At 40.7% G+C, this 60,948-nt stretch overlaps 3 protein-coding genes across 7 annotated transcripts; 2 read left to right on the top strand and 1 right to left on the bottom strand.

Moving 5' to 3' along the window:
• Window positions 1-260: 260 nt before the first annotated feature.
• On the bottom strand, window positions 261-21,116 carry edil3b (EGF-like repeats and discoidin I-like domains 3b). Of its 5 annotated transcripts, none has more exons than XM_048258656.1 (11): window positions 20,874-21,116; window positions 16,603-16,680; window positions 15,432-15,461; window positions 13,434-13,562; window positions 9,933-10,046; window positions 8,409-8,590; window positions 7,245-7,400; window positions 6,555-6,699; window positions 6,268-6,452; window positions 5,017-5,172; window positions 261-2,139 (listed from the first exon to the last, which is right to left on the bottom strand). In XM_048258656.1, the coding sequence occupies exons 1-11, from the start codon at window positions 20,965-20,967 to the stop codon at window positions 1,987-1,989; spliced, it is 1,422 nt and encodes a 473-aa protein (XP_048114613.1). In that variant the 5' UTR covers window positions 20,968-21,116; the 3' UTR covers window positions 261-1,986. The 5 variants fall into 5 exon arrangements, with proteins under 5 accessions (XP_048114613.1, XP_048114612.1, XP_048114614.1 ...); XM_048258655.1 differs by having other exon boundaries at window positions 16,603-16,683; window positions 20,874-21,115; XM_048258657.1 differs by lacking the exon at window positions 16,603-16,680 and having other exon boundaries at window positions 20,874-21,115.
• Window positions 21,117-23,672: 2,556 nt separating this feature from the next.
• rasa1b (RAS p21 protein activator (GTPase activating protein) 1b) lies at window positions 23,673-36,960 on the top strand. Its single transcript, XM_048258653.1, has 25 exons — window positions 23,673-25,178; window positions 25,551-25,703; window positions 26,047-26,182; window positions 26,444-26,514; window positions 26,892-27,009; window positions 27,158-27,189; window positions 27,362-27,414; window positions 27,517-27,667; window positions 28,080-28,158; window positions 28,304-28,427; window positions 28,535-28,694; window positions 28,912-28,996; window positions 29,102-29,182; window positions 29,310-29,467; window positions 29,894-29,970; window positions 30,302-30,477; window positions 31,128-31,287; window positions 32,657-32,799; window positions 33,042-33,157; window positions 33,255-33,341; window positions 34,559-34,626; window positions 35,048-35,136; window positions 35,223-35,300; window positions 35,730-35,864; window positions 36,190-36,960. The coding sequence occupies exons 1-25, from the start codon at window positions 24,712-24,714 to the stop codon at window positions 36,271-36,273; spliced, it is 3,081 nt and encodes a 1,026-aa protein (XP_048114610.1). The 5' UTR covers window positions 23,673-24,711; the 3' UTR covers window positions 36,274-36,960.
• Window positions 36,961-42,795: 5,835 nt separating this feature from the next.
• Window positions 42,796-46,065, top strand: nkx6.1 (NK6 homeobox 1). Its single transcript, XM_048258659.1, has 3 exons — window positions 42,796-43,927; window positions 44,205-44,377; window positions 45,077-46,065. Exons 1-3 carry the CDS (start codon window positions 43,372-43,374, stop codon window positions 45,320-45,322), a joined length of 975 nt encoding a protein of 324 aa, XP_048114616.1. The 5' UTR covers window positions 42,796-43,371; the 3' UTR covers window positions 45,323-46,065.
• The last annotated feature ends 14,883 nt before the right edge of the window (window positions 46,066-60,948 follow it).

The following is a 60,948-nucleotide window of genomic DNA, read 5'->3' as shown; positions in this document are numbered from 1 at the left end:
TAATCAGATCTAGTAAGAATTAGACCATTTGCTAAATTACTTTTGTAATTTAATTCTGGTGACTGTTGACAGTATCCTATATTGCTTCAGTATTAGGCTCAGCTGGGTTCTTCATTGAAACAAAATATTAACATCACAAAGACGGTATTGCATATCAAATTCATATTTCAAAATGATGAGCAATGCACATTGTCAGACAGCTGTCAACTTGATGAACAAAATTGATTAATAAAAATGATGAACACGACAGTCCAGGGTCATGACCTTAGATGAATTGCTTTTAATTTTCAGCTGTTCTAAGCTTAAATTTTGTACTTTACATAAGAGACAACAGAGGAAAACATTTTCACAGTAATTTATTTGCTTAGGAAATGGAATTTACTACTGCGGTAATAAATGTTTAAGTGTAAGATACTCGTCAGAGTGTCCAATCCAGCTTCAATTTCTTCTGATTGACACAAATTATCTCATATAGATACTGCAGATTCTGGTATCAAAAGACAAGAAAACTTACAAAAAACAAACAGCTTCCTCTGGGAGTTATCTGCTAAGCAAGTCTTCATCCAGTTCCCAACTAATCCATTTAAAATGTAGCTAAATATGTTCTAATGAGATTTAGAAGGAAAAAAAAGTTGACAGCTTTAAGTCAGAGATACCTCAATGTGGTGAAAAATTATTAGATAATATTCTGCACCCAAAAGACAGACCTTAGACCATGCAGTACATTGCCACCACAGATCAGGTTCCTTAAAACTATAGTTTTAGGTTGTATGGCTTTTGAGCCCCAGTTCTTAAGGTATTGAGCTCCCCAGGATACCCCATTTATCACTGAACCCAGGTTCCAATAGACAAAAAAACAAACATCAAATGCACATGACAATGAAGCTACAAGGCAGCAGAAACATATATCTGAGCAGATTTTACAATGCTTGTATTGCCAAGCAAGGAACTTATAACATGTTTGATTGAATTTAGAATTAAAACATGTATCAGTAGATTCAGTACACTATACTGTTGATATTGATAATAAAATACATTGAATCTATCAATAAGATTCATCTTTTGAAAAAGAGCAACGGAATACATCAAAAAAGCAAATATATATTGATTTATCTACTGGTCAATATGTAAAACACCCACAAAAGAGATGAAATCGGTTAACTATTGATTGACCTGAGTTATAGAAATTGAGTGAAAATAATGATGCAAAAAAAAAAAGAAAAAGCCAGTAGGACATTTCAAGACCTCAACAGTCAAGAGACACATCAAGACCTCAACAGTGGCATCATTACACCCACATTTACAGATCAAGACCTCAACAGTGGCATCATTACACACACATTTGGATAATTTGATCCAGCTGAGATGGGAGAAATACATCCCTTCCTCTGTTTGGCATTATGATTTGCAATGCAGTTAGGAACATGTTACATTTTCAGTCTTCTTACTTCAGTCAATCAACTCAATGCAGCATTGCAAATATACAGTTTATTTTTCAAGATTGCATATTAAAACAAAATACTGATTTCTTTTAACCAATTAACCTATAAGCTCCAAAAACAGTATACAAAATACTGATAACTAATGATATACTGAAATGCATGTTTTCAAACTTAAGTGTAGTATTTCCATTGATTAATCTATGACACAGTAGCATGGTGTCACACCATCACTGCCTGACAATGCTTTCCTTTAACAATGAATTAGTTGACAACAAGAGACAAAAAGACCTCACAAGGAAATGACATCCTTGTGAACACAACAGTGATTGTATCAGTAAAAGACAAATCACTCAACAGTCTCACACCATCAAAGACTTTCAAAACATCCATAGAAAACCTGGAGCATACGCTCTAATTACATTACATAAGAAAGGAACAAACAAGACATCACATTTGAATATAATGTCTGAACAGACAACCACAGAAGAACCATGTGTACAAGGGTTTTTTTCACAGTCTCTAGGTGAAGAATGACAGCAGCTCACTACTCTTCTTCCTCTGTGCAACCAAGCAGTTCCGTCCGTAGTGCAATTCGACCGTACCATGACCACGGAATAATCCTGATGAACCTGGCATAGATGGGCGGGTCTATCGCATTCTTTCTGTGTGTTTCATTGTCAAAGTTACCTTGGAAAATCTGTTGAGGACACACAGATACAAAACAACAAGTCAACAACAACAGCTGAATTTTGATGTAGCAATGTAGAATTTGACTGCAGGTAGGTCTACATCATTTCTATATTATTTAAAGTAGACAATGCCTTTCTATATTGCAAATATATTTGTTTACAGTGTGCAAATCAGTGGAAGTTTAAGCAAATCTCTACATCTTCAATACACAAAAAAAAAACAGGAAAATCACAGACTCTCTCAACACACTCTCTAATGAACTCACTCTCAACACACAAACATATTATAATGTATCCATCTATACTGCCAAGTAATGTCCTGTGAGATTCCCTTGTCATCCACATGATGGTGTTTCCAGTGTGAAAGTCATTTAAAGTCAGGTGAGCTTATTGCTCTGTGCCTTATCAGAGCTGCCAGGTCTCATTATAGAGGATGGTGGACTTATATTGATGGGCCGTCTCTCATTTGAGTGAGTGTGCATGTCTCTGTATGTGTGTGTGTGTGTGTGTGTGTGTGTGTGTGTGTGTGTGTGATTTGCAAAGTTGTGTATGTTTGTGTGCTCATACAAAATAGAGTGGGCGTTTGACTTTGAGACCATCTGGGTGTGAATGTGTATGCATTTAACTGTTTGAGAATGTGTGTGAGTGTGTGTGTGTGTGTGTGTGGTGGTGGTGGTGGGCGTGGCTGTGGTAGTTGGCTTGAGAGGCAATGGTGGTGGTGGTTCGAGAGAGAATTTTGGGGGGGTCATCACGAGTGGACAAGGACACCGGGATCACACGTTTCCCTGGGAGTCCAAGCGAAGGCGCTGACCTTCATCAGCATGCCACAGACAGACCAGCCCGCCAGCTCTCCCACAGCTGGGAGACGGAGCACACGCACGCCGTGCGGCACACTTAATAAAGAGCCCTGGGCCTAGTTAAGAGGTCACCCTGCATGGAAATGAGCCACCACAATGCAATTATATCTCCACTTTCCTCTCTTCTCTTTCTCAAAAAACCCTTTCCCAAGGTTGGAAGGACAAGAGAAGTTTAATTCATGTTTACTACTTATGATAGAATAATTATTAAAAATATGATTTTACTGTAGGGTAGATTTTAATTTAGATAGGGCATTAAAAAGAGGATTACTTGTCACATTCGGTACAAACTGCTTTGTTGCAAATTACTTGTTGTACATTACAATAATGTCAATTCCAACAATCCAGTATGCAAAATTCCTACATTCATTCGTTTGATAGTGTGATAGGATACAAACAAATTGGAAGCACTATTGGAAGAGTGTTTCATACAAACTGTTTAACTAAACTGTGGGAAGTATAAAATGTCCTTGAGGTTTCTCTGAAATATCAATATTTTTTGTGTTCTGGTACTTTCACTTTCCAAAAGGTTACACTCACAAAGCCAGCTTTTGTTTACATTCAAGGCAAGCCAAAAGCGCTTTGAAATTTTCACAGCTGCCACTGACAAACAAATAGAAAATACAAAAAAAACAATACTAACACAAACACACCATCCAATAAAACAGGTCCATCGCCTGCAGATGTAGATCTGCTAAATACGAATGGGAAAGTGAGGCACTACATTTCACACAAACTGTACATCAATAACAGGACACAAAATCACTGCAGATCCACAGAGAGGACTATTAGCTTCTAGCACTAAACAACAAGGGAGCAGAGGACTCCTTTAAAGGGGATTCATTAAAGGCACCATGCTTATCTTTTGATGACAGGTCACCATTATCAACTCCCAAACATCACCTTGAAACATCTTTGGAATTCAATAGGTCGGAAACATGACAGTTCAATCAATATATAAATGTCTCTGTCTCCATGGCAACGGCGCTGCTCTTTGCTAGTTAGAGTATATGCTCAGTCTTGAAATCCCTGGACATGTGCAGTATTAATGATGGATGATGTTTCAAACATGCAAATATATACAGAGGAGTATAATCTCATAGAAAAGATATGCTTGGTAACCTTCATGAATACTACAGTCCCATTCGCAATGAGCAGTTATACAATATCACTGAAAAATACAAAGCAGATGGTGGTGCCTTTGAGATATTAATGATAAACCTTTCTGTGCCTTCTAGTCTAGAACGTGATAGAAAAATGAATAGATGCTCTAATTAAACCTGAAGCACACCTTTTTTAAAATAGCAAATAGACATGATGGTGTGTTGAGGGAATCTTAATGAATATTTCAATAGAGAAAAGGTGTGCCCTGCACATTCGCTTCCACACAGTTAAGAGTACAAAACAGGGTTTCTGCCCTCTGCAAAATAGCTGAAGACCACACTTTCAAGGTGTGGCCAGAAGCGCGAGGAGAAATCTCCAGTTTTCCGCAGGCACAAGTCACGCTTGACTGCTGTTTCTGGTGAAGCGTTTCTCTGATAAGCTTTTGTCACATCAGCTTATACTTGTGTGTGCAGGCCTGCTGCCAGAGAAGAGGAAGAACAGAAGTGATAACTTCCTGGCAAAGGTGGAGAGAGAAAAGGGCCTGTCAAAAAAAGTGCTGACGGGCATAAATATTCTTTAAAGCAGCTGATCTCACCTCCTCGCTGGTGATGATGCGGGGAGGTGTGCTGTATTTATGGTGCGTCTAAAAATTCTGAATTTAATTCTTCACTTCATTGCACCTCTTCTCGTTTGTCCGATCGGCAGGGCACAGAGATTTGCTGCGCGATGGAAAGATTCATTTTTCCCTGTCAGACGACTAAGAGCAACACTTAACTGAAACAGTCCTATGCCTTTTAATTAGCGATGCTAAAAGTGATATGCACCCACCCAAAAGTAAGCGACGTACGCCTGATAAATGGGACAGGAGGGAGAAAGAATAGACTCATTTGAGAATGTGTTGTGAGAGCTACTGGAAGACATTACCTTGTCCTTTTGTTGCGACTCATCCTGGTATACTATCCATTTCTCACCATCACTGCTGAAAGCCAACTTGTAGGAGCCAACAAACTGCACATGGCCAAAATACTTGGAACCTTGGGTGATGATGCCGGTCACTTTGGTGGGGAGCAGCATGTCCACCTGATGGAAATGGCGAAGCTTTAGACAAGGTCCATCTACTACTCCATTTACATGCATACAACTACAGTCTGAAGCGGAAAGAGGAAATCATTTATACTGCTGATTTCTTGGATGTGTTCTGCATTTATATCAACAGTGCATAAATGCAGAACACATCTAAGAAATCTTCAATTAAAGTCATGCTTCGAATAAAAAAGGATAAGTTTCAAATGACTATCATTAGACAGAGTATGTGAAGATCAGTAGCAAAAACAACAAAGACGTGTTGTTGAATGTGCCAGAGCGGAGGGAGGGGGACTGGTGATCTAAGGACATGGAGGAAATTAGGGATGAGAAAAAGCAATGTGAGGCCCCTAAGTAGATTTGCGCTTCAGTGGTTTATTTTTGTACACATGTAGATGTGTGAATAATTGTGGCTTGGGGATTGTTATTCAATTGGCTTTTCGAAGAATTTTCAGGATTGTATCCAAGTGAAACGCTTCATGTTTATGAACATTAGAACGAGGGAATAGCAGTTACAATGACGATGATTAATGTTTAGCGGGTCTGCGATTCTAAGCAACAGGTGATGTTTTATAACAACATGCCCCGTGTTTCAAAGGGAACTGCCTCATTAGTGAAAGCCTATTAAAAGCTACTTTTGCTAGGTTTGCTTGTTGACTGAAAATGCCTCACTCACTATGCCATTTAATGGGTTCGGAAAATGGTACGTATCACTCGGCATTTCATATAATGGGCAAATGGATGGTCAGAATGGATGCCTGCTGAGCATGTCTCCTTTGTGATAATCTTTTCTGTGATTCCACATGTGATAAAACCATCTCTATATTAGTTACTGTGTAGCTGGGCAAGGTTAAATGGACAGCTGTGGTTGCTGAGGGAAAGCTGAGGGAGCTGTATTGCTCATTTCTTCCCCCTTATAAGGACTTCTCCCTCACTGTTCTTATATTCATACTAGGGCCTTCGTTGTCTCAAGTCATTCAATTAAATTCACTGAAATCAACTGTTAGAAAGACAGGCTATGCCAATATCATTTATTGATTACATGTTTCTACATCTATATACAAAACATTCGTTATAGGACATATTGCTTACTTGTAGCCATTGTGACTGGTCATTGGCTGCAGATGCCCAGGCGTTAACCTTGCCCGGTTTGTCCAAGCGGGCCTTTCCTGGGGCCCAGGAGAACGCGTCCATGTTCAGCGTCTGAAAGCTACTGGACGAGCTGATCTGGAAATCTTGGATGTGTCCTGTCTTCATCCCCATTGGCTCAGAACATCCTTTGTCATTACAATAAGAAGACAATGGAATTGTTAAGCGCTCTATCTATTGTCTCTTGCTGTCAAAGGGGGTCCTAGATGGAGGAGGCGTTTGTGACTGACCTGTGAGTTCGCAGCCCAGCAGCTCTATGCGAAGGGTGCAATGTCCTCTGCAGACTTGTGGGTAAATGCGGATAAATTGTGCTTCAATTGGTGGTGTGAAGGAGTTGGCGGAAGGGGTGTTATTATCCACGTTTCCTAAGAATTCCTTGGGTTTGGGGTGGGGGTGGGGGAGGGGAGATGAATATGTTATGAACACATGACTTCGTAAACCAAACTATGATGGCAACAATAGTGTAGTCAACAACATAGCATTACACACATTTTGCATGACAACAACAACCTGCTATAGCTATGCTAATTCAGTAAAATGTTCTACTCATCAAAACAACAACATGAAAATAAAATTCAACATCAGCAATTTTCACCTACTGAGCATGTACTATATGTCATTGACATACAAAATAGGTGATATCTCATAATAATTGGCCAAGAATTAAATGTTCCATCCTATGTCACTTCTAACTACACTGACAGTGAGGTGACAGGTCAACAATTATCACATCTTATACATGCAAATCTCTAAATGAAGCCATTATGTGCACTATAATGGAGGTGAATGGACAAGAGGAGTGCTTCACTTTCCGTATCAAAACGTTCCTGTACAAAATGTTCTGAGCAAGCAGGACTTCAGAGAGGGAAATGCTCTTTAGAGGAATAACAATGTCCTCCTTAAGGGACACAGGAGCTCACCATGTCCTGACGCGTTCCCCTGTCAATATACATGCTCCACCTCTCTCCATCCTGACTGAAAGCCACTCTGTAGGACTTGACATACTCCGGCTTGCCCATCCTCTTGGCCCCTTGTGTTATCACACCTGTGATCCTCATCCTCCGCAGCAGATTGACCTAAACACAGATAGGAGACAACTGATAAATGATGACTGACCGATGCAATCTGATATGAAAGTACAGGATGACCCTTAATAAGTTACAGCACGATGTACGTTTTCCTGTTAATGCCAGTTAATGTAGTACATACTGTGCAGTGCATTACATAAAAACACATGTGAATCCCCATGACTAAACCTGATAGCCGGCCATTAAGTCCACTTTGACATACCGCTGTACATCCCCTGTCACAAAGCCAGCTAGCCCTCAAAGCAAGCTCAGAGCAACACACCCAGGTAAACAACACTGACACTGGTGGTTTTGTGTCTGTAGCTCACGGCTTTGGATAAACGCTGGCCAATTTGCTCATTACATGTGCTAAGGACATCAGTGTGCCGCCACAGTGTTCGCTCTGTGTTTGCTAATCAGATTTCGCCCAAAGCAACCTTTACACCGTCCTAAACAAGGCCAAGCTTTGATGCTATTTATGATCAAAATAGAAACCACTGACACATGGAGATGGTTTGCCACATTGCAACTTTTCTGAGAAAAAAAAGAAACTGATATATTGGTGTTTTTAGCACATGGAACTCTAATGTCATTACAAACCTATAAAGTTGTCTTAGAAATGTGACAAACTGATAGGAAAGATTTACAATCTGACTCTCATGAAGACTTATGAATGGTTAGAGAGTAGCCGGAACCACTTCAAGCCTTGTAATGTCTAATGACCACAATGCGTCTATGCACTAAGCGCATTCAAATATGCACAGCAAATCTATGCTGACTTCTACAAAAGCAGGTATCTTTTGAAAAGAGCACCTTACCATAATTTCCCAACTATTAGCCGCAGCTTATACATTGATTTTGCAAAATTTCTTCAGCTATGAGGTTAATACACGAGGTCAGTTAATATGGCATTAATATGTTTTTTTTTCTTTTAACTTGCATGAAACACAGTCCCGCGGCTTATACACAATGCGGCTAATACACAGGAAATTACTGTATTGGTCCAAGCGACCTTACCTGAATCCACGGCCAGCGGTCGTTCTCAGCAGCAGTCCAGGCGTTGACTAGGCCCTTCCTGTTGAGGCGGGCAAAGTAAGGGTACCACTTCTGCATGCCAAGCACGGCTCGTTGGGTAGATGAAGCGGTTATCTGCTGGTTTGAGATGATGCCTCCCTCCATTCCCAAAGGTCCAGAGCATTCTAGGTGAGACCAACACACGCCCATGCACACACGCGCACAAATACCATACATGAGCACAGCAGGATGAGGAGTGGGGGTAAAAGAAGAAATAAAAACAGAAAAAACAAATATATACATTTGTATGGATAAGGATCTTTGCTAAAATAGAAAAGAGATATTACAAAGAGACTGGAATACAGGAGGGGGGGGTATCAGCATTGATACAATAAATTATCTCTGTGTACCACAGCATGGCTTGGCCTTGACTGGTGAGAGATCGTCGATTCTGCTGTCAATCGTCCCAGTCACTGATAACGTATCGGCCTCTGATTTGCAGTCTTTTGCCAACTTGCCCTCGTCCATCGTATCAGGATAACCTGACTGGTTGAGGCCTGCATCCTTGCTCTCGTCTATGAAGGATGTATCCCTGCTGCGGCTGTACAGCGACAGATCTGCATCCCTGCTTTCGTTCCTCGAAAAGGCGTCCCTGCTAGTGATCGACACGCCATCTTCACTCGTGCGCGTATCCTTCCGTTTGGTCACCTCAATGTCGTTTGTCCAGATGCCACTCAGATCGGGGTCTGTTTGCACGGCCTTTTCGTGGTCAGTCGTGGAGTTTTGGACATCTCCATTGTCCAGGCACAGAGACGTCTGGGACTTGGAGGGGAAGAGGACCTTCAGGCTCGCTCTCAGGGAGCTTCGGCTCCCCTGCTTGGACAGCATCGCAACACCACTCCCTGGCCAGGTTGGCAACTTTAAATACCTTCCTCAGAAAAACATGTAACCGAAAGAGCATGCCTCCAATCTGGGGGCTAATTCAATTGCAAGCCTGTGGATGTGTTGCAGCTTGCACCATCCTATTTTTTCCCCCTTGCAAATTATCCCCAAGAAATGTTACTGCAGTAAAGACACGGTCTGTTATGTCTGTAAGAACACATTTCTAAAATCTTCAAAGTGGAATTGGCTTTAAAGCGCACTCTATGGAAAATGTGATATATGGTGAAGACACATTCCACTGGTTTAACGGGAGAATTAAATATTTCAAGTAATTTAGAGGACACGACTCAGCAATCAGATGTTCCGTACTGAACCGTGTTGATGTTTTGCATGGTTTCACCAGAAAAGCTCGCCGACTAGCTGACTGCAGCTTTTCCTGAGTCACGCAGCCAGTGAACAGTGACATCTCTCTGACAGTCTCCTTTTTTTACAAAGCTTTTCTCTGCTGCATAAGTCATGTCTTTGCGATGGGAAGAAGATGAAATGGCCTTTCAAGTGATTCAGAAGGCAATAAATGGCATAAAAAGTAAGAGATCTCTGTTTGAAAGAGGTATTAAATTAGTCTATTTTAGATACAGTACTTACTGTACTGACAGTTCCTGCCCATGAATTTTCCTGGGCATTCACAGGTATAGTTGGCCTCCAAATCTGTGCAGATGCCTCCATTTTTGCAAGGGTTTTTTGCACACTCATTTACATCTGCAAAAAAAGATGACCACATTTAAATATACACAAGATACACTTTATATGAACTGTACTGAAGAACTGACTTCTGGCCTCACAAAAGCACAGATGATTTTGCCAAAATTTGGCCGTTTACACTCAAACTCTCCCTCCCAGAAATGATCACATCTCTGTAGTCTAGCAGAGCCACACCAGGTTGCCAATTACAGCGAAAGAGTCAAAATGAAAGCTGCAGTCGTAACAGACACGGAAACAGCAGTCTGCAAGCTCCACACAGACACATCATGACATTTTATTTACCCCAAACCAGCCAATTAACAGCCACACTCGGCACGATTCAAAGAGAATATGGATTCTTCTTTTCTTTCTGGTCCTCTGCAACATAGTAACTGGCAATCCCCTGCCGCTCAGCTTTTTGTTGCGTCTATATGTTTCTGTCGTCGCCCAAAACGGTGTCAGTTTGGCCTCATTTGTCTCTGTCGGAGAGAAGGAGAGAAACAGACCTGTGGCTCGGAGGGGGGTCCTCGGTAGACAGCTGTCATGTGTGATTCATGAGGATGCTTATGGTGTGCAGAGCGTACTCTGTCCCGCAGGTCCGGCCTGGACAACTAACGCTTGACTTCAGCAGCAGGAACGCTTTAAAGCATATCCATTCACAGCCATCGGGGCTGTTCGGAGGACCCTGCCTGGGTGTGTGGGGAAGCCACGAGCTGCAGCTCTCGGCTTAGTGAGGTTTTTTTGTGTGGTGAAAAACACCAGAGACTTGTTATGGAGGACGACTCGTGTGGGCACTCATGCAGAAATCACCAGGCTCTGTGGTGGCAAAGTTTTCTTCTCTCCACCGAGCCCACACTGTGAGCCGCTGCTGCCTAGAATCTTCCACAACAGACCCCCAACCCCCATGGGAGACCCCACGCTGTGACATGCCACTGGAGGGCAACAGAAGCTGCCATGGCAGGACGATAACACAGATTCATGTGCTGGACTCAGCTTTTCTTCAGCAATGCAAGCATCAACTGCCCAAGGCATGGGCATGTATGGATATTGTTTTAGAACCCCTTCATATATCATGATTAAATACATAAATGCTCAGATAGTTTAATATCAGATAATGGCACATAAAACATGTTTTGAATCCTACATAAAGATTAGTAAAAGACTAAAACAAAACATCAATATGAGTAAAGTAATGGATGTGGAAAAGAGATACCTTAATGTATTTTGTAACAATCCCACTGGCATTGACAATGTGCCAATATGCTACCGTTACATCAGATATTTGAGGTAGCATTCTTATTGGCATCTTTGCGGTGAGACCAAAGTCAGAGTAATGGATTGACTAATGGACATCTTAATGGATTAATCAAAGGCTTTGCCAGACAGAATTATTAGTCCTTGTGTGTGGTGGTTTTATTCATCACTATCCCACTAAAGTTCAATATTTCACACCCTCAAGGCTTAGTCAAATTAAATTTGTTATTCCAAAAAACATTCATCAAACTGTGATCGGTGTGAATATACCTACATACAGGTCTACCAGCTGTATCCAAGCAACAGGATTTAGCGACTCTAGAGAGATATCAATGTGGAATGCAATGCAACAAGTCCTTTTTCTCTAGTAAATATTTGCCAGCTGCATAAGTAGCTACGGATCCAGCTAACCAAATAGAGCTGGAGAATAATACGCCCTGTAGTAGTCCCTTATTTATTGATGACAGCACTGAAAACCAAATGTTTGTCAGTCACTGAGCATATTTCTGCAATGCTCGCATACTCAATAGCTGACATTTTCACAAGGTTTTTTACATTGGAAAACAATATCTTCCTTGCACAGTACCCAATGATATCACATATTTAGAAAGACATATTAAGAAATGTGATATTTACAGAGATGAGAAGTACATTTAAACATTTCTTTTTCTTTTCTTTGTTTATAGCTTCTTCTTTCTTCCGCTAGAACAAAAAGGAAAGAAAAACACAAAAACCTGTTGTGTTGAACAGGCGGCTGGTTACTGCTCTCATTACCAAAAAGGTCAGGTGCAGAACAGCTATGCCTGACTGTCTGAAACTGATTACCTTCTGGAGGTCGGTCTCTGCTACAGCCTTACAAGGCTGATCTGAGCGTGCAAACATAATTGCGTTACTCCATGGAGGAAGAACCACACATTTCCATGAAACCCCCCTCCGGAGCGCTCTCCAGGAAACATCTACCTGCTGCGGGCGTATAATTCACGTATGTATTACCTTCCCTGATGGATGGCGAGCGAGATAATCATAGCCACATGTCAGGAGAGATATAGACACAACATCTCTCTCTTTTTGCTGCCGTCGTATACGCCAGCCTGTAATGCAATAGAAGCCATGCCACCAGGAGCTCTCCGAGCGAAGCCATTAAGATGGCTCCACGACCTCCATCCACAGCCATGGGTATGTAGTTGCAGAGATGAATGACTTCAGTGTTTGCCCTGCACAGCGGGACCCGCTGTATGGAGCGCAGCTCATCATAATGGCTAATCCACCAGACAGAGGTTCCCTAGGCCATCAGGCTGTAGGGAGAGGATCTTCATTAGGCCGGTATCGCTTGCCATGAATCGGGATGAAACAACTCAATTAAAGCGTCACTCCTGGCCTCGATTCACTGTGTTTCTGCTAGCTGCTGGTCAATCTGTTACACAGTTGGCCTCGGAGGACTTTGCTTTAGCGATTGTGGCATCTTTGCATGAAATATAGACCATGGCAAGCAGCAGGCAGAGGGAACGAAGAAAATTAAGGTCACCGATGCAAGTGTTAACCGTGGGCCTCATTGGAGCTCTGGATAGAAGTGGCATACTTTCCTTGACGGGGAGATGCATGCATAATGCATACCATGTGAGATATGTCTCTATTCTGGAGAAAGGGAGCAATAAAAGGCCTCTTGGAAAGGCAACCCCAGAAGAGTACTCAGCTCTCCAGTATGTTAACAACCCTAGAATCCTAGTCCTAGAATTATGCTTATTATTTTTTGCATGCTTGATAGGATAACACTGAACCTGATTGAAGAACCTTGATTTTCCAGAAACAAGTCCTTTTTTTGAGCCAAAAGCAAGTCAAGTGGGAGCTGGTCTTATCTAGGAATCATCCAAGATGTTTGTGCTGCTATCACATGAAGTGGACTGAAGACTTTCATCATTTTGTCTTTGACTACAGAGGGATGATGGACTGTGAACAACTGATTTTATCCTCATTAGTTTGTTAGCACTGAGAACATAGGGCAGGACCAAAAGAAGAGCAGGAACTAACAGCATAAGTGATTAAACAACAGCAGTTGAATACCAGAAAAATATAAATGCAAAAATAGAACCAACACAAAGGTAACACAGGGGAGATACATGTATTCTTAGTCCAGATATTCACAAGACTTACTGTGTTGACAGTGGAGTCCATTGAAGCCAGGAGGACATTTGCACAGATATCCACCAAAGGAGTCTCCCCTTTGCTTCTCATTGGTCTCACAAACTCCTCCACTGTGACAAGGGTTTGGATGGCAAGATCCTACACAGGAGAAATAAATGTTCTATCACATCACTGAATTCTAGTGTACACAAGCTGCACACTGAAGGTTTAAAACACTGAGAGAAATATCTGCTGAAATGAAGTAAGCTACTGAGCAAGGCTGAATCAGTTTCACAGGAGTGATTAATGGTGAACTGCCAGACCGCCTTGGACTCTGCCATTATTCTTCAAACAAATGAGGCCTAGGATTTAGAAAATCCTGCCCGTTAGGGGAAGAATTACTGTTACGGCCAGTTAATGAGTATTCGTGCATTTATTTACCCAAATAAATACTCTGTGAGAGATAAGGAAAGAAAAATCCTGTGAAAGAAACAATAGCTAACTCTTTGGGCAAGAGCCTCACAATTAGGAACAATTACAATGACCACATCAAAGCACAGTATACAAAGAGGTCAGTGTGGGTCATTGGCATTCATCATTTTCTTTGTGAAGCTTTACAATACTTAAGGGGCACCAACAGCCATGACACTAATGAGTCTTCTTAACTTCAGTGCACATATGCGATATAGCCAGGGGTGAAAGTAAGCCGGTACTGGCCGGTACGGAGTACCACTAAAATATTTGGAGAGGGTACGCCATACCGGAAAGAAAACTATACTGTCTCTGAAAAATATTGCACTTTCAGCATGACAACACAACTGCTAATGTCAAATTACCAGAAGCAACACGTTTCCCCCAAAATATATTTCATATACATCGTTCTGAACTGTATCTGAATTGTGTCTAAACCTCCCGCAGCTGGACAGACAACGAAAGCAAGCTATAGCGTGACTGCATAGTAGCCTACAGTAATTGCGCCAACGTGCACTGGTAAAGTGTTTTAGCAGACGGACGTTTCTTGGAAAGTCTCCCAAATAAAAAAAACATACAGGCTAAAGAAAAATATGTTGATGTTTCAATAGCCTATTCTGGTTTTATGTAGTGTTTTGCTGGAGAGACAAGAGACAGACAGTGCGTTAATGGCTTTAACCAGATCTTATGCGCAGCAATAATGAAAGTGTTTTAGCGGACAGAAGTATGTTGCAGTCTCCCAAATAAAAAGGCATGACTCAAAGAAACGTGTTTCATGATGTATACAGTAGCCTATATAAAAAAAAAATTAGAAGTGGGAGCGAGCAGAGTAACTAGGCTAAATAAATAAATAAATGTTGAAATTAAGTGTTTGCAATTTATTCATAATCAAAAACAGATACAGGTGGGTTAAAGAGTGATACTAGAGTGATAAGAAGTCCTAGTGAATGCTTGATAAGTAGACTATAATACAGTAAATAAATAAATAATTAGGCTAAGTGAAATTTTCGGCGCGCGCATTATAACTCTATATCATAGTACCACCAAGAAATAAAAACTACTTTCACCCCTGGATATAGCACACTGCCTTTGGTCAACACAACTGTCAGCTAGCTTCTATTTTCAGATAACCCTTTAGCTATTGCCTTTCATTGTACAGTCTAAAGAAAAGCACAGGACAGACGGTTGCTGCACTTCAGGAATGTTGTTTTCCTGCTGTATAGTCTGCCTGTGCCTTTGACAGCCCTAGCACAGACTTCTCTTACAGAAACCTTCAGGTATACTGCATGATTCAATATGAAGACTGAGCAGATTTGTATCAGATGCATATAGCAGGGGTGGTAAAGTAATTTACTCAGAACTGATGTGCTGTCGATCATAACTCATGTTCATAGGTTATGAAGTTGTCAGTTGTATAGTTAATGCTGTTTTGAGTATTAAAATGCCCAGAGCAAAACCATGTATCAAAATCACAGTTATGCTCTGTGTGGAGACATTTGCAAACAGAACTGAAATGAGGAAAAAATGGGCTGGGAATGAAATGGATGGTAAACACACCTCCTCCAGTTGGTTCCTCCCAGTCTGAAGCTGCGAGGAAGAGAATGCGACCTAGCTGTTAAAGACCGTTAAACACAAGCATCTGACTTACAATCTCTATACTCATGTGTTTCTATCTATATCATTACAGTTCAGACACATTAACGCATCAAATTCATGTATGCATAAACATGCATTTGTATTCTCTGGATGTAATGTGAAGATAATGGTGCTGCCACGATTAGTCGACTTAGTCAACGTAATCGACCATGAAAATTAGTCGACGGCAATTTTTTTAGTCAACGAGTCATTATACTTTTGACTGCCTATTTATTTTTGGTTTCCCATCTCAAATGGCTCACTGTAATGTTATTAACTCTTGAGAAGTACAATGACTATCTTGGGATGCTAAACAGGCAACTTACTTGGCAGTCATGTTTTAAAGCCCGCCATGCACGCAAGTGTAAACGCAAGCTGCATATAGCTGCATGACTGCCTGCTTTCAGAGCGATTCAGGCAGAGCTAAGTGGGGGCAGCTAAGCTAAGCGTAGTAGGCTAGTAGGCTAGACTCTGACTAATGTTGTATTGTGGAAATTGCAATTAATGAAATGAAGACTGTCTCACGTTGACAACGCAACAACATTCACAGAACACGCGTAGCACAAGCATATGTAGGTGTAAGGTGTATAAGTAAGGGGATACATGTCAATAACACAGCATGGTGAATTATGTCCATAGTGTCCACTACAGTGTCCACAAAACTTTACTAAAACTATACTATAGCCTAATGTGTCAACTACAGTGTACTATAGCCTAATGTGTTCACTACAGTGTACTATAGCCTAATGTGTCCACTACAGTGTATACTTACACTTAGATTGCTAATACATTGAGGAAAACATTTTTTTTTTTTAGTCGTTTAGGTTAGTCGACTAATCGAAAAAAATTAGTCATAAGAAAATGAGTCGTTAGTGGCAGCACTAGAAGATAACTCCTGTAGCATTGTATGATTATTTGTATGGTACAGCCCACAATAAAAAAAAAACATAACCAGGAAGCTCAAGGAAATGACCAAGCCAAACATGTTGCTGCAACTGGCTTTAACAACCCTGTGTTTAATCTTGGCAATAGCTCACACAGTAAACACCTCCGCCTGTCAAGCTGTCTGTATAGGTGGTGAGCTCATACTCACATGTCAAATCGACCTCGTCTGACAGCGAACTGAAACAGTCTTCCCCATTTTCACACAGAGCAGGCTCACACACATTCCCTGCTGAAGAGGACAGGAGGGGAGAATGAATCTGCTTATCACAAAGGGGACACTTGCCACACCACAGCCCCTGAAGCAGACAAATGAAAGATGCCGTACTGCTCATTAAATCACCTGCAGCCGAGATTAAGTCAATCGCCATGAAACATGGCCTGGATTTTGCAAGATATCTTACCAAAGTCATCTTAGAAATCCAACATACAGTATATGTGTGATGTGTTCTTTGTTTTAACTTTTTATCTATGTAAATAAACTAGAGACTGTGCTCTAAATCAGTTTCAGGCTTGTCTGCATGTCCTTATGTGCTTCTATCTTCTCCAGGGTTTACATCTCTATCTATGCAGGGTGACATTTCCAGATTTGTTTCCCTGTAGAACCACTGGCCTCCTCGTGCAGCCAAACACCCGCTGAGGGACTGCGCTCACACTACAAAGCTGATGCGCCTCAGAACTTAAAAGACCTCTATCCTCTCATTGCACTGTTTTGAAATCCTCAAAAAATCTGAGTGTCGAGGTCATGCAAAAAATGTGCTCTCTTTTGGGAGTGCAGGATAGGAACCGGCAAAGAAGATGTATTCTTTTTAGCAAGACGAAGGTAAAAAGTCCACTGCGACCCAAGGGAGGTGGAACTCAATGCACATTTGCATGTCACAAAGACAGAGGCAAAGCTCCTTGCCACCCGCGTTGAGCTGAGTTTGTGTTATCATGTGGAGGATAGTCACTGTCTCACTGAAATACTCCCTGTTGCCATGCAGACATGCACGAGAATTACTTGGAATGCATCAACATTACTAATGATGAAGGCGTCTGCATTCAATTATTGAATCAAACTGTTTTGGGCTAAAAACGGCCTACGTGGCAGCCTGATTTCACTTCAGTCAGATAGATAAAAAAGTAAAAAAGTGCCTTCCTGTGTGGAAAAACTTTAGTTTGAGTCATCTTCAGAGGTGTGACGGTAGGGGTATCTTGAGGTAAAATGGCTAAAGAGACTCCTTTGAGCCACTCTGTTTTTTTTTTTTTATTACAGATGCCACAGAAGGTAAAAATGTAATAATGCTTGAACTGAATTACCATGCACACGTGGGACTGTGGCCAATCTTTTCACTTTTAATCTCCTTCCAGAGGTGCTTAATCCCAATATTTAATTACATATTATACTGTATCAAAAAAGTTGGGACATTGTTTGAAGTGTGAATAAATACACAAGGATCATCTACAAATCTCATAAACCTATATATAGTTGCAAAAAGGATACAATATATTGAATGCTGAAACTGACCAATTTGATTATTTCATGGAAAATATTTGCTCATTTTGAATTTGATGCCAGCAACACATCTCAATAAAGATGGGATAGGTCCAACAAAAGGCTGGAAATGTTGTGTGATGCAAAATAAAAAACAAGGACGAACATTTCACAGCTAATTAGGTTAACTGTCTCCACGATTGGGTGTAAAAAAAGCATCCCTGAGAGGCAGTCTCCCAGATGTAAAGATGCTGAGGTATTCATCACTTCTGTGACAATTCTGTGTGGGCAAATAATGCATCAGTACAACAATAATGCTCCTCAACGTGAAATTCCGAAGAATTGGGAGATTTTATCATCTATAGTACATAACATCATTAGAACATTTAGAGAAATCTTTGTAAAGATAGGAGAGGGCTGAAAAACAATACTAGATGGTTTGGGGTCTCAGATGGTACTGTATTAAAAACAGACCTGTTTCTGTAAAGAAAAGCATTGTATGGGCTCAGGCTCTAATGGCTCTGATAACCATTGTTGACAACACACCACAGTTTGATCCTCCTTCCACATGTACAAGCTACAGTAAACCTCTACCATGCAAAGATGAAATCATACAGAAATGCCTCCGTCTTATCTGGGCCTGAGCTCATTTAAGATGGACTGAGGCAAAATGAAGAACTGCACTCAAAATGTACCATTCTTTTTGGAAATCACTCTGCATCCTCTGGGCTAAAGAGAAGAGGAACCATCCAACTTGCTTTTAGTGCACAGTTCAAAAGTGAGCAACCATCATGTTATAGGGGTGCATTAGTGCCTAGTGCATGATGGTCAGCTTGCACATCTGGAAAGGCACAATTAATGCTGAATGATGTATAGGTTTTGAGCTACATATGCTGCTTTCCAGACAACGACATTTTCAGAGAAGACCTTGAAACCAATCTGCATTCTACATATATTACAACAGTATGGGTCCATACAAGCAGCCTGGAAAAATCCAAACTCATTTACGAAGTGAACAGAGTCTGGTGACTCATGATTGGGATTTGTTTCCAACACTTGTATTGCGATGGGCACTAACTTTGAAATCGCTGGTCCAGCCTTACCAATCACATTGATCCATTTTTTGATGTTTACAGGTGTTGCTGCTTCCGTTTATCACAATAAGTTTCGGTTTCGTCTGCCTGTCTCGTCGTTGACTGGCCTGACATGTTTCTTGTCTGAGAGAAACGGTTATGATGGTGTTCCAGACTAGATCTCCCTGAAGGAAGATCTGAGGCCAGGCTACCTAAGAGTCCAGGTGCTAAAATGGCCTATCTACAGTCCCGATCAGTCACATTAAGTGCATCATGGAATGAAAAAGTGAAGAAACCTGACTGTCAAGCAGCTGAAGTCGAATATCTTCTGAGTTCCCATTTCACTGTTGTTAAAGGTGCAGTCAGCGACTGTGCATGGTGTTATGTTTGTTTAAGTTTCTATGGTGGGAAAACAGGCCCTTATCCCAACTCTTTTGAGAAGTGTTGCTGGCATCAAATTCAAAATGAAAATATATCTTCTTAAAAACAATAACATTTGTATTTCATCAATTGATATATTGTCTTTGCACTATTCTCAGTTAAATACATGGTTTACATCACTGTTTTTATCTACATTTTACACAACATCCATTTCTTGGGGTTGTGTATCAAAACATGCAGCAATGCGCAGATCTAGTTGAACATAATCTAACGTAATCTACTTTTGCACAATGCAAACACTCCTTGTGTTAAACGTACACAGTGTACACAGTGAACGGCATGAGAGTGAACCTGCAAGTTAGGCCTATGCAGGTTGAAACAGCATGTTTGTTGTCATCCAGTTTCAAGATAAAAGTAAAAGCAATGCATGATAGCAGACAGTGACCTCTCTTGCCACAAACACCTCAGCACTAAAACAATGAAACATATGGTTCAGATAGAATGCCGAATTCCCATCTCAGCTTTTTCAACATTGGCATTACATTTAGGCTACTCAAATTCCTCATAGCCTACTGTTAGGCATTTCTAGCCTGCAGCTTACACAATGCTCCTGGCACTTGGATTTTAAACAGTAGCCTAACATTAACCTACGGCGGCGTTATCTAAAGCGTCTATTGAAGGCTCGTGTGTAAACCTAATCAATAGCCTAGATCGAAAGTTCAAAGGACGAATGCCCTCTCAAATTAGACATGTGTGTCCCTCCCTGGCGAAAGAGTGTTGAGGACAATATTCACTGGCAAAGTAGCCTAGTCTCACCCTTCAGTGCTTTAACACTCACAAAATAAACTGAGGCAAACTCAGTTAAGAATAGTCTTGGCAACACTCCCTAAAATCAAGAATATAGCCTAGCCTACTCTGCGGCGGTGTACGCTACCACTACAAGCCGCGCACATTCAGCTGTGGGCAATTTCTGCGATTTCCCGGTGGTGCTGAGGCTGAGTTTGACCTCAACTCCGCTCCACCATTAGACAAAGAAATGTTGATGAACTCTTCGAACAAAGAAATGTGGTCTTCCAGTCTCAAACATGCAAACAATCAATGCTGAGACCAAAAAAGGCTCACCTTTACTTAAGCCATAGCTTTCATTTCTGTCCAGTAACACTCTCGTTAATAGTTAATGAAGGATGGACAGAACAACATAAGGCGCCAAATAGGCTAATGCTGAAAATATGCAGACTAGCTTCCCTTTTTTCCAACGACATGCAGATGGGCTACGTCGTCTTCATTTTAGAGGCGCAAAAAGTGTCAGAACTTAAGCTACTACCACGTGTGTTTTTGTTTAATTGTTTTAAGAACATTGCAATGGACTTCTGAAAGTCTGAGTAGCCTAGATGTAGATTGCATTGAGAAGCAGGTTAAGGTAAAGCACTTAGAATATCACCGGCTAGCTAAATAGGCTATATAACATCTCAAAAATGTTCACAATACACTCACCATTTTTCGGATGTGGGACAATCTCGCCAATGCAAAGAAACACTAAAAATAAAGGTAACAAGTCGCACACACTTCGCCCTATCATTTTGATCATAGACTAATAAATCCCCCTAACGATACGATTTCGTCACTCGAATGATGTTCCTAGAAGTTTTCCGTCGCTTGCAGGTGCAGTATCCTATGTTATAGAGGAGATGCTGCTAGATCCGCCTCTCATCTTACTGCAGTGTGGTTGGTGCACAGGACAGAGGACACGCGTCTTTGGATTGTTCTAAATCAGATGCGCGGACCAAAGCAGGCTATGGCAAATCAAAAGTGCATCCGACCAAGCCGGCAAGATGAGGCTAAACACAGTCGTTTTTTAATCATTCGTCATCATTAGGCCTATAATGGTTATAACATCATCATACTGTACACCACTCTGGACAAAGCTTTTTTAAAGCAAGTTGTGTTATTTTCAACACATTGTATAACCAATTTTTTTTTTTTTAAACTATGTTGTCCCTATCTGGACACAGAGATGTGTTAAAAACAACTCAAATTGTGTTGTTTTCAGCACTCGGTTTAAGAGTGTATTGTGACAACCTTTTCAAACAGTTCACAGGAAATACCTGATCCATGTATTGTTTGGCAATTTGCTGCATGTAGGCTCATTTGTTTTCAGTCCAACAGACCTACAAGGTGAAGACATTGTAAAGGCTTCTGCTACATTGCAGGTCAGTGTGTTTCATTAGGCTTGGTGTGTTCACAGTTGTAGGGTACCATATGCAAGTGAGTTCATGTGTTGCAAAATTTCTAAATGCCCTTTCACATAGGTCAGTGCCAGTGCCAGTTGATCTTTGTGTCTGCTCATTAACTCCAGATTGATGTGAAATTACAATGTTGATTTTATTAACTCTTTGTTTTAAAAGGATCCATGTATTACCCTGATCGGCACGCAAATATTGAACTGTCTCTACATGTCCATACTAAAGGAGATAGGCAGTCCAATTTACTGGTTATCACAGTAATTGAGCCAAGGCTAGCTATGCATGTGCCTCTGACAGATTGGTGACCTGGCTGATGGTGCCGGGGGGAGAAAGGATAAGACTTCCTGTTTACTAATGAGAACAGAATATAAGACTTGCTAATTATGAATGCTGGGCTCCTCATTCAGTCAGTCAGGCCTAAAGAAAACACTGTGGAAATCGGACACCCTTTTTCTCTCCGTCTCTTTGTTGTCTTTCTGTTTGTCTGTCTGACTGACTTTGTGAGTCTTTTTTGATGTGTATCAGTTTGAGAATATGCAGTGAAAACAAAAATGACACTGTATATTCAGCTGTGACAACCTGAAAGTGTGGGTCAATGACAGATGCTGTCCATGTGCCAAAAAATATATGTTTATGATGTGTTCATGCAATTTCCTCAGAATTAGCTTCACTGTTTCACTAATATCTAATACTAATACACTAATATCACTTGTTAAACATAAGTCAGCATTCATTAAAAAAGACACCACTTCTCTACTCATCCATAGTGAGAATCCAAATAAAGGCAAATAGACCAAAAATATACTTAAAAAAAGAATTACAGCAAACAACTCATGCAGCCTCCATCTTGTTTTGCTCTAAATCCCCACTCCAAGAGCTCTGAAAACACTGAATACACACAGAAAGACACGTTGGCCTGACTTGTCAGGTGAGGAGGTAGAAGATAATAGAGAGGTATCCAGTCCGACTGGAAAATAGGTTAATAAGAATCAGAGGACAGAATTCCCTCTGCTTATTCCCTTGAAGTGATTAGGTTGAAGTACTGTTCTCACACAGCATATTTCATTAGGAGAAACACCTGAAATAAGAGGGTGATGAGATTGTTTTCTTGGTCATATTAGGCCTCATATTTTGTTGTTTAGTAGCCTTTGGCCTGTTACCTAAAACCTGCAGCTGTGTTAAGGGCAATTCCATGGAAAATTAAATTTTTTGTAACATCCATAATGCCAATAAAATGTGATATGGTATGATGTGAATGATTACATGAACTTTGAGTATTTGCTATTTTTGGCTGAAGAATGAGAAAAATGCACAAAAATGAATGTTATCATTAACATCATACAAATGCCAAGGCATTTTACTGGCGTTGTGGATGTGACAAAAAGTCCATTTTCCGTGGACTTGCCCTTAATCTCTATTTCCATTCCCATTCTATTTCCTGATATGTGCTAATTCAGTAGCCTACATTGTTTGGTTATGAAAAGTGAAAGATATTTAAAGATTATTTAAAGAAGCATTTATGGGCTATTTACATACACATTTTCACAAATAATCGTGCACAGTTCATTTTGTCACATTTCTGACTTTTATATTAATTTCATCCTCCTTGACTATGCCACTGGATGGTGGGTGTGCGTTGTGTGTGAGGGACACAGAAATTCTGATTGGTTAGCTTCATAGTCGGTCGGGGGTGCTGTGCTTCTTGTGCACCAGGCGTGCTCACCAATCAGGGGTGGCACAAATTAAAGAGACATTTGGAATATTGAACTGAATCAATTCATTGAGATTCAAAAATCATATCACAAATCTCAATCGCAATATTTGTCATAATAGTCGCAATTACATTTTCCCCAAATTGTGCAGCCATACCCCAACCTTTGTGTTGGAAAGGGTGAGGTGGAGACCTGGCCATGGGAGGGACTGTGCATACCCACTGATGTCATCATCTTGCTCTGATCTTGATCTTGCTCTGATCTTGATCATTCGATGATCGAATGCCCCCCCTCCCTCCCCCACACACACACACAAACTCTTCAAACCCCTCGGCATACAAATTCACTCATAGAATCCTTTCCCAATGGTACCATCTACTGGAGAAAAGGAAACTTGCACAAATTAAAGTTAGCGCTGAACTCCCATGACCTCACTAAAACTGTCTGAGGAAGAAAGGATGAGACAACAGTGAGGAATACACTTGCAGTTTTCACCATAATTATCAGAATAAAAGGTCAATGGACTAAGGACTTAAATAAAACTACAATGCAATATTAATTACCCTATCTTATTAGTAACCAATAGGGGGCGATGAGATTACTTTCCCTCCCTATTGTATTGAAACGGGCACGCGCTGGAAGGATAATACAAGAGCAGGGGCAAGCAGAACTAGGAGAGGGAGGGTGCAGCCGTGACCGAGTGACACCAACTATGTTATAAGCTAGCAAAGTTACTGCGAGGTGGACAACTATTAATCGTCGAGAAGTGAATCAGTGTGTCTGTTTTAAAGTTTTGAGACATGTTCAAGAATATACGACTGGTAAGACGCTCTGAAATGCAACGGATGGTTGGAAGAAACGTTGTCAAAACATAGAAGGTTTTGACCAGCTTCTGTTAACGGAGCGCACAGATTGTACTTGGCTAGGTAGTAACTTTTCTGGCTAAGTTACCTAGCGGATAGCTAGATAAATGGCAAGTAAAGTCAATATAGCTAGCCAGCTAGCAAGCTGTTAGCTGTGGGACAAGTGGACTGCACCTCCAACTTACGTTAGGAGAGAAAACAAAGCAATACTATCAAATATGTTGCCGCGAGAAATGTTGCTTTAAAACTATAGTTTTAATAATGCAAACTTAGCAGCCGTACTGACATTCATCATGAAGACTTAAAACTTGCGTCCCGTGTACTTGCTAGAGCAATCAAAGTTATCACCTAGCACGCTATTTAGCTAGCTCACTTTAAGTAGCTGAGAGTGGGTTGCTGCTGAAGTCGAGAGTCTGTTCCGGAGTTGTTGAAAAGTTGTCAGAGTTTAGAGACACAGTACTACTAGTACTCCACATAAAATACTAACTTAGTGAGACGTTTTGACCGAAGAAAAATGATGGCAACAGATGACGGCGGTGAGGAGACGGACCCTGCTTCTGTGATGACACAGATAGATGGCGGAGGAATATTGGACACAGCCCGTTTTGCGTTTTGTACAAAGCCGAGGATTCGGATGCCGGAGACGGGCCCGACCTTAACTATGGACACTAACCGCTCCTTAGGTTCACCAGAAGTGTCTCATCAGATGACGATAGACTGGTCAGGGGTGGAATCGAAAACGGGAACAGCTTCACACATTCTTAAAGATGGGAACAGGGTGACAGATTCCCCATCGGAGGGCAGTGGTGGTCGGATATTACCCAACACCGCAAGTCCGGATGGCAGCGCTGCCCTTCCCTCGGTGCCACCGCCCCGCACTTGTGGGATATTGGGAACAGTGGATGAAGGAGATGGGTTGGACGGCCAAGAATATGAAGAAGAGGAAGTTGTCTTCTCCCTCACTGCCCCTCCACTTAATCAGTGAGTTAATTAAGTTTTAATTATCCATGCTCATAAATCCTAATCAATGACAGTTTAATTCTCCGTAGTTAGTCGGTATAGTTTTTGTGGTGGGGATATATTTCACTCTAGTTGATAAAACAGATGATCACGAAACGATTGGAGGTGGCGTGCAGGTCTAAAGGACAGAAAGCCTGAAAGTAACAATCGATTTGTAGTTTCCACGGGGATTAGGGAGGGATTTGGGGTTTAGCCTATTACATCTGAAAACTCAATCTCCAAGGCCAACACTTTAAATTCTCCATTTGTGTCTAGAGGTTATAATATGAATAATAATAATCAGAAAGAAGCCTATTTTCCCCCCTCTGATTACCATGGTCCCTGTTATGACAGGTGGTATCATGGGAAACTGGATCGGACCATGGCGGAGGAGAGATTGCAGCAGGCCCGGAACCCTGGCAGCTATCTCATCAGGGAGAGCGACCGGCGGCCTGGCTCCTTTGTGCTGTCCTTCCTCAGTATGACCAATGTGGTGAACCACTTCAGGTGCAGCTGCGCATGGACCTTATGCATGCATACACACACACACACACCACATATGCACACACACACACACACACATACACATGAAGGCACGATTTATAATGCTTAACTGGTTTCAAGTATCTTAACACACAAGGAATATATCTCGAGTATTTAGAATAGCAACATCTTGTTACTTAGTGGGCTAGGTAGGGGAACACTGGAAAACATAGCCGAACATCATAGCCGAAACATAGCCGATCTGCATCCCATGTATCGTCTGCGGTTTTGTATTAAGGACCCTACTCAGCTTTTGAAATCAATCCCAACATCAGGCCTGTAATTTCCTTGTCCTTTGCCTGTGCAGGATCATTGCCATGTGTGGAGACTACTACATAGGAGGCCGACGGTTCTCCTCCCTACCTGACTTGATTGGCTATTACAGCTACGTCTCCTGTTTGCTTAAAGGAGAGAACCTCTTATATCCAGTGGCGCCTCCTGAGGTAAATGTTTGACTTTTCTGTGATTGTTCGAAGTCTATCGGCGTAATTACAGTATTTTCTGAGCAATGATTAAGTATATGTATACTTACACAATAAACATTTCAGAGCAATGTTGAAGTATATGTATACTTACACAATGAGTAAGTTGTCAAAAGAGCTTTGTGAAATAAGCAAAGGACTGTATGTTGTCAGTAGGCACAGAAGGTCCCTTGGTTTGTGGTGGAAATACTATGTTAATATGTGGTATAAATTGTTTTGTAGCCAGTGGAGCATCGCAGAAGAGTGCGAGCAATATTGCCATACACCAAAGTGCCTGAAACTCCAGAAATCAGGTAAGATAGTATGGACCAAAGATTCTAGAATCTTTGGTATGGACCCTTTCAAGAGAGTTCCATTATCAGCATCATAGTTGGCCCCACAAGACTTCCTTTTTAACATTCCATATATGTTATCTTAATGCAGAGGAAGTAGATTGGGGCCCAAATAGAACGTTCAAGCATTGTTTTTGTTTTTATTGTTGAAAGGGTCTATAGAACATGTTATTGCTGCTTTATGTATATGCCACTTTGGCTAAAGGGCACTCAGTGCTTGTTTCAGATGGTATTTTGTACTTAATCATAATAATAGTAATGAAACTGAAAGTTGTGATCATTATACACTGTTTTTCCTAGAGTCACATTTGCTTGTTCCATCTGTTTGGCTTCTGTAGTTTCCTGAAAGGGGACATGTTTATTGTTCACAATGAACTGGAAGACAGTTGGATGTGGGTGACAAATGTTCGCACAGATGAGCAGGGGCTGATTGTGGAGGCTCTGGTGGAGGAAGTGGTTTGTAATCTCAGTCTTGTCTGTTTACCAAATTAACCACACTGCCTTATGGCCAAGTATTATGACATTAGACCACAGCGCACTTCCTTTTACTGGTCAGGTCAGTGGGGATGTGACCTTTTAACATGGTACAATTTTCTTTTTTAAGGCAAAAGAAGAAGATCCACATGAAGGAAAAGTGTAGGTGTTCTTTTCTTGCTCTCTGTTATATAGCAGAGGCCAGCTAAAGTTAAGCATTGTGTTTGTGTGAAGCTTTTAGTGGTTGGTATGATGTGTTTACTGACATGCTTTTAATGTTTAATTGTTTGGGAGTTTTGTTGACTCTATTTTGACCTTGGCTGTAACTCTATAGATGGTATCATGGGAAGATCAACAAGCAAGAAGCCTACAATCTACTTATGAATGGTAAACCTCTTGAACAAATTCAGTATACAAACCTACTGTAAAAATAGTTACTCAATCACTTGATTTGTTTGACCCTGGATGAATGTTGTTGTTGTTGTTTAGTTGGGCAGGTGTGCAGTTTTCTAGTCCGGCCTTCAGACAGCACCCCAGGGGACTACTCTCTCTTTTTCCGAACCAATGAGAACATTCAGCGCTTCAAAATCTGCCCCACTCCCAGCAACCAGTTCATGATGGGTGGCAGATATTACAGCAGGTCAGAAGCAATGGTCATTTTTAGAGCTCTCTTAGTTAGGAGCTCTTATAACCTGAGCAAAGTTGACGAATCCATTTCAGATTGTAAATAAGTAATCAAAAAAGGTAAACGGATTGTTGTAAAAGGATTGTTGTTAGTCATGTGGATTCTTTTAATGGGTAACTCAGTGTATTTTCAAAAGATGGGAAGTTTATTCTTTTTATTTGCCAGGTGGTTTATCCTTTAGTGCGCTGTAATAAAACTGGAAAGATTATCTCTGAAGCATTATGACTGGTCCATTGTTGTGCATACTGCATAATTGACCTTGTTGGCATTTTTCAGTTGCATGGTTTGGCATTGTATTGCTGCTTAGCATGATTCTGCCAAGGTGTACAATTTATTCTGATGGGGTGACTCTGTCTCTTGTCAACAGTATTGATGCTATCATTGACCACTACAAAAGAGAGCAGATTGTAGAGGGCTACTACCTGAGAGAACCTGTATCTATCCAGGTGAGTCACAGACCCTAAACTGATGATGTGCAGACAGGTCCCAAATTTCCATTTGATATTTTCCTGTCATATTTTGACACCAGGATTTGGAGTTTTAGACTCTTTGCTGTTATGATACCTGTTTGATTTTGACATTGTACCCCAGCACCACCAGCATTTACTGTCAGACATCATGGATGGCAAAGAGATCTACAACACCATCCGTCGCAAGACAAAAGATGCTTTCTATAAGAACATTGTGAAAAAAGGATATCTTCTCTTCAACAAAGGTATTTGGACTTTTAAATCCATGTTTAGATCATAATAAACGTCTTTGCAAAGGCCTGTGGTCAGGCAGAGGTGAACGTTCTAAGCCCTCAACCCTCTGTTCCACCAGGCAAAGGTAAGCAGCGGTGGAAGAACCTTTACTTCATCCTAGAGGGGAACGACTCCCAGCTCATCTACTTTGAGAGTGAGAAGAGAGCCACTAAGCCAAAAGGGCTGATTGACCTCAGCGTGTGCTCCGTGTATAATGTCCACGACAGTATGTTTGGCAGGTGAGCTCCACATCTTTATTCACCACAGAAAGGGATGGTTGTGTATTTGATTTGGCTTTTATTTCAGAGATAGAAACTTTTGCCTTGACATAGTATCATCTGTCTAAAAAATAAAATTGCTCTAACATTCTTATGGTATGTGTGGTATATGCTATATTGTGTATATAAAATGTTGTGTTTGTACTTAAAAGTTACAAGTTGTAGTTTTTCCCCCAAGGCCAAACTGTTTCCAGTTGGTTGACCAGCACTTCGAAGAGCAGTACATCTTTTACTTTGCAGGAGAAACTCCTGAACAAGCACAGGTGATCTCTGATTTTAGATATAACTGGTGTAATGTATCATGCAAATAATCCAGCAATTCCCTTGAGGATTTACATGTGGCGGCAAATGTTTTTTTACTGTAACAGGACTGGATGAAGTGCTTGCAAACCTTCTGCAACAACCTCAAAAAACCTACGCAGCCCTCCTCTAATAAGCGCCTCCGCCAGGTAATCTGACCTCCTCGTCACCACTCAGATTGGCTGTGAGATTTGTGTCCTGATTTGACGGGATTTGACCATTTGCTGTTGGTACTCTCTCTCACATGTTGCTCTTTCACTTCTGCTGCTGTTGCAGGTCAGCAGCTTGCTCTTGAACGTGGAGGAGGCCCATAAATTACCCAGCAAGCATTTCAACAACGCCTACTGTAACATTTACCTGAACAGTGTCCAGGTGGCCAAGACTCACCCTCGAGAGGGTCTGAATCCTGTGTGGACTGAGGAGTTCCTCTTTGAGTATGCTCTTTAATCTTCACCATCCACATTCCTGTCTCCCACTAAGCTTCTGCCTATCATACATCAGTTAGAAGATGATTTCATCCAAAATGACACATATCATGGCATTGATCCACACTACAGTAATCCACACAGTGATACAACAGTTAAGCAAAATAAATAGTCTTTGGTTTGTTAGATGCCACTGTAGTGTAAAAGTGGAAAATTACACAAATGTTGCCTGAATAGTGTGTTTTTATTTTGTATATGCAATATAATTGAGTGCAGTGATTGCTAGCACCTTAGACCACGCTAATAGTGAGCCAAACAGATCAACCATGGGCATGAATGTAAAATGCATTTTTAAATTTCATAAAAAAAAAATTAAACTCCTTTGCTTGCATAACTGCATAACTCATGACTTTCTTTCATTCCACCCTTTCTCAGTGACCTCTCGAGTGATATCAACAGATTTGAGATCAGTTTGAGCAACAAGACCAAGAAGAGCAAAGAGAGTGATATCTGTGAGTATCTCAATCGTGTCTCCTGTTTTATGGTCCGCGGTTGTTTTCAAAGAGCCACATAAACAATAGTTCTTCATTTCATGCCTGGGATTTATATGCCATTTAATTTGATCTGGCAGTGGAGGATAGCAAATTGTATGTTGTAAACTAACAACTGAAGGACTTGGATGGCGTGTGTGGTTCTAAGGAACATTGTTGTTGTACCATTGTAGTCTTGACTTCCCCCTCGTTGGATCCTGCGCCCCTGTATTTAGCTATGTCTATGTAATTGCTCCGCCTCTGTCAGGACTGTTTTCAGTTAGATCATGTATGCTCCCCCCCCCCCCTGCAGTGTTCATGGTCTGCCAGCTGTGCCATCTGCAGCGGGGCAAGATGATTGATGAGTGGTTCCAACTGAGCTCACACGTGGCTCTGAAGCCCGGCACAGAGACCAGCTCACTCAGGGTCCGGGCCCGCTACTCCATGGAGAAGATCATGCCTGAGGAAGAGTACAATGATTTCAAAGAGGTAATAGACTCCAGTCAGTCCTCATGATTTGTGCTCAGTTTCACACCTTTGACCTGGTTTCATCCTGATGGAGGCCGATATATTGGCAGTGATGTAGACACACAGAGATGCAGTATGTAATACATTACTACATTGTTAGCCCATTGCTCACATAAAAAAATGTTTCAACAGTGGCCATTAAGACTTACAAAATGTATGAGATTCATTCATATATACAACAACAACACGTTACATTTTTATAGCGCTTTTCTAGACACTTAAAGTGCTTCACAGTGATGTGTAGCACCCACCTGGGTGATGCACGCCAGCCATTATGCGCCAGAACGCTCACTACACACCAACTGTATACTGTATATTGTGTATAGGTTATAGTTTGATGAGTAATCTGTAATGTAGGGTTGATGCATTTATGCTCCCTATGCTCATGGTTGGCTGACTGAATGACATTATGGGCTCTAATTTGAAAGAGGCGCATTGCAATGCGATGCATAACACTGCCCCGCACAAACTAATGCTGATTTAATTATTGGGCAGAAACATCTTGCTAATTTTTAAAGAGCAACACAAGATGCTCCCTTTCAGGCTCTAAGAACTTAGTATCAGGAACACAATGTTTTACAGTATTAACATGCATTCAAATGTTCCTACAGCTGATTCTGTTGAAGGAGTTCCATGTGATCAATGCACTGGCCCACGTGTGTGGACAGGACCGGACTCTCCTGGCCAGCATCCTGCTGCGCATCTTCAGGCACGAGAAGATGGAGGCTCCTCTACTCCGGGCACTTAATGACCGGGAGATCAGCATGGAGGGTAGGCGTCTCTTTCACCTTCCATTAGGCACTTGAAATTGATAAAACTCAAAGTGTTAAATTGCTAGATCAGGATTTCCTGTGAGAGCTACTTAGACAACATAAACATCTCTGTTTTGTAGACTGTTCAGTTTGATTTAATAGGAATTTTAAGAGGTTTACCAAGTGACCATGTTATCAAATTTTCCTTGAACGTTTTGGAGAGCTACTCAGAAACAGCTACCTGTTAGAGACCCCTGTGCTGGATAGGAGTAAGTGCTATTGAGGAGTAAGTGTTCTACTGCAGTGGTTCTCAACCTTTTTTCAGTACCCCCTGTAAAATATTTTTTTACCCCCTAACCAGCGCAAAGCATTTTTAGTTGAGGAAAAAAAGACACAGAGCACTGTGACATCAGTGTCTAATTTATTAAACTTTGGAACCATGACTCCATCATTTGAGTTCTGACAGTGATTGACAGGTGATGGCGGGTGGCATGTGACAGGTTGGGTCGAACCATCCTGGTATGGGGGGGACTCTGGGTTGAATAGCCTACTGAAATATAAAATTAATTTTATGAACTTATATTTTCCTGAAATATTTATTAAATAATTGTAATTTCATGTATTAGTACTAGCATTGATTTTATTTTGATTTTTAAAGAATTAAAATATAAAAAGCGTATTATAAAAATTCTTAGTGATGGCCAAAAGTATTGGCACCCATGCTAAAGTTGACTGAAAAGAGGAATATAAAATCATCTTTTGGAAATTGATCTTAATGCCTTAATTCCTCTCCATCTGACATGCTTGGCATATCTATCCGATCACAGGTCCGCGAGTAATTCAAACGAGAATGAGTGTGCAGCATTGGTTTTTGTACATGACGTTAATATTTTGCAGTCACTTCGTCTGATTTTATAAGCCAGAAGGATCAACATACTTGCTATCAATGGATAGCCCTGTGTCTCCTCTTTCATCTGATATGCTTGCCATATCTATGCGTTCACAGGTTCGCAAGTAATTCAAACGAGAGTAATGGGTGAGAAGGTGAACGCAGAGAAGTAAAGACTAAATATGGTGCAATTTGATTTAATTTCATGATTTGTTTTTATTTTCGTACTTTAACGTACAGACAAGTGCGTGGTCTCGTTGGAAATCCCCACTTCTGCTCTGTCACGCAATAAAGGTTTTATCTCGCTCCGATGAACAGTTGCGGAGCAATGTAACAGAAGAAATGGTGTGTTTTTTGACGCACTTTGCGTCAATCGGGTTCTAAGGGTTAAAATCTCACGTACCCCCTGGAGTGCCTTCACGTACCCCCAGGGGTACATGTACCCCCATTTGAGAACCACTGCTCTACTGAATATGACTCTTTTCTTGCTATCTTTCAGATGAGGCTTCCACACTCTTTCGTGCCACAACACTGGCTAGCACATTAATGGAGCAATATATGAAGGCCACGGCCACTGCTTTTGTGCACCATGCACTCAAAAACACCATACTAAAGATTATGGAGTGTAAACAGTCCTGTGAGGTGGGTCATTCTTTATGACGTGTCGTCGAGTTTTCAGTTCAGCATTTTGTTGGGTAAATAGTAGTGGTCCAACATATTGATTAAAATGTCATAGTAGATTGGTGGTAGATTCAGTTCTCTTTGAAATTGAACTCTGATTGTATTTGTGTCATGATAAGCTATTCTTATTAAGCCTTGCTCGTTGAACCATGCCTACCCTTAAGGCAGCTCCTAATGAATGGCTTCATCTATCCCCAATTCAGTTAAATCCCTCAAAGATGGAGAAGAATGAGGATGTGAATGTGAATTTGAATCATCTCTTGAATCTTGTGTCTGAACTGGTGGAGAAAATTTTTATGGCTGCTGAGATTCTTCCTCCGTAAGTAGACCAGGTTTCATAATCCTATTGGTGGTAATACTGTTTGTGAGGCCTGTGTAGTTGAAAATTTCCTTCAATGTCAACTTTTATCCCACAGGACCCTGAGGTTCATTTATGGGTGTTTACAAACATTTGTTCAACAGAAATGGCCACTGAATGTCACAATGAGAACAAGGGTTGTGAGGTAAGTGTCTGTTTGATCTGGATTGACAGGAGTCAATTATCTTTGTTGCCAAACACAGTCCGCTAGTGTTGTGTTTTGATTATTACTAACTAGTGCAGTGCCCGTTCAGACATGTTATTCCTGTAGAACATCAGTAGCCCAATTGCGTGCTTTAAAAATAGGATGATGGCGAAAATATCGTTCCAGCTAAGCATTCAATAATGATTAGCCTACTGAATATTATATTATAATACATAAGCCTATAATAAATGTGCAGTGAGCAGAATTTAGGCATGGCTGCATGTGACATTTTTTACAGATCAAAATGACATAAACATAACAGCTGTTTTCAGTTAAGGGCAGCTATATGTTTATTGTTAATCCTATTGACAAACCATTTTGTAGAATGATTTATCGTCGTATGAAATATGCAACGATGTGACTCAGAAACAATCTCTGGAAATATGCAACGATGTGACTCAGAAACAATCTGACATCACACTCTGTCTGCCACTTGTTGTCTGTAGCTGATCAAAATGACATAAGCCTAAAGCTTTGATGTAAGGCTATATGTTTAGCCTATTGAATAACTTAATGATATGGAAGACAAACCATTTTGTAGAAAGATTCATCATATGAGATTTGCAACTATGTGAAAAAAAGTATTTGGTAGCATAAGTACCATTTCACTCTGTCTGCCACTCATTGTCTGTAGCTGTGTGGCATTCTGAAACGTCCTTAAATTCGGGACCATTAGCCTATGGCTCGTTTCAATTGCGCTGTGCGAGGAGATGATCTTTGGCATTTCTTATCCAAACAACATAAAACTTGGCACTGCACTTACTCGTACCCGTAGCAAGACACCTGCCAAGTTTGAAATCAATTGGATGAACGGTTCGACAGATATGTGAATAACTCCCAAACACACAGACGGGGGAGTGGCAACAGTAGAGCGGCGAAAGCCAATGCGTGCTTCTTTTACTGATATATTTAACGAAATATTTTGCATTTCTTACCCAAACAATGTCAAACTTAGCACTGCACTTACTCGTTCCCCTTAGCAAGACACCTGCAAAGTTGCGAACTGACACATACACAGACAAACGCTCCTGTAATTTATAGATAGATAATAATACTATGAGTGCTTAGTATTATTAGCATTCATCGTCCCATATTTTCTGTCTGCTTGGTTGTTCACAGCGAGTTGTTCTTAATGAAAGCAAATGTTTCTTTTTCAGTGGATTTGTCTTCCTCAGGCTGATCTGCCCTGCTATTGTCAACCCAAGAATATTTAACATAATCACTGGTAAGACTGCAATGTCACAATTTGAGTGAGAGAAGCGAGAGAGCAAGAGAAAGTGATGAGGCTCTGAGAGAACTCCTCAGATAATGATTATGTCAAGTCCTAAACTAAACTTTTTAACTGGGGATCTCTGTCTATAGAGAGAATGAGTTCATTTGTTCGCCTTAATCTCCCCTGGAAAGTCCTGTGGTCTAGATAGAAGAATGAGTTCATTTGTTCGCCTTAATCTCCCCTGGAAAGTCCTGTGGTCTAGATAGAAGAATGAGTTCAGTCTCCTTACAGGTGTTCTGTCCATTTCAATGTACAGTATGTTTCTTTATATCTCTGGGGGATTATGACTATGACTAACTTTATAACGTTAACTTTCAAGCTGCTGACAACACTATTAAGAACTTTGAAACATTTGCCCTCATGTTGTTTGAAGATCCTCCCTCACCTACTGCCTCACGGACCCTCACGTTGGTCGCCAAAGCTGTGCAGAACCTGGCCAATCTGGTCGAGTTTGGAACCAAGGTATGATGAAAACACACATCCCTCTGCCTTTCTCTGTGGAATATAGATTGAGATTAAGCTTGTTGTGTTATGGATGGTTGATACAGGAGCCATATATGGAGGGCGTGAACCCTTTCATCAAGAGCAACAAGGACAGAATGATTAGGTTTCTGGATGAGCTTGGGGTAGGCCGTTCATATTGACTCAAACTGGAAAATAAGTCTTGTGCTCCCTCACTCACTCACTCACTCACTTGCATCACACACACACACACACACACACACACACACACACTCAATCACTCACATACGGACACACTCACTCACTCACTTGCATACACACACACACACTCTTTCCCACTCACTCGTGTATGCACTCACTCACATAGGCACACACTTTCTCATACGCATAGGCTCACACACACAGGTGTACACACTGTCACACAGAAACACACACGTTCAAAAACACAGATGTACTCTCTCTCTCTGTCATACACACTTGCTGTTTATTGCTGGAATCATTTGATTTGTTTTTAAAAAGTAACTCCTAAAACTCAAGTAATTCTTGACACCTTCACCCTAAACCTGGTGATGTATTTGTTTTGTCATGAGCAGAATGTGCCTGAGCTACCTCACACTACAGAGCACTTTATAACGGACCTGCCACGGGACCTGGCTGCACTTCACCAGCTGTGTGTCAGCCACTCCGATGAGCTGCGCACGCTTAGCAACGAACGTGGAGTCCAGCAGGTACCACCACCTCTTTATTCATTCTTAGGTGCTCTTAAGTGTTCTTATGTAGTTCTTATTACTTCAAAGGTTTAAGAATTGAGTGTCAAATGTCTAAGATGTAGGATATGCAAGAGTGGATTTATACACATCAAATGAAGTAGGAGTCTCCTGGTAGAGCTTCAAACAGAATATAAAAGTGATACTGTAGATTAAATCAGCCCTTTTCACCATTGATGAATTGTTGATGTCTTTGCAAACAGTTTCAGGAAATATAGATGTTATCTGATGCATGAGCAGCCTTGCTCTGACACTCACAAACGCCTCTTCATTTTCATTCTTACAGCACATCTTGAAAAAGCTTCTGGCAATCACTGAGCTTCTTCAGCAAAGGCAGGTTCACTATGCACCTTCCAACAGCAACAGATAGGAGGCGCCATTGTCTCTTACACATCACTGTCACAAAACCAAACTGACCCTTTATCCAAAAGAACGGTCTTACAGAGACAATATGCAAAAACGACAGCAGTTCCCTCTGTGACTGTTGAAAGCCATGGGTACACACATCTCAAAGATATCTATTTGCCATTGTGTATCCTGGTCCATGACATTTGAAATGTCATCAAAGACATGCTGTGGGCCTTAATGCTTTATGTATGGTGTCTGACTGATTCCTGATTAGGACAATGCATGCACAAGTGCCTAGACCAACTCTTAATTAACTATATGTTATTTTGTGTTTTATATCTATTTTATATAGGAAGGGTATATTGCGAAAAAAAAGCTATTTTGTATCAAAACAATTTTCATGTTGTAATCAAGATATCAAACTAGATGAAGTGTAAAAGACCTAAGATTTTTTTTTTTGAAGATTTTTAAAATTCTTATTTCAATTATACTTTTGTCTTCTATGAATTTGAATTCTCATACGACGGCGTATAATGACATGAAGCCTAAGCACAAAGATACAGAGCTGAAATGCACATTATCACATCTGACAAGAAATGTCTTCTATCAGGAATGCATGCACTCATTCTGCTTTTTGTAAAATATTATATATGATCTTTTTGTAATGTATTTGGAAATAAATCTGAGTGCAATCTTTTTTCAAAACTTAGATTCGTTTAATTTTTTATTTATTCACATCAAATTGTATTGATTTACATCATGTCAACTGATGTGATGTGTCCGCCTTACAAGCAGAACATATAAAATGAGACCTCATTAGATGTTCTATCCACGAAAACACTGTGCTCTCCCTCTTGTTCAATCGGTGCGTTTTCCTAAAGTTGCATTAATCCAGCATAATAAAGACAGTCGCACTCTGAAACGCTCTTATTGTCTTTTAATATCAATATATTCTTTTAATATATATCTAGGGAAGCCATAAGCTGATGAAGGCTTAATGGCCGAAATGTTTCTAACCCCTGTCGCTACTGCAAATACAGTAGATACATATTTGACTCATTTTCTGATCTGTAAAGGGGTGGGAAAGTATGGCCATCATTTTGGCCACTTAAAGGGTCAACTTCCATAGGTGCTTTCCAGTTGCACTCCTAGCAGATAACTATGCATATTTTCTTGCCCTTGATCCCAAGGTACTTCCATTGGAATAGACTTACACTCTGGTTGGCAGACCTGCTATCCTGTTCAGGAAACACCTGATAATTTTGTTGACAAACCTTTAGCCTTACTGTGTAATATTCAAAATGAGGGCATAGTAACTGCACTTGCGGCAGCTTTTGTGCAGGATAATGCTAGGATAATGTTACTGCATCTTCTCCTGTTTGTGTTGAGAACTGCTGAGGTGGTATATGCCTCACATAGTGTTGCATAGCTGACTAGCTCAAGGTCAAAAATATCTCCAATGGTTCACAATTGAAACACACTAGAAAATAAGTGTGGGTGTCCAACACACGGTAAGTGTAGATTTGAGAAGGCAAGATGGCAAAGATTTGTGTGCCTCTTTGGTCCTTCGGAGCCATCAATTCTTCTCTGATCCTTCTTAGCTCTTGAATGTTTAGACCTCTAGACTGAAGCCGCTTTTAACTCTTAGCTATTGTTTGTGGATTCTTCTGGTGGGTAGTATGTTAGGGTGTTTGTGTGATTTGTCTGTTAAGGTGTTTATGTGATGATTTGTCTGCTAAGAGGGTGTTTGTCTGATGATTTGTCTGCTAAAGATTTGATCCAGTATGCTGAGTTTAGGGCTCTCAAGCTGATATGTTAGAGGTTAATTTGAAGGTGTTTGATGTTGCCTGAGTCTTCAAGGCAGTCGGTAACAGGATTGCTTCCTTATTAGGCTTACATGCTATTATTGATGAGTCAAGGGATCCTGACTATCAGAAAGCTGTTTTTTAAGATTCAAGGCAGACTTGCTTGGTTGAGTTCACTGATCCATACTGCCTTACCAGGGAAACAGGTTAATTCAAGAACAGCTATTGCCACAGGCACCTCTCGGTATCCATAGTTTGTTTGCCCAAGGCTCTGTCTGAGGGCTGGTTTGTGCCTAGTAGATTCCACATAATGAGCAGTGCAGTGCTTACACAGGAACTGTTTGATGGGCCACTCCTTTATAGTGATGCTCACGCCAAATTTGAAACACAGCATGCAGAATTGTGTTCTTTATTCTGGTTTACAACTATAGTTGTGTAAAATGTGCACAATTGATTTATTAAGTGAACAGTATTTTATGTCTTTTAGACTATTAATAGACTAATAATAGGGTTCAGTGCAATGTCAAGAGTTTTTTTAATGTGTGTGTGTGTGTGTGTATATATATATATATATATATATATATATATATATATATATATATATATGTGTAAGATCCAGGTACTTCTTAAACTTCTTTGAGGCAGTGAGTGTGATGTTATGAAATAATGTAGGTATGTTCTAGTTGTACAGCAGATGGAGAGCAACTACAGCTTCTAACTTCAACAACGGCCGTCACCGGTGTGGTTTTGAGGTCATGTGACATGGTGATGTTCCACAGCGGCGGCAAAAGTCTGGCAATTTCTAACAAGCATGCATTATATTAAGTCAGCCGACGAAGTCGCTACATGGCGCCGCTTTAAGTCAAATGCACCTATTGATATATGTCTGCTGGTAAGGTGAGTCACCCAGGTGACAGAAATCACACCATTTTCAGAGCATCCTGAGGTCAAAGTGTCTGTTGTCAGAGCAGCTGCTTGGATGTTTAAGCACAGACCTAGCATGAGTCAAAAATCCTAGTTTTTTTGCAAATCTACATGCAAATGCACTGTTTCTTAAAGCATGTTTAGTATGGTAGTGTACCTTGTGAGATGATTTGTTGCTGAGATGAGCGATCTCATACTTTTAATAAAAACACAGATAGCAGTTTAACAATGGTAACAATGAGGGGCACAGACAAATTTAGGGCCTTCTGAAATGTCGAGGGGGCACTAGACCCTTCCCTTTAACTCATTGCCTTACCCCAATCAACAAAAATTTTGTGATTCCATCTTCATTTCTCTATAGGTCATCATTACGGTACAACTTAGCAGTCAGTTCTGTCACTCACTTTCCAATTAGGAATTATTTTCTTCCCATCAATATATGAAATTATAAAAACATGGATACTCAGTTTGGGGTCTTGACGTGCGTCTAAAGTCACCATATCGGGGCGGTCAAGATCTGTATAGAGAGACTTCTGGAAAACCAATTGTACGTTTCTTAATTCTGATTTTTTTTTTTTTTTTTTCAAAATAATACAATTTTGATAATAAATATAGTATTTCCTGGGGCACTAGTGATGGTTGCATATAATGTAGCCATATGTTTCATGGATCCAAACCCCCTTTTGAAATGCCAAGGCCTGTTTGTTTATTTATTTACTTATTTATTTATTTATTTATTTATTTTTTTATTGACCTCACAATGCATTGTCAGTGTCTTTAGAAATAAAAACAGAATGAAATGAACTAAACTACAATATCCCAATACTTACCACAAAAACATTTAGTGCACGGTGTCAGAAAACTATGAATTTTGTTTCATTTTTAAAAAGCACTCTTTTAGGTCTGATCCAAACACTCTGTGGTCCCAAATCATTTTTCAGTGATGAATGAATTTAGGAAATATGGCCATATACATCAAACAGAAATAAATTGCAGCTTCTATGGGTCTCAAATCATCTCAAGGCCCTTGGACACATCCCAATAAGATGTCAACTGTCATGGCTAGGGAGAGGTGTGGCGTCTGGTCAAATCAAATGAAAAAGGCCCATAATCTTAAACTGAGAGTGGCATTACTCACACCGCACCCCTCCCAGCCACACAAACATGTGTTGGTCCCAGCAGTGGCAGTTGATTTATCAGTTACCAGGGAGACAAGATCAGCCAGTCCTAGTGTATTTGTCACATGAGTTATTGGTGCCAGTGCCTACCAGCTGTCATTACAAGGAGCTAACATTTCAGGTCCCTTCGGCTAAATAACCAATACTCTCCAGAGTTCCTAGTTTTCAGAAATAATCCAAGTCTATCCTCTATCTCTCTAGGCCTGAGTGTCCCCTGGTTCTTCTGTATAAATCCCCTCTGTTTCCTATTGATAGTACATTATGTCACATTCAAGCAACAAAACCAGTCCCATCATTGTGGCCCTTTTTTTACTGTTGGAATCGTGCAGTATAAATAAACACTGAAAATGGTGTGGCTCATAGTGTGTTGACCAGCTGTGAGAATGCACTTCATCCACTCTTACTTTTTACACATAGCAGGCTGATTACTCCTTGACACATCATTCCTTCATGGCATAGCTATGCACGGAGGCCTTTGGTAGTTTCATGGATTGATGTAACTGTTCAACTAAACAGTGATTTCTGTAAGTAGCTCCAGCCATTCATCTCCTTAAAATGCAAGACCCTATCACTCAAGCTATTTGACTCGAGAAGGTTTACCGCCACTAGATGGTGTTAGAGTAAATGTTTTAGGGTGATGAGAAACGTGACACTTGAAATGATGTATAAAGGCTCTTGGCTGGATTGCTATTTTCACTTTGATGTGGCATGCTGTCTGACGGTGTGGTATGGTGATCAGATGGACTCTGCCGGGCACATGCTAACAGTGTTTTGTTTAATGGATTACAGAAGGCAATACCATTGCCACTTTACTAGCACTGATGTCATATCATCTATTCTCAGTTGCAGAATAGTCCCAAATATTTACAGATGTGTCTGACATTCGGGTTGGCTAGAGTTCTTGATATTTCCTACTAGCCACTCAGTGTTTGTCCTTATGAAAGATCCCTTTCTGTCTCTGTGTGGCGTACAAAGCAGTGCTTGGTATATTTACAGTTATGCAACTGCAGTTACAGTTATGATACATAATATAATATTAACTTGCATGACATTCTTGTCTGCTAAAGCTTTTAAAAACATTTTCATCTGAGGCTGTATGAAGTATTCAGCATGTGTGTTGATGGTAGGCTACACTTATTTTCCTTCCAAAGTCAACTCGCAAATCTTTGACTCTCTTGTTCGACATTCCTTAGGATTGAATTGTCAGCTATGCAAAATATATTGACCAAAGCATATCAAATGTTAATCTAGTCCAAAGAAACTAAAACTGCTTGAAACCCGTTGCGTTTCCGCGGTTCACCACACGATGTCATCACACCCTGCTCTTGTACCGCGATGCCTGTGGTTGTACACTGGAGGAAGCAGTGATTTGTTTATTTTGCAGTAGGTTCAGTTCTCAAAGTACACCAGGCAGGTGTTGATCATCTCAGTCGGAAAAACCTGGCCATTTAAACTTGATATTCAAAGGCTGATCTTTAGACTTTGGATTTTGGATTTTTTTAAAAATAATATCGCCTTAAGATATTAGTGAAAGAATAGCCTTTTGTAAATTTAAAACTGTTATGTTTGTCGCTCTTCCAGTTTAGAGCTTGATTAGGCTACTTTATTGTCCATTGGACTATGCGTGACACTTGGACTATGCACGGACACTTAAACTAGCATATTGAATTTGAATATATCATGGTCAATGAAAAACAGATAGATTTAATAGATTTATTAAGTTAATTTGATGTGGATATTAACATATGTGCATGCCATTTTAGTTAGTATTTCACTAGTTAATTTAGTAGCCTAACCTAGTTGCATTCGACTATATGCATTTTAGTTGAGCTGGTATGAATTATAGAATAGATCCTAATGGATTTTTAGATAAAGCAAACATATCTGAAAATGAATTCTCGTCTGGAATAAAACTGGATTTAATGTGTGTGTTTTTGAAAAGCATGCAATTGTAATTAATTAACCTAATAATGATGACATCCAAGAAAACAACATAACTAGAGAGAAAATGCAACAGCATTATGGGCTTCATGAAGTTCCAATAATGCAACAACTAGCTGTTGTATGTCAGTGGTCTAGAATCTATGTGATAACGGGATGCAAAGTGCACGAGCGATTCCTCCATAAGGACTTGCTTTCAAATCACATGATTTAACAGACTACCGCATATACGGATATTGTTTTAGTAAAAAAAATAATAAATAAATAACACTAAACCAAAATGATGGAAGCATAGCTCTTAATTTATAAAGCCCATAATAAATCAAAGCAATTCCGGCCTCCGCATTGGTGCCATGCCTAAGAACTCTAGGCCTAGGAAGTTGTGATCCATTCTACCTTCTGCAATGGTCAGTATTTTAAAAGAAAATATCCACTAAATTCTCTTTAATTCGGTGTAGTCTATACTGCCATAATTTGTATGGAAACCGAGTTGGGTCAGTGTCACATGACTATCACACAGATGTCCTTTTATTTTTAAAATCTCAAATTGACTAGATTGATTTTGTCCCCTTTTTGTTTTTAATAGCCGCTCGAACGGCAACTCTTTTAATGTGCAAATGAAAGCCATGATGGAGAGCCAATGAGGACACACTCCTAAATTCAGTTGGCAATCTCAGTTGACACGCATCCTACGTCACAGGAGATTTACCCAATCGCATCCGAATGACTCCCACTACTTTCTGCGCCACATTCTCAAACTTTTGACTTTTGCAGCAAACGACAGCCGGCTGATGAAAATGTTTTATTATCCTCAAGATCTTCATGTGCACCACCTAGAAAGGCTGTCTTTTTATTTAAAGATATAAAAGCGTTGAACAATAACGTCCTCTGCGCTAAAGCGGTGCTCTCAAGTGACTGGAGAGGTTGTGGATCCACTTCATTAGAATGCCATATCTTCAAGATCTGCAAGATTGAAGTGCAAGGATCGGGATTCTTTACCTATTGGGATGCTTATGAAGATTGTCTCTTAATACACTTGGAACTCAATATCAAGATTTACTAACAGATTCTTGTAGCAAAAACTGGATTGTTTTATTTTCCCTTTTTGCTATAGCACGGTTTCTTTTCACATTTAGGAGCGTTGCTTGTGTTTTCAAAGCCTAAGTATAGCACAATCCACTTGCTGCGTTAGGTCAGAGTTTTATAACTTGTTTGGGAAGTTGTGATTTTTAAAGGATTTCGATTCTATTCCCGAGCGAAATCCTCTCGGTAATGTTAGCGGTGGGGCAGATGGACGGGTCTCGCCAGAGCGCTTTCCTCCTCAGCACCCCGCCACTAGCTGCTCTACATAGTATGACCGAAATGAAGACGCCTCTATATCCAGCTTACCCGCTATCTTCCGGCGGGCCTGCATCATCCACTTCTCCGACAGCTACCTCTCCAAATCCTGGTGGTATTCCTGTATCTTCTCCAGGAATTAAAACATCATCTGGACTTTCATCCATCGCATCGCATCATCACCATAATTGTTCGGCTGCCACCCCGCACGGAATAAACGATATACTGAGCCGCCCCTCGATCCTCGCCGCTGGGGCTGCGGCTGCCGTGGCTGCAACCTCCTCTGCTGGAATTCTGTCTGGACTGCCCCGCTTCAGCAGCCTGAGTCCTCCACCTCCGCACGGCCTGTATTTCAGCCCAGGCGCCGCGGCAGTGGCTGTAGCTCGTTACCCGAAGCCTTTGACAGATCTCCCTGGGAGGACCCCGATCTTTTGGCCCGGAGTCATGCAAAGCCCTCACTGGAGAGACGCCAGGTTCGCCTGTTCACCTCGTAAGTAACTGAAGTTTCTTGTCTGATTTCTTTTACGAACATACTCTATTCATAAGGGCATATAACAGCACAAATTCTAATATAGACGTATACTAAATAACGTAAATAAAATAATTTTGAATACTCAATCATGGGTGTAGCCTATCTTACCAGTGTTACCGCAGTCTTACGCGCCTTCATACAGCTTGTTTACTTGTGGTAGTTTGACTCTCAAGTCAAGTTATGGCTTGTTTGTATCTAAGCATTTTTAATTTATCAACCTAATTTACCTTCACAGATCAAAATTCTGTTCTGTTGGATAAAGATGGCAAGAGGAAGCATACACGTCCCACGTTTTCAGGACAGCAGATATTCGCCCTGGAAAAGACTTTTGAGCAAACAAAATACCTAGCAGGACCAGAGAGAGCACGCCTGGCCTACTCTTTGGGAATGACAGAGAGCCAAGTCAAGGTAAGATCCATTTTCTTAATAACAGCAAGAATACAAGGCCACGAGGTCGATTTTATTACAGAACCAACGGCTTGCTTTTGTAAATAACACATCCAAAATTGTCATGACACATTTGCTCTTGTAAATGACTCACACATCCGGAATTAGTAACACATTTGGTCTTCTAAATAACATACACATACGGGAATATTACAACATATTTGTCCAGGGAAATAGTCAATCCCAGCCTAATACTATGGTCTCTCTGCACCCCTTTATAAAGATGTTTCAGATAGTGTAAATATATTCAATTGCTTTGTTAAAGTAAGCGAAAGCTAAATAATGTGTAAAACAGGAAAACCTAAAAATGTCTTACATGTTTCCATGATTTTTGTTGTGTGGGGCTTGACAAGATGACCAATGTATATTTAGGCCTAGTCTATTTTTCAGTAATTTTTCAGTTTTATTATATCCTACATTTTATTTGGTTATTTTTGTTGTTAAAGGGAATATTTTCCAGCACAGACCGCTAATCCTTTAAAACGTTGAAATCAATAAACAAGCAATTTGTTTACACCCGAATAGTCTGTCAGCCTGTAATCTGGACACATAGTCTATATAGGCATACATTTCCAGTGCTTTGCTTGGTAATATTTATAGGTCACATTCACTTCATTTGAATATTTGTGCTCATTGCGATGTTTCGTTTAATTTGGACAGGTATGGTTCCAGAATCGCAGAACGAAGTGGAGGAAAAAGCATGCGGCTGAGATGGCTTCTGCCAAGAAGAAGCAAGACTCGGAGACAGAGAGGCTGAAAGGTGCCTCAGAGAACGAAGATGACGATGACGACTACAACAAACCTTTAGATCCCAACTCAGACGACGAGAAAATAACACAGCTACTGAAAAAACATAAACCAAACTCTGCCCTCATTATCCACACCTCAGAGAACGAGAGTTCTTAGAGGGTGAAGATGGCGCAGTTTAGTCTTTTTTTTTTTTTAAATGAGGATTTGAGTGATGCACTGATTTGAGTAGGGTCTCATTTTACACCACGTATAAAATTCCATTTGCACATGGGAAGGAGACCGGCTCAGAGGAATATGCATTGTTTTTATGCTGAGGAGTGTGGGTTGCACTCTACGATGTTGTACAGACGTTTCAACGCGAAGAAGACACTTGTTCTTGTAAATACCAACGTGAGTTGTACTGAATAGAAATTATATTACTGTGAATATTTATGTGTAAAATACCGTTTTTGTACAGGACACATCTGAGTCTATTCATCTCTGCCATTTAAAATACGTTTTGAAATTCGGAATTTGTATTAATGTTCTTTTTGTTCCTTCTAAGAGGGGTTTTAAAGACATTGTCCACCTTTTTAAAATAATACCCTCAACAAAAATGACAGATTGGGAAAACCGGCGATTGTTCACTTTATTAATTTTCAACTGACTAGTTTGCAGAAAGCCACGAGTTCCACGTGTAAATAAATAGGTGAAAATGAGAAACGACGTGTAACAAGTAAAATATATTTGTAATATAAATGCATTCGTCGCCCACTGTTATGAGGTTTTCTTTTCATTCATGATCAATACTTAATTTATATAATATTTTCAGTTTGTAACAGTGTTAAGATCCTGCAGAATTGCGCATTGCAGGCTCGTATGTATTGCACTTTTATTTAATAAAAAGTAATTTGAAAATTGCTTTGATTTCATTATAATTTCACGTTTCGGTTGAAATAATGTATAACAGTTATCCACTGAGTAAGGAGAATTCATGTTAAATCAACAGAATTAAATCAAATTATTAGGCTAATATCAGCTAAAATATTAGGCTGCCAGGAGCCTTTTTGTCCTTTTTTGGGAATGTAATTTCACACACCATTGTAGGTTGGCTGTAATTTATTCCAGATATTATTTTGATGAACTATGGAGTCGTCTGGCCTACTGTGTTTTGGATTTGATCAGAGACGACTTTTTATATTGACCTAGATACAGTAATTGGTGCAGTATCATCGGTGCACTTAGATGCAGGAATGAAACAAGTTAAGAAGATTTAGGTCTAGTTTATTTCGGTTTGAAGAACTTTCGAGAAATTCTCTGGCTACATCGTGACTTTAAAGAAATGCACTCCGCAATGTCAACATGTAGTGATCCGAATGATTACATCAGCCTGTTCTTTGAAAATTGAAAATCACTCACCCGCTCCTCACTCAACTGGTAAATATTTAATTTATCTAATGCAACTGTAAAAGATGCACCGCTCTCCAAGTGCGGCTGGAGAGCATCAGCTGCGATTGAAAACGCATATGCCCTGCTGGTCGTCTTATTTTCCTTCATTATAACCTGAAGGTCGAGAGATGGGAGGCTTTCATTGTGGGTTAAAGGAGAATGACAAGTGACCACTTTTTATATTAACCTAAGGCAATCATAAATAACGAATACTTTTCAAGGTGCATTTTAAGATAGTCATTTGTCATCGGTCATTTAGTAATTGATTACACATATATTGCAGCAACGACAGATCAGTCTTGGCTGTGGGCTACCCAAGGTAGTGTGACAGTGTAATCAGGCCTATTTTATTTATTTATATTGACATGGACTAACTGATGTTATAGTGCCATATATGCTGATTCAGTGCAAGGGGCTGATGCTTCAGGCGATTATTATTATTGTCAAGCTATCATAATAATAATAATAATAAGGATAATAATAAGAATAAGAATAAGAATAATAATACATTGCAATGTGTAGACATGTCTGCAGGTTGGCTCCATAATTGATATTTTTGACATTCAATGTTCCCCAATAAATAACGTTGTGTTTCTTTTAATTGAAGTTAAAATATTCATCTGTCTAGCAAAAAGACGAAAAAGGCAATACTAAAAAAGTAATGACTTTTGAAAAATATTAGGTTTGGCCTGCTGTGTGTATATATCCGCATCGCTCAGTTTTATTATAGGACTCTAAATCTCAGCGGTACACTATATCATAGGGATCACAGCCTTCAAGCCGAGGAAGAGCAATATATTTCACAGAATGTTACACTTATCATATATGTAGGTATACATACATTTAGCTATATTTGGAGGTCTCTCAAATATGCAAAGGTCATATTTACTGAGCGACTGAGATGGCATAACGTGCCGTCAAATGGTGTCAGCCCTTTTGGGAGTCCTTGTTGGTGTGAACCACTGGTAAGTGGTGGGTCGACGCAATATCCTTGACATACAGAGGTGAGTTATAGTTTTTGATCTGGGACAGTTATTTAATGCAGAGCGCAGGGTGCTGATTGGCTGACCTTTGGCATTTGTCTTGCGTCTTTGCAGGCCTGCGATAACTGAGTCCGATGGCCAATCGACGGACAGGAGAGCTCTAATGAAGGGTAGGCATTTACCCATCAACACACTACATTAGGACGCATGCGGAGATCATTTTAAGAAATGTTAGCCAACCATCTGTTGTATTTGCGCGCGTGGACTGATAAGTATCTGTGGTCTCTCTGTTCGCCTCTCTTGTCAGTTAGTTCAGCCTGTTAGTTTAAGCTAACGTAGCTTTGCTGTCAGTACCGTCAGAGCGCCTGTCTCCTCATCGCATGTTTCAGATTATACGCATGCCAATAAGTTGACAAACTGAATACAATTTGTATTTTCCTGTTGATGCAGAATGGAACACAGAGGTCATATAGAATGGCCATTAGTATTCCAACTGTCATATTTTGTGTGCGGACATCTCTCGTTTTTCAGTTGGTCTCAAATGCATTCCGACATATTTTTTTTTTAAGAGAGAGCACATGCTCAGTTCGTTGAAACCTTGCGCATCCAATAAATATTTTTTCAGCCTAATAGCAAGCGCACTTTTCAAACTACCATGTATTTACAAATTGCCAGTGAAGTATTGTTTTAATAAAATTATACAGCAACACAGACAGTATGGGTTAGATGGAAAACATTCCTTTCAGATCCTCATGTAAATTATGTGTCATTTTTTTGTTGTTGGACACAAGTTATGGCTCTGTAGTATTTATTTCCTGTCTTGATGACCAAAAATAATCCAAAGGAATTGGGAACACATGCTCTTGTTAAACCCTAACAATGATCACTGCCATGAATAAAATGGTTAACACGACCAACCACTCCATTATTATTAAATGGAGTGCAGCTGTAGCCTCAAGTCAGTGTAACTATTTCAGATGGAGGCAATATGAGAAAGTGTCATGTTAGTGCTTCAAAAAACGTGATTGTTCCACAATGTAACTGGCATTAGGCTGCCACAGGGGTCATTGTGGTCCACTACTTGTCATTCTAGCAGCTGCTGGTTTTCAATTTCTCTTTAATGCCTTTGCCATAATGTCACCTAGCATCTTAGCGCCTTGTCCTGACCACCCCACCAAATGGGGTTTGAGTGTGAAAATTAAATGGAGGCTCCTCATGAAGCCATTGTAGTATTTATACAACACATTACTCTATTGACTGCTCTTTGGAAGATTTGTAGATATTTCTTTTCATTCCATCACTGAGACAATTATAAATACATTATTTATTTCCGTCTCTGGACATTTGCATAATCAATTCTGCCTGCTAATTGTGTGTTACACTTGCTGTGTGTGTGGACTCCTGAACTGTAATAACCAATGGTCCAGTTACACAACGCAGTGACTCTCAAATGACCTATCTTTGTTTTCCTGTGCTTAGGTGAGGACTGATAGAAATCCTTACTATAAACTTAATATATGAATAAGTAGTCCTTTTATTTAAGAGGTTTTTTGTATCTTCCTATAAACAAAGGATATATTTTTGCTACCATAGAGCACTTTGTAGTATCTTTAGAAATGTTCATATACATTTGACCCTGGAAAACATTTAAAACAAGCTTAGTTTATTTGGACCCACATACAGATCTTTGTTTAATCAAAACAAATATGATTGGAACCAGCACCACTTGCCCACTTTACTCCTACCCTTACTGGTGTCTTAAAACCACCCCACTTTATTTCAGATGATCTTCAGTTCATATTTTAATCTTTGTGTACTGTTTCATTACAGTTTAATTCCAAACAAATAGCCACAGTGACCTCTAAAATAGTTAGATTGTTTTATTTGGAAGCCAATTTATATCCAACAAATCTGAGAGACACATTTTGTAATTCAAACCCTCTGTCCAACCCAACCCAACCCAATTGTAACTCTCTTTCCCACCCTGTCTGTGCTGTGGGAAGCAGTGAGCGTTTCGTGTTTTTGGAGGGTGATGTTGGCCGGCATGATCGAAGAGGAAATATGATCCATCGGTGGCGTCCAGGTGTTGTGAACATGGGTTCCAGGCCTGAGGGATCTGCTGGAGCATCTGCTGAGTGACTGTGCGGCGGGTGTGGCGACATCGCCGCCACCAAGCAGAGGTACAGCAGCACAGCTGGCCAGATGCTGCCGGGTCACCAGTGCACTCCCGTCAAACGCTCGCTTGAGGAAAAGGTTAATTAGTCGAGAAATAACGGCACGGCAGCTCTGTGTCCTCGCACACCGAGCACCTCTCCGAGGAGAAAGCGTTCACATCCTGGTAGATTATACTGTAGAGAATTCATTTTGGCTATGAATAGTGAGCTATAAAATTACCAACCATGTGACTGATTGTTTACCTAGTTTGGAATTGAGATGAACATTTGTGTGACATTATTTAGTAAATGAGGTGGTAGTAAATTAGCAGTTACTGTCACTATCTGGATAATGCTTAGCAACAGACCTCATTCATGTGAGGAGAATTTTTTTTGAAATCCTGCCTCTAGTGTCACTAAACAAAGCACTGCCTCTTCAAACAACAGGTTTCATGGTTGACAATGGAATTTTTCCCTGCCGGAACGATCCAACGTTTAGCAGAGGCAAGTAATGTGCTTTATCTGTGTGAAGGCTCCACTGATGCGCTCTCAGCAGAGCTTGTTCGACACGAGATTACACACACAAGGCCATGTGTCACCCGAGACGCCATCCCGTTGGAATGAATGCAGCCGCACATATGCCCGGGCCCTTATCTCACTCTGGCCCGTTCGCAGGCTCCCTGATAAGGAGCACCTTGGGATTGCCCATTGTGAATAATCAAGTGGGTGGCACACGGTGGTTTCTATTGGCCGCCTGTTGGATCCCAGAGCAACACTGCTGCTGTGGTTAGGAGCTGTAGCTGTTCCACACTGCATGTGTCTTTCCCCATCCTTAGAATAACCCCCCCCCACGTTTTTATGTTGGCGGGATTGAATTATCTGTTTGATATGACTTAATCTGTTTTAGTTAAGTGTATCTCAAAGGCACAGACCAATTTATCACTCGGTCTTGTGACATTGTTCCACCCCCAGGGCTTGATGGCTTAATAGCTGAAGGTTTACTAGAAGTTTTATTTCTTGATCACTGGAGCAAAAGAGTGCCACTGTTGGCCAATTATGTATATAACAGTGTCAGAGGTGTGTTGATAGGGCTTCACCTGATCTTGATGTGTGTGGGATGCGTTTGGGTTTGTGTACATTGGCTTGTTAATCTTATTTAGAGAATCGGATAATGTGGTGATGCCTATGAGATCTTGGCTTTGATCTGCAGGCTTTGTGCTCAAGAGACATATGTGAGATTGGAGACCTCTCTTTATAATCTGCTATAATCTTCTTTAATGAGGTTGTTTTTTTCTTCTTCTTTCTGTTCTCTGTCAGAGCCTCACCTGGATTGTGACTTGCAAACAGATCTATGTGTGATGAGACAGTTCAACAGTTAACCACCCTAATCCTGCTACACTGCCCTCGCTCAGATAGCATCACCCCACAGCAAAGAGCCTTTAATCACCAGCCTTCTCCTTTCACTCACATCATGGGGTTTTTTTGCTCTACTCTGTTGGATTCGTCGGATTCTCCTTAAATTCCTACTTTATTGTTCCATAACTGCACAGCAATAAATAAATAAGTGCCATTCGTGAACCCAAACAGTGTGATTGATGAGAGGACTAAAGTTTGTCAGGGCCTCTTTCAAAGGCCCTTTCCTGCAGTCAGGGTTGCCAGTTTGTTAAAGACTTTGTCATTTTTCCCCCCTTTAGCAGACAGAGGGCCAAGGGTGGGGTTGATGGGAATAATGACAAAATGAGCACCTTCTGCAGACGACTCAGGCCATGAGAAAGAATTACCCCCACTGGCCGAGTCTTTTGTCCTGAATTTTATTAGCACTAGCTGTGCTAAAATAACCTGTTAACACGTATCATATTGCCGCCATAATAACCTCCTCAATCATATTTTAAAAGTCATGTCAAGCTGGCCAGTATAATTCATCTTTATGCAAATATATCAGTGTAAGCCCATTAGTGTATATTGCTTAAAGGGTTTCTTGTATTTAAATGCATTCTTCTCACATTTTTTCCCCTTTCTTTTTTGTTCTTCTGATGCTAAGAACCAATAAAACATGATCCCAATTGCTCAAGAATTATAGCAACTATTAGCGTAACATATGGACAGCATGCACTCTGAAAATAAAAACCAACAGATAAAGTAGCAGGGGTCGTGCAGGGGTGCAAACACTTAGGAAAATGGCAGTGAAGTAATAGATTTCCCCCTGGCTGTCTGAGCAGCGCCCGGCCTGCCGCTGAAATCAAAGCCTTATTATACATGCATTTGCGGCCATAGCGGGGTTCAGGATGTGCAGCCCTCGCTCACTGGCACAAGAGTTATAGGTGCCACAAAGAGTGCCAAAGTAATGAATTAAGGAGACAATAAAAAGGTGATAAAGTGCATTCTGCTTGTATTATGTCTTTAATGAAATTAAAAGGCGTGAGAGCGCGCGAGCCGGTGGGCTTGTCACGTTTACGGGGACTGTGTGTCTGTGTCGGCTGATGGGATTGTGTTAGGAGAGACACGTCGGGAAGGCTGGAGGAAGGAGCTCACCTCGAGATCCAGAGGCAGGGGCAGAGTGATGAGCTCTTAAGGTGTTTGCAGTGGCATGAAAATAGGAGTTTAATCAGTGATTGGTTCGGAATACATCAGTGCCAATTAAAAACATTGAAATCAGAATATATCAAAATGGCACCTGTTAGACTTTTTAGTTTGTGCCTTTAATCAGTGCTGAAAACAATGTCTTTGGGCCCATATCCAGATGCGGTATCTTCATAATATTTATGTCTGACTTGGTCTAGTAGGTAATGTGATGCATTTATGATCCCTGGGTAGCCACCCAGTGGAGAGTATTATATTTAGCCAAAGCAGACCTGTCTAAAAATTACATCTTCTGAGACCAGAGCCACACACCATCAGCACGGGGCTTGATTGCCCCTCCGCCCTGATTATCCGTCGTTTAAAGGTTTATCAAAGCCAGTGGATCCTGTCATGCCCGCGTGAGTGGCAGATTTTTCTTTTTTATGGTGCCATTAATTTTGTGCGGATCATTAGCCCCCATACGTATCCATGTTTTGACAAATGTAACTAGTGAATTATGTACATAATGCGCCGTGCCCTGCTCCTGAATGCATCACATGATAAACAGGGACTGCTCTGGCATATTACCCAAATGTGTTTCAGGGGGTGTCTCCCCCTGCCTCGTCACTCCATTACTGCGACAGCTCACTCAATAGCGACTGGCTGACACATGTGACCACTGACAGGGTGGCATTGTGAGTGGTGGGGCGCCCTGGGTAACAGCATTAAATGTTGGGACTCCATGATGAATGATAAAAAAGTGAACATCATCATGCATGGAGGGCCGTCTTTGTCATACCCAGCTTTTTTTTTTTTTTTGTGATGCGTTTCATGATTTAATTGTTTCCATTTTGAATCATGCAAATTTAGGATGTGGAGCTGCAAGGTTTATCATCATAATTTAATTGAGTGTACATGACATTATTGTCATTTGAATCTGCAAACTGTTTTGTAGTCCGTATGCACTGCATTAAATGAATACTGTTTCATGTTTTTTTCATGATGAAAGAGATAAATAATATTGTTGTGCATCACTTTTCTCGGAGTGTTAGTTTGAACTTGAGAGAAAATGGTTAGATTACTTTTCTGTGGTAAGGTCATCTGTCCATCAGCGCTTCATTTGGTTTAAAGTTCACATGGTGGCATTATCGTATTGCACTAATATGAAGTTTCACCATAGGGCACCAGTAGATGAATACTTTGAAGAACTTAGTCTTTAATACTCTTAAAAGAGAAACAGGGCATGAAACACCTGTCATATTGATATTAATATTTACATTGATTTGTAACCTTATAATGGAATGTAATAATAAATAAAAAAAACATGCAGGTGCTCTTACAATGGTATCAGTTCATTCTTGCTATGAAGGTAGGTACTCCTTCAAAAGAGATTATTGAAAGCTATGGCAAACAAATTATTCCACTATTTTAGTAATTTTATGATAGCATATTTGATGATGGACTGAGGTGGAGAGTCCCCGTTCAAATGCAAGAGAGCAGCCCTGTCCCCTAGGTAGAGATTCTAATCTCCTGTGATTCATGTCCACCTCGCCGACTTTATTGCAGGGGCGAGACCTTAAGTAAGAGGCAGAGGCTGAACTCGGCACAGCCTCACTTTACCCCATGCACTAATACCTAAAATGCTTCTTATGACCTACTTATGAAGTCTATCTTTGAAAGTGTATTGATCAGAATGCCAAATCGTAGGATGCCTCATCATGCAGAATTGTGTGTGGTAGGGGAACAATTGAGGAGGGGAGGCTTAAGTGCATTGGCCTGACCCCACGGCTTGCCTCCCTCGAAGTCACCCCATGACCAGTGCTCAGACTGGCCCTCTTTGTCAAAAGTCAGAGGTCAAACCGTCCACCCAAGGTCACTTATCTCCAGCATTGTCAGGAGGTTAATTCAATCTGTGGACAACGGCAGTATATACATAGCGGGGAATGAAATCCTTTTAAAAAGAGCCGCGATTTATAACTGGAGGCAGAGGCAGTGAAATTGAATATAGCTCCTGATTTTACTGCCAGAGTTGTTTTTGTGCGTATTTAATCAATGCTTAAGGCTCATAATGCCCCCGCAGGTCAGCGCCTGGGTTATTTCCATAATCAATGACAAAGGGACCTCAAGTTCAGCAGGGTTATGATCCTATTCCTCCCTCCTCATTTTTCATGGAGTTATTTATTGCCATGACGCCCATCAAATAGTGAAAATGACAAGCGACTGCCTGAGCTGTTGGCTGAGGACGCTCGGCTTTAGGCCGTTGCCCCGGGTTACGGCGGCTCTTATGGTTCCCAAGCGTTATGACGAGATTGTTAGTGCTGTGATCCCTGCTTCTGTAATGACCTGACGTGAAGTGTTTTGGATTGGCCAAAACCTTGTTTGACATGGTATTGCACTGACCCTCCCAGCCTGGAGAGACATGAAGTCTGAATCACTAATATCTCTTTGAAAGGGGAACAAATGTATTAGTGGAGTAGAGTGGGCACACCTTACTCCCAGTGAAGTGACCAACACACATGGTGGTAGACAGTGGGACAACAGTCATCATGTGAAACATATGAGCACAGACAATTTGCAGCAAGTAGATTATTATCTAATAATAATAGAAAAAACTAATCAATAACTGAAATATACATATCAGTTAAGTTTTACCTTTGAGACAATGCTGCATTTATCTGGAATAGACTACAGACTCATTTCATCTGAAACCCAAGCTTTTCCTCTGGTGATCTGAACACTTTAGCATTCAGTGCATCTCTGCAGAGTGAGTCTTTGTGCTATGAGGTCTGCATTTGTTTGACGTGCTGTTGCATTGTGGTTTGTGTTTTATTTTGTTTTATAAGCATCAATAAAACACACATTGATGCTCCAAGCTGTTAAACCCTAAAGAGCCACCATAAAACACCTCAGTCATTGGCCTGCCAATAAAAAATGAAAACCCATTTAACACAAAGGAGGTACAACTGTTGTCTGTGGTCAGTCAATAAACCAAACACATTTGAGCTCAGGGTCGAAACTAGCCTTTCCCACTTTGCAATGTAGAAAACAAGGTCACAGAAAAGACAGCAGTGGGACACAAGAAGAAAAAAAGTCAAATGTGCTTTTCATTAAATCATTTTGCTATCTATGCTCTAAATTTAATTAATTAACATTAAGCAAATGCAGTAGCTATTACCTGTAACACACTTACTACAGCAGTTAATATTGCTTCATGTTTGCTAATACTATGGTTTATGATTTGTCCATGCTAACTAATGCAGCAAATAGGATTAATGAGGAGGTCCTGAGTATGCATTATACCGGTAATTCATTAGTCAACATAAACACACTTTGATCTCTAATCATTTTAGTTTGCTAGTACTTGACTATTTGGGAATTTTGACAAACTACGAAAACTGGATGGGACTTTTATGTAAAACATAGCGATAATCTCTTGCAAACTAAGTGCAAGTCTCAAGTATAACATTTAAAATCAAAAAACTGCACACATATTTACTTTGAAGCAAGTCTGAAAACATTTATCATAGGTATTGCAGTGTCAGGACACAGTTTGCAGAAAATATCACCAGTATTAAAAAAGATTTTAAATGATTAACAGGGGACTGTGTGTGTGTGTGTGTGTGTGTGTGTGTGTGTGTGTGTGTGTGTGTGGAAGTGTGCACACACCCCTCTGTATGTGTTTGTGTATCAGAGCAGTATGGCTACTCGTGGGAGCAGTGAATTCCACCCCGATCAATGCATTCCGCAATATTGAGCCTGGAATAAACTGCCAGCCAAATGACTTCATTAATAAAATGCGGATATTGTTTCTCTTCAGAGGGAGAGAGACGCGGGGCTGGCCACTCTGGCTCCACTCCTGGGCACCGCGCTCTCTCCCTCTCCCTCTGTTAGACCGACGGAGGATGGGGTGGGGGTGGTTGGGGGCTCGGGAACACTGAGCTCAGAGTGTGTGAGAGGAATAGCTAGCAGCCCAATTGTTTACCCCCAGAATAATCACTAAGGAGATGAGGACTATTATGTTGCTCGAGAACTTTGGTTTCACTGTGATGGGCTGGCAACAGTGGCTCTCTGGATCACGTCCAGTTAATAGAGCGCACCATGAGGTGATCTGAGATCCTTTGGATGACAAATGGCAATGAGTTTCAATGACACTGGCGGGCTGAATTGCTCAAGTGAATTGAAGTCAATGGGTATAGTATTATTCAAAGCAGCAAAGTTTGGATAGTGGATGTTTGAAATGTGGATGTTGTCATTGGCTGGTGCATTGATGAATGTGATTAAACTATCAGAAGGTTGCACTATGTATAATTAATCTTTAAAACTCTTAAAGTACGCCTGTTGGTATTGGTAGATCAAAATTTACGGACTATGAGCAACTTGAACAGACATGCGATGTAGCAGCTATGGCACAACCTGATTTAAGGATTAGCACCACGCTACCACTGCCAAAGGGCAGTATGTCTGTCTTGACAGGCTGAGAAGCAAAACTCCAGGGCCAGCGTCAGAGCGAGATTCTTCTCGACGGCCCTCCAAAAACCTGGCATGCCAAGCGCCGCTCCTCTCTGACCTCCTGGTAGCACCGTCTCAAATTCCCCATGCCACCACCGCTGCTCCGTGGGGGAGGCCTGGGCCCAAGGTGCCTCCCCAGCTCCTCCACAGATTGGGGTGACATAACTAAACAGGCATTAACACCCAATTGCGACATCACTAAACAAACGCAGAGGCCTTGGCGAGCATGGGAAAATAGCATTATGGCCCGGGAGTGAATTGACCGGGTGAAAAAAGGCACAATTTAAGCCTTGTTTTGTTCGCCCTCTGTCCGTCCTATCTGCGTGGAGCTGACAACTTTCTATCATGTATACCAACTTTCCCAGGGAGGATTAGGTACATAAAAGGCCATTTTCCTGTGAGTGCGGTCATAAATCATGGCCACTAAGGTCTTGCCTCTCTCACCTCTGGCAGTTTTGTACACAGGTCCTATCTGTTCTCAAGCAAGGTCTAGACGAGCTCGCTTGCACCACAGACAGACAGGGCATACACCAGCCTGCTGCCTCTGCACATATGTGTGAACTCATCATTTTATTTCTATATCTGCTCGTTTGGAAATGTATATATGTGTGTATATATATATTTTTTTTTTTCATATATGTGTGTGCCTCTCTGTGTATGTGTAAATGTAATTGTCTTTAGTGAAATATTAGAGTTACATTTAGATAATAATTAAATGTGTTTATCACTGTGCTCTCTTCACACTAAAAAGTGAAAATGCCCTGTGTGTGAAATGACTATATGAAATGTATGTATTTGTCCTGTTATTCAAAGAGTTATTCACAGCTGTAAGTGTTTTCATAGACTTTTTTGCAAATGGAAATTCTATGCACACTCATTCATGCTGTGATGACCTAACCGCTTTGCCCATAAACAGGCAAAGTGCCAAAACATGCTGTAAAAAAGACGCCCAAACTCTACACTTTCAGCGCCACTGACAACAAACAACAAACTCCTCAAAGTCTCACCATCACCTCTCCCAGAGCTCTCTCTGTTTCCCCCCGACCGCCTGCCCCCACCTCCTTACCCAACCTCCCTAACTCTACCCCCTCCCCTCCCCTCCCCTCAGGAATCTGCAGGTTTGGCTTTCACTTGAGGTTTCCCAGCACTGCGGCTGACACTGATCTAACAATGGCCGCGGGATAATGCCCTAAGCTGCATTGTTAGTTAAGCAGCATCGCTGCCTTCCTGTGGCCGCGGGCCCTGTGCTGTGGAGAGCCGCTCGGTGGGAGGCCTTTTGTAATCCCATAGAGTGGAAAAAATCACAATTTGTAGCAATTTGTCTCACAGTGGTCCTGTCTGTTAAAAAGGCCCCGGGTCACCCCTTGCTGTGAATCAGTTTCTACCACACAAGATGCGAGGAGTGTGACTGGGGTCCACCTCTGACTGGAGCCATGGAAAAGTTTGAGAATAGCATTGAAGTGTGTAGGTTAGCCAAAGCCATTTGAAACATTGGAAAAATGAAAGGGTGGAAAATCAAATTTGAAATGAGATCACTAAATATGTAAAAGTTCGAGAATAGCATTAAGCCCAGTTAAATACTTTCGGAATAATAAACAGCATTCGCTCCAATTTGTTCCAATTAATAAGCTCAGGGTTTTTGCAGTAAAGGTCACGGAAATAAAAGGGCTTTCTGCTAAGCATCAAATAAAATGCCATTTTAGAGGCTGTCAGTGTATTCTTAGGCTTGGCCCAGTCATTTTTATTTATCCTCTCTTAAATAGAGGTCAACTTTATGGCTTTCTACTTAATTCTACAACTCGGCTTAACTCATGGAGAATGGAAACTACAATGGAAGCACATGGGTCAGAGACTGCATTTTAGGACAGAGTAATTCCATTACCATACCAACTAAAGCCCAGATGAGGAATTTATAATGTAATGATAAACAAATTATAATGATAATGAGATTTGGAGAGACAGAGCAGACATTCTTTAAGCAAACCATTATAGAATTAGTCGCTTATGGATCAATCCATCTTGCTTCCCGTGGACCTCCTGGAGGACACACACACAGAGACACACTCTCTCTTGCGTGTACACACTGTCGCGCACTCTCACACACACATACACAAAATACGCTTAGAATGCTCTAAGTGCCATAAATGTCTTTCTATAACAACTTAAAGGTTCACATAAAGACATAAATGGAGCTCAAAGTAATTAGAGCGCAACAAATCCAATGGGCAATGAGCCCTTGTGAGTTATTGGAGTAACTGTTGACTTATTGATCATCAGTAGGATCCAAACTTTAAACCATGGCGCAAACAAGCCCAATCTCCCAGAAGGTACAGGGACTTGCTGAGTCAGGATGAGAAGACATTTCATTGGTTTTCTTTGCACCACAGAAATACTCAAAGCTGCCAATCGGTGAGCCGGGCTGGGAGCACACAGCCCGGAAACATCAGCATAGTTTGAAGCCGCGCGGCTGAAGCAATCAATCCATCAATTCCTCATCCAGAGCCACAATGCCCAATATGTTTGTGTTTGTTCAATACATCTGACCCAGAATGTGATAATTAATGTGACAATGACCTTAAATAATTCAGTAGACTTCCATCATTCACTGAAAAAATCCCAAGGGTAAAAAGCGCAGTGTTCAAGCCAAAGGAAGCAACTTCAACTATTTAGCAACTATGTCATGCTCTTAGACATTCTGTGCAGTTTCTCTCTGTGGGGGTCACCAGCAGGTGGATTATAATGGGTCTATAAAGTATGGTGACCTCAAAGTCTTTCCCATTTACAGCCAATGAGTTTAAGTGTGTCCAATCTAATCCTTAGGTGTTTATGGAGTGGGGAGAGCAGACCTGCTCTCTAAGTAAATTGAAGTCTGTCCTCCATCCCCAAATGCCATACCCACCTGAGTGAGACGACGTGGTAAAATGAAACAAGGGAGAGCAGGTCAGATCGTCTAGCGATAACTAAGTTCAGGTATGATGATTGTCTCTCGAAGCAATTTTGAAAGGTTTAATGAATGAATGTGCTATCCTTTCTTTCTCTGACCTATAGCTATTACATAAACATTTACAATATGTTATATATGGTATCTAACAGTCAGTTTTGGTAGATTTGATTCATAAAGAGGCATTCAATACCAATATTTAGTATAACAGATCATGTTATACAGATCATACCAATTATAATATGAAAGAGTTCTTGTGAAACCTTAAAAAACATTTGTGGTAGCAGATTATTGTTGTATAAATATCTTTGTAGCAATCATTTATAAGTATATTGCTACTGTTAAAAAAAAAAATGTGTTAAATATTGACTAGGATAATTTATAGTGATCATCGCCTCCAAACCCCACTACATCAGTGATCTATTAGGAGTGTTATGGCCGTAAACAGGGCAGTGTGGGATCCAGCTCTCCCTCAGAGAGTCAAAGCTGCTGTAATCAGCTCAGACTTTCCTACAGGTCCAGCAGGTTTTAACAGTTGAGCTGTTAAAAACCAAGCAGAGAAAACATGGCCACTGGGAGCGTTTAACACCTCATATCCAAGAGCTCTCCTGCTGAATAAATATGTTACGTGTCAAATGGAAGCTAAGCTCTGCTGCTGTATTTGCAAGGTGGCTCTTAAGGCAAATAAATAAGCTGACGTAATGGTTAAAAGTGACATTCTTAAACCCGCCAAGAAATACCAGCCCACACACTTCATTACCTATTCTGGATAAATGATGTGAACACTTCATTTCATTAATGAAACATTAATTACTCTATAAGAGTGGCTCTAATGATTTTCATGTGAGCTGTCCTTGTGAAAGGTGCCATATTGTATGTTAGAATACAGAAAAATGGAACCATTGCATGAAAATCAATGGAGGCTGTGGCTTTGAGCACTGTCAGCATTTTAATGATATGGATATTTTTTTGTTGAATAAGCATCATGTACCAGCACCAAAATCCCATTATTTCAATTCAAGTTCTCATTCGACCACATTACAGTTTGCCCGCCAGCATAGATCTTTTTAAAGCACACCTAAATGGTATGCACCTGGTTTTCAGAAGGTTTAATGGATTCATTAAAACAGTTCAGTCATAATGAAATGCATTTAAAGTAGCATATTTAAGTAGAATATTTGGTTTCTGAGCTCTTCTTTGGATTTTTCA

The sequence above is a fragment of the Alosa alosa genome, chromosome 12 (assembly GCF_017589495.1).
Source record: "Alosa alosa isolate M-15738 ecotype Scorff River chromosome 12, AALO_Geno_1.1, whole genome shotgun sequence".
In the NCBI taxonomy this organism is placed as follows: Eukaryota; Metazoa; Chordata; class Actinopteri; order Clupeiformes; family Clupeidae; genus Alosa; species Alosa alosa.
Note: the sequence above shows the minus strand (reverse complement) of the source record. Positions and strands in the feature narration are given on the sequence as shown.

What these genes read in the sequence shown, in the direction of transcription:
- edil3b (XM_048258654.1), bottom strand. Translation starts at nt 9,293, where the DNA reads ATGCTGTCCAAGCAGGGGAGCCGAAGCTCCCTGAGAGCGAGCCTGAAG. An exon ending in ACCGCTGGCCGTGGATTCAG is followed by an intron (nt 7,401 to 8,408) that starts GTAAGGTCGCTT and finishes ATCTGTGTTTAG; the next exon opens with GTCAATCTGCTGCGGAGGAT. An exon ending in AGTCGCAACAAAAGGACAAG is followed by an intron (nt 2,140 to 5,016) that starts GTAATGTCTTCC and finishes TGTCCTCAACAG; the next exon opens with ATTTTCCAAGGTAACTTTGA.
- nkx6.1 (XM_048258659.1), top strand. Translation starts at nt 43,372, where the DNA reads ATGTTAGCGGTGGGGCAGATGGACGGGTCTCGCCAGAGCGCTTTCCTC. An exon ending in CAGGTTCGCCTGTTCACCTC is followed by an intron (nt 43,928 to 44,204) that starts GTAAGTAACTGA and finishes TTACCTTCACAG; the next exon opens with ATCAAAATTCTGTTCTGTTG. An exon ending in TGACAGAGAGCCAAGTCAAG is followed by an intron (nt 44,378 to 45,076) that starts GTAAGATCCATT and finishes TAATTTGGACAG; the next exon opens with GTATGGTTCCAGAATCGCAG.
- rasa1b (XM_048258653.1), top strand. Translation starts at nt 24,712, where the DNA reads ATGATGGCAACAGATGACGGCGGTGAGGAGACGGACCCTGCTTCTGTG. An exon ending in GGTGGCAGATATTACAGCAG is followed by an intron (nt 27,668 to 28,079) that starts GTCAGAAGCAAT and finishes TCTTGTCAACAG; the next exon opens with TATTGATGCTATCATTGACC. An exon ending in CTAATAAGCGCCTCCGCCAG is followed by an intron (nt 29,183 to 29,309) that starts GTAATCTGACCT and finishes CTGCTGTTGCAG; the next exon opens with GTCAGCAGCTTGCTCTTGAA.